The 57,420-nt window shown below is 40.6% G+C and overlaps 1 protein-coding gene, 2 long non-coding RNA genes and 1 pseudogene across 6 annotated transcripts; 2 read left to right on the top strand and 2 right to left on the bottom strand.

Annotated features, from left to right (window-relative positions):
* Positions 1 to 5,533: 5,533 nt before the first annotated feature.
* Positions 5,534 to 28,415, top strand: LOC147823635 (uncharacterized). Of its 4 annotated transcripts, none has more exons than XR_015443447.1 (4): positions 5,590 to 13,259; positions 13,415 to 13,458; positions 17,580 to 17,643; positions 24,079 to 28,415. It is a non-coding gene; the product is annotated as an uncharacterized LOC147823635 (long non-coding RNA). The 4 variants fall into 4 exon arrangements; XR_015443445.1 differs by adding an exon at positions 22,370 to 22,486 and having other exon boundaries at positions 5,590 to 13,458; XR_015443444.1 differs by having other exon boundaries at positions 5,590 to 13,458.
* LOC147823636 (adrenodoxin pseudogene) lies at positions 15,535 to 16,224 on the bottom strand (annotated as a pseudogene).
* A 15,973-nt stretch (positions 28,416 to 44,388) lies between the features above and the next one.
* Positions 44,389 to 50,193, top strand: LOC147823634 (uncharacterized). The gene is made up of 2 exons (XR_015443443.1): positions 44,389 to 45,716; positions 47,799 to 50,193. It is a non-coding gene; the product is annotated as an uncharacterized LOC147823634 (long non-coding RNA).
* LOC147823633 (protein FAM170A-like) lies at positions 48,969 to 57,059 on the bottom strand. The gene is made up of 4 exons (XM_087192398.1): positions 56,035 to 57,059; positions 53,457 to 53,588; positions 51,127 to 51,243; positions 48,969 to 49,649 (listed from the first exon to the last, which is right to left on the bottom strand). The coding sequence occupies exons 1-4, from the start codon at positions 56,111 to 56,113 to the stop codon at positions 48,982 to 48,984; spliced, it is 996 nt and encodes a 331-aa protein (XP_087048524.1). The 5' UTR covers positions 56,114 to 57,059; the 3' UTR covers positions 48,969 to 48,981.
* Positions 57,060 to 57,420: the final 361 nt, after the last annotated feature.

Here is a 57,420-nt window from a genome sequence, read left to right as displayed (position 1 = left end):
GGTTTGCAGTAACTGTTGCAGATCTGGCTGAGAAGTACAGCAGGAACCAGAACCTTTCCCGAAGCAGCCTTAGCACAGTTTCTTGGTGATATTATAGAATTCCTGCTTGCTTTTTCTTCCTATATCTTCAAAAGGAGCATCAGTCTCCTTGCCCCAACACACTCATATTGTTACAGTCTCTGGGGTCCTGAAATTCACCATGGGAACTGATGTTTGAGTCTCTGCAAAGGGCTCCCTCCTACATTGTGTGAGGAAATCTGTTTGTTTGCTGTGGCAGAAGTAATTTCATTCCTGTTGTGAAATGCCCCTCACGTGCAGTCCAATGTCTCCTGTTATTCATTTACTCCTTTCCTTTATTTTCTTTCCCAACCATCTAATAACTCATCCCTTGGTCTATTCTTCTGTAGCTCTGTCTCAGTCACTGAATGACTGCCTGGGAAGGACCTTTATAATTGAATTGTCTGGAGGAAGTAGGTTCAGGAAGAATGAGAGCTGATGTGTCAACAGATTCTCCGGGGATTTTCAGAGCATTATTTTCCTCTCTGATTTAGCTGAGAAGCCAAAGGGCAGGAAACTTGGCTTCCTTTGCCCTCTGTGACTTCTGGAAGTTATGGTTAGTGAGTTTAATTTATTCCATGGGCTGAGTTTTGTGACGATGTCATTACCAAGGCATAATTAAGGATAGGATCAAATAGAAGAGGAAATTTTTAAGAGTGACACTCTCCCTAGTTCATGCTCCTTTTCTACCTGTCAATGAAACCTTGTCTTGTCTTACTAATACCTCCCAATTTTATGAAATATGTGTGAGAGAGAGAGAGCATAAAGAATGCTTTTCTGCAATGCAAAACCCATCATAAAGTCAAAAGATAATCATAAAAATGGGAACTATTTGCAAGTCAGTGACTAGACAAGCGCTAGTTTTCTTTATTCGTGAAAAGCTTCTACAAATCAATAAGAAAAAGATCATAAGCCTAGTGAAAGATGTGGAAAAAATAAAATCCATAGAAAAGTGGATAAATGTTTCTTAGACATTGTATCAGTCAGTGCTTACTAGAGAAACAGATTTGATGCAAGACGTAGAAATATACAAGAATTTACAAGATTGGTTTACAATGGCTATCTGTGGTCAGGTGAGGAAGAGAGCAAAAGTCTGTCTGTGCGATGGGGATCTGAAAGATCCAGTCGAAGGGCTGGAGCTCATTGGAGTGTCCCATGCGAGCCCATATCAGGAAGCTGAAGGGTCTGTGCTGGAGGCTGAAGAGTCTGCTCTGGAAGCCAGGAGATGACGTCCAAGGTGAAGGCGAAGACTGGAGCTCTTCTAAAGAAACAGACGTGAGCCTTCCTTCCTTTCCCTTTTATTCCATTCAGGCACTGAGCCTATTGGTTGCTGTCACTCACACCCAGGGTGGGTCTTCTGTCCTCAGTAAATTCCTTCAGCCACATCCAGAACTATGCTGATCCAACTTAGTTGGGGGTTTCTTACTCGAGTTGACAAAAATCAGTTAACTATCACAGACATGTTAACAGAGAGCTAGCTTCATACTAAGGTAAATAGAAATTAAATTGAAAGAGCCATCCATTTTTCATGTATTAGATTGACAATGTTAAAAAATCAACAATCTCTTGGCAAAAGTTGAACAAAAGCTGGGTAAGTGGTGATACATGTGTGTAATCCCAATTGCTCAGGAGACTAAGGCAGGAGAATTGCAAGTTCAAGGCCAGCCTGCGCCATTTAGTGAGATATCTCAAAATAAAAAAATAAAAAGGGCTGGGAGTTTAGCACAGTGCTAGAGTTCTCCTGGGTTCAATCCCAATTCTGTAAAAACAAAACAAAACAAAATGAAACAAATTAACAAACAAAATGTGAAGAGAGAGGCATTTTCATACATTCCTAATGGGAAAATAAATTTGCACAACCTTATGAAGGATTACTTGGAAATATCCTTCAAATGTATGATTATCTTTATGCTTCAATTTATTAAACCAGCTCTAGGAATTTATTCTATAACTTATTCACATACAGAGAATAACATGTTGCAGCCTTGTTTGTAAAAGTAGAAGACTGGAAATCTAAATATTTATCAGTAAGGAGTTAGTGAAGTAAGGCATGGCATATCTATGTAATGGAGTAGCATACAAGCATAAAAAATGAGGCTACTATTTATGTATGTATGCTGAAAGATCCTCAAGATATTTTGTTGGTGAAAAAGCTAATGTACAGAAAATTCAGTAACAAAAGAAGAGAGAAAGAACACCAGTATGCATGTATTTGCTTCTATATGCATGAAATATGTCTAGGAGGATATTCAAGAAATTGATAATATTTAGCACTTTAGTGGAGAGGAATTGTGTCTGTGAGACATAGATCAGAAGAGAGAATTTTTTTCTTTCCTTTTATGGCCCTTTTGTTATTTGTTTAAGGGTCTGCTATCAATTAACACTAGAATATAAACTTTTTTTTTGAGACAAGGTCTTGGTCTGTGGTTCAGATTGGCCTTGAACTATGTAGCCCAGACTGGCTTGGAACTCATGGCAATCCTGCTTCAGCCCCCTGAGTGCTGGGATTATAGGCATGTACCACTCCAGCTGGCTTCTAGAATATGAACTTTTTAAGCAACAGAAAGGTTCTGAAATTATATCCAAAATGACCCAAAGTCATTTTACCTACACTACATCCTCAATTTTCCCCTTCAGCATGCCTTCTTTATGCTCTATGTATGCATGTTCCCTGTTTTCCTGGGGGCCCCTCATTTTCTCTCTGCTTTTGACCTCAGTTTGCCTCTGGATTTCTCTTGTAGTTGTCAAGTAGTAACCTGTCTGTAGGAACCAGCCTATGGGCTCAAACCTGACCAAGGGGTGACAAGAATGAAAAGTGAAGAGACACATAATCAGGTTAAAATGTGGAGGCCCAGGGGGCTCTTGTCTCCCTGTGACAGAAGAGCCCTGAGTAACTGGTGCACTGTGGCTTTATTCACTCAGACATGGGCACAAGCAATCAGAATTACAAAGGATTCATCTGTCTCCTACCCTTCATGGTACTTGTTTAGGTAAACAAGATCGAAGATGTTTTTACTTTTCCCTGCAGCATGTCAGCACGCTTGCATGCCGCCTTTCTTCTTAGTGCTCACCTAGGGGGCCAATTAGGCCTCAGTCTTCCTATCTGGTCTCCCACACCTGTCCAGCTGGATATGATTACACAGACCTCTGCTTCTGTGTGCCACGCCTGGGACACTCACCTCAATTCTTTTTGTTTTGTTTTATTTTGTTTTGTTTTTCTTTTTTTTATTAAATTCTTTTATTGGTACATTGTAGGTATACAACACAATTACATTTCTCATTGGGAATTGTACCTTTACATAATGCATCTTGGTTCTTATTTTTTCCCCATTCCTAGCCCTCCCTTCACACCCTCCACCCTTCCCTATTTACAAAGACGTTATTTCCATTTTTTCCATTTCTCATCATTTTTCCTTTCCCTTCTTTCCTTTCCCCTGCCCTTCCCACTACCCCTACCCCTTTGGACCTTTTCTTCCTATTTTGCATTATCGATTATTCATTCTAATCATTGGTACATTTTAGGTATACAATATAATGACATTCATCATTGGAAATTTGCACCTTTACATAGTCTCTCTTGGTTCTTATTTTTCACCCTTGCCCAGCCCTCCCTTCGACCCCTCCATTCCTCCCTATTTACAAAGATTTTGTTCCTATTTTTCCATTTTCTCATATTAATCCTATTCCCTTCTATCCTTTCCTCTAGCCCTCCCACTTCCTTCCCCTTTGCCCCTTTTCTTCCTATTTCACATTACCTATTATACATTTAGTCCTTATTTACACTTTCAGTTTCTCACACCAGAGGAACTATTCAGTATTTACACATGTGTGTCCTATTTATTGCACTTAAGAGTATCACCTCAATGTGCATTCACTTAGCTATAAATGTCTCTAATTTCTCATTTTTTATGGCTGAGTAGTACTCCATTTTATAAAAAACCCACATTTTCTTTATCCAGTCTCCAGTTGATGGGAATTTGGGCTGTTTCCAAGTTATAGCTATTACAAACTGTGCTGCTATGAACATGGGTGCACATATATCACTGTGGTATGATTCTTTTAATTCTTTGGGGAAGATCCCCAGCAGTGGAATAGCAGGGTCAAATGGGACTTCCAGTCCTAGTTCTTTGAGGTATCTCCATACTGATTTCCACAGTGGTTGCATCAGCCTACGCTCCCACCAGCAGTGGAGCAGTGTTCCTCTTTCCCCACAGCCCCACCAGCATTTGTTATTGGTTGATTTCATGATAGCAGCCATTCTTTCTGGAGTGAGGTGGAATCTCAGCATTGTTTTCATTTGCATCTCTCGAATGACCAGTGACATTGAACATTTTTTCATATATTTATTTGCTATTTCTACTTCTTTGTCTGAGAAATGTCTGTTCATTTCAGATGCCCATTTTTGGATTGGGTCTTTAAATTTGGGAGGTCTGATCTTTTTAAGTTCTTTATAGATTCGAGATAGTAGACCTTTGTCTGAGGAAGAGCAGGTGAAGATTTTTTCCCACATTGTGGGCTGTCTCTTCACACTGCTGGTGGTTTCTCTTGCTGTGCAGAAGCTTTTTAATAAGAAGAGATCCCATTTGTTGATTGTTTGTGCTAGTTCACGGGCAACTGAGGTTTTGTTCATAAAATCTTTTCCTACACTGATGTCTTCAAGGGTTCTACCTAACCTCTGTTCCAACTGGTTCAGAGTTTCTATTTTAATATTTAGATCTTTAATCCATTTTGATTTTAGTTTAGTGCATGGTGAGAGATATAGGTCTAGTTTTAATCTTTGGCAAGTTGAAACCCAATTTTTCCAGCACCATTTATTAAAGAGGCTATCTTTCCTCCAGTGAGGGTGTTTGGCTCCTTTATCGAAGATGAGGTGGCTGAGTGTGTCTGGCATTGTTTCTGCATCTTCTAATTGGTTCCACTCACCCTCAAATCTGTTTCTTTGCCAGTACCATGCTGTTTTTATCACAGTAGCTTTGTAGTAGAGTTGCAGGTTGGGGATTGTGATACCCCCTGCCATGTCTCTGTTACCTAGAATTGCTTTTGCTATTCTGGGTCTCTTCTAGTTCCAAATGAATTTTTGGATGTTTTCTCAAGGTCTATGAAGTATGCTGCTGGGATCTCAATTGGAATTGCATTGAATCTATATAGCAGTTTTGGAAGTATGGCCATTTTCACTATATTAATCCTTCCTACCCAGGAGCAGGGGATGTCTGTCCATGTTCTGATATCATCTTCAATCTCTGTTTTCAGAGTGCCATAGTTTTCAGAGAAGAGGTCTTTGATTTCTTTTGTTAGGATGATTCCTAGGTATTTTGGTTTTTTGGATGCTGTTGTGAAAGGAATTATTTGCCCTATTTCTCTCTCAGTGAGTCTGTCATTGGTGTAGAGGAAAGCTATTGATTTTTGTGTGTTAACCTTGTAACCAGCTACTTGACTGAATTTGGTTATTAAGTCTAGAAGACTTTTGGTGGAGTTCTTGGGGTCTTCTATATAGAGTATCATGTCATCTGCAAATAATGACAATTTGATTTCTTCATTACCTATCTTTATTCCTTTTATTTCTTTCTCTTGTCTAATTGCCGTGGCTAATGTTTCCAGAACTATATTGAACAAGAGTGGTGATAGTGGACATCCTTGTCTTGTTCCTGATTTTAGTGTGAAGGATTTCAGTTTTTGACCATTTAGTATGATATTGGCTGTTGGTTTTTCATAGATGGCTTCTATCAGTTTGAGGTAGAGACCATCTATTTCAATTTTTTGTAGGGTTTTTATCTAAATGCATGTTGGATTTTGTTAAATGCTTTTTCTGTCTCTATAATCATATGGTTTTTGTCCTTGGCTCTATTGATATAGTGTATTACACTGATTGATTTTCGTATATTGAACCATCCCTGCAACCCTGGCCTGAATCCCACTTGGTCAGGGTGTATGATCTTCTTGATGATCTTCTGCATTCTGTTTGCAAGTATCTTATTAAGGATTTTTGCATCTATGTTCATTAGTGAGATTGGCCTATAGTTCTCTTTTTCGGTTGGGTCTTTCTCTGCTTCGGGGATCAAGGTGATGCTTGCTTCCAGGAATGAATTTGGGAGTATTGCTTCCCTTTCCATTTCATTGAAGAGTTTAAACAGTAGTGGCAGCAGTTCCTCTCTAAATGTCTTGTAGAATTCAGCAGTGAAGCCATCAGGGCCCGGGATTTTCTTAGTTGATAAGTTTTTAATTACATTTTCAATTTCATTGGTTGATATTGGGTTGTTCAGAATTTTTAGGTCTTCTTTGTTCAACTTTGGTAATTCTTATGTATCTAGGAATCTGTCCATTTCTTCTGTGTTGTCCATCTTATTGGCGTATAGGTTCTGGAAGTAGGTATTGATGAGCCTCTGTATTTCTGCTGGGTCTGTTGTAATTTCACCCTTTTCATTCCTAATTGCATGGATTTGGGCCTTTTCTTTCCTTTTTCTGACAACTCACTTCAATTCTTGATCCAACACTTCTTCCCCTATGAGAGGAAGATAATTGTATGTCAGAGTTGGGAGTTTAGCAGGAAGCTAGTTATCTTGGCAGGGAACCAGGTAACTGCCAGAGCTGGGGTTAGCAACTGATGGCATTTATGTTGCTAGTGCTGGATGCGGTTATTTTAGGAGCTGGATTTGTGGGGAAGGATGACTGCATACATAGAGTAGCAAGAAGAGAACACCCTGTGGCGAGTGTGATGGTGAGAATTGGAGGTTTGGATTCTAATCTTTGCCATTTACTAGTTATGAGATTTTAGACAAGTTTCCTTAGGCTAATGTATCTCCTCAAGAAAATGGGATCTATAATGATTGGTGTGGCTATGACTGCTAGCAGTCTACCAAAATCTATTCTTGTTTTCTTTTGTGGTAATGGATATGTACCTGGGCATCTGGTTACTAACATTTCTAAGCCTCTCTTGCTGTTACCAGTAGATGTGGCCAAATGACCGATTTCTTGCTAGTGGAAGGTGAATAGTAGTTTTGTGTCACATTTGGCTGTGGGATATAAGACTGTTCCATACTCTTCTACAATGTAGGATCCAGAGCAACACAATCTTGACCACTGAGATGAAGGCAAGATCATAGGGGTGGCGGTGGAATGATTTGGGAGGAATGAACACAAGGTAAAGTGTGTCCACCTTGGACACCCACCTGGTGCTACAGGAGAGGGAAATGAACTCTGATCTTTAAAATACTGCATTACTGGGCTGGGGATTTAGCTCAGTGCTTTCAACACCTGCTGCGAAAGTGCGAGGACCCGAGTTCGATCCCCGGTACCAAAAACAAAACAAAACAAAACAAAATACTCCATTACTGTTGAGTATCCTTGTTATGATGGCCTTGCTTTATCATAACCAAGACAGTTAAGCCTCTTTATGTTGCAAGTTGTAGAATCCTGTGATTTAGATGTGGCTTGTTTCTGTGATGGAAGCTTTGCCCACATTGTGGAAATGAGGGAAGTGGTGGAACCCTGAGAGGTGGAGGCAAGTGGGAAATTGTTGGGTCACTGGAGAGTATACACTTAGATGGGATTAACATAGTTCTCATTGGACCCAGTGTCTCTCTGAATTTCTGTCCTAATGTGTGATCTCTCTCTCAGGCTCTTGCCATTGTGATGTCATCTACCATGAGGTCCTTGGCAGAGCTGAACTAATGATATCATCATTGCTTTGAGCCTCCAACACTATTATCTAAGTAAACCTTTGTTCCTTGTAAGTTACCCAGCCTTGTAAGTTACCTGTGATGTATTTCATCGCAGTAACACGAAGTGGACTTAATACAAATACCCACCTCAGACTAGTTAAATTAATAAATGGTATTATTTGGCTGTCATATAAGGGGAATTTTAAGGATTAGAGAAAACTAGGGTTGCCTAAGTCAGTATCTAATGACATCACCAAATAATTGATTTCTTCTTATCATTTTGCTCAGCTTTTTGTGAAGTCAGATGACCCTAAGGCTGTTTGCCCTAAAGGTGGCAAAGTGGTTATGGCAAATCCAGGGTCACCTTCCAGGACACCTTCCAGGGCAGAGACAGGAAGAGAGAAGGAGGGAGAGGAAGGAGAGATTGCACAAATATGCTTCTTTCCAACACCCCCAGAAAACTTCTTGTTTGTCCAATCTTGGTTACATCCTTTCCCTGAACTGTGACCCAAAAATAGACTTATGCTAGTCACTTTATACCCAAGCCACTTGTCCTATTCCTAGCACAAGTACAGGTCAGTTCTATACAACATAAGAGTTGGAATCGATGTTAGAGGAGTACGCCAAGTGGTTGGCTTAAGGATTGAATGGAGTGAGATAACATATATACAGGGGCTAGCACAATGCTGACCCACAGTAGGCGGTCAATAATTATTAATCTTCTCTCCCTCCCTAGATCTAGCTAGCTGTGCTGTAAAGTGGCATGGGATTGGAGATGCTTTCTCCTTTTGGTGTTTTAAGACTCTATCTGCAGGACCAGAAGGACAGGATTGTGATGTCATCTCTCAGTTTCAAGACTTCTGTCACCCATAGCAATTATGGATGGGAGTGGCCCATGGAGGGCACCGCCTCACACATGGTTCCTCATACTTAGTTCCCAGGAGAATGAATAAAGAGGGTCGGTACCACCCTTTCAAAGACTTGCTTCCTCAATCACAGGTGTTCGCTGGTCTCTGCATTTTTTTTTTTTATTGTAGGTATCGGGGATCAAACTCAGGACCTTTTGCTTGTGAGACGTGTGGCGGCACCTCTGAGCTAAATCCCTGGCCCATAGTCTCTGCATTTTTTAAGGAGCCAGGTTTGAGAGCTCAGAAGGGGCTGCTGCTCAGTTATCTTATATTACCCTGCTGCTTCCAACAGGATGGAGGTTGGGAGATGTGTTTGGGTCAGGTTCTTGGCTTTCCTGCCTCTATTCCCTTGCCCAACAATCTATAACACAAGACAAAGATTCTAGGATGAAGCCTAAGACCTCACTTTGTCCTTCACTAAATGTGATCTTGTGTAATTTCTTTTTGCTTCAGTTTCCTCATCCATACAATAGGGCCTTGACTCTGATTCTACCAATGTTTACAGCTGTTGTGAGTCTCAAAGAAGTGATGTATTTGAAAGCACTTTGAAAGTAAAAGATAAATTTTCACTAAAAGGGGTTAGTTGACATAAGAGTGGAAATACTTTGCTGGTGCACATGTTTCTCCCTGCTAAAGTCACCCTTCCCGGGACTTGTGAAATGAGACTGACTGAGAAAGAACAGACCAAGTGAGATGTTTTCTGTTTATCGTTACAGGATCACACTAGGTTTAATGAACAATTGCATATTGATTATCTAGGTGTGTTTATTACTGTTATTTTATGTTAGCTTTTAATAACACTATTAAATATTATTATGCTAGTTTTACAGATGAGGAAAGTGAGCCTGAGAGTGGATGAGTGACTGGACCAATGTCACATTTAGAAAGTGGCAGGCCAGGATTGGAAGGTCAGGTCTGTTTACCCACCAAGGAAGGTAAGGCCATCAGGTGATTCAGGCAGAAAAGAAGTGGCCACTCATGATGCTGTAGCAGGTAGACGACCTCATAGGACAAGGAGACACTCTTCCAGGGGCTTATAAGAATTCTTTCATTTGTCTATTCATCCATCTAATCCGCACACATTTACTGAGCACCTCTCATGTAACAGAAACTGTGCTAGATTTGGAAGAAAACCATAACTAAAATAAAGTCCCCGGAGGGTTCAGGAAATATCAGTGTGGCAGAGTAGCTTGTCAGACAGCTCTTTTATTTTCAGTTCAATCCTGGTAGGAAAATTGCTCCTATTGCTTGGCTACTATTAAGGTTTTAAACATTATTGTTCCTTGGAAATGATCTGCTTACACTGCTTCTTGCCAGAGAATGGCTTATGTCCATAATAACTGAAGATTATATACCCAATGATCTCATTTCATATGCAGCTGCAGAGTGGTTTCGAAATGGTAATAATTGCCTATTGCTCTCGGGATTATCTTATCGTCTGGCAATGGTTATAAAGACAGTAGGGTTTTAAGAGGCCAATTAGTAAGACTGACACAAAGAACTAATTTTTATTTTTCTCTAAATGACTCTCAAAGTGAGCATCTAATTCAGACCTCAGAAAGATCTGAAAGAACTTCTGTGGAACTGAGTTATAGAACAATACAGAAAGCTAAAGGTGAGGATCCCCATGAAAATGGAGTGTTGTGCACTTTCAGGAGATGGGTTGGGTGAGACTAATCATTAAAATGGCCACTGAAATGTTGTTTCGCATCTTACTTTAAAGGTGCTACATCTCTTTTCTTTGCTAAGTATTGTGCAAACAAGGGTCCCAGTCTGCAAAAATTCTACAGTTTTATTTACCCACACCAATGCCATTTGATGAAAATTTCTCTTGAGAGGGAAATCACATTGTCTTAAGCACCAATTGTGGACCAGATGCATTGAGTATTTCATCCATTTAACACTCACTGTAACCTTCTGAGGTGTGTTTTCACCATTTTACAAAGCTCTTTCTCTTACTCAGATGCATTGATTCATTCAACACATTTTTTTTAAAGATCCCACTCTGTGCTAGGTGCTGGGTTATAACAGTGAACAAACCTACAAACATCCTTGCCCCATAGAGCTTTTGTTTTTGTGGGTAGAGAGAGAACTAACCAAACATAGTAGATGAGGCTTTGGAAATTAGTGCTATAGAAAAGATAACTGGGGTAAGAGAACTAGAAGTGGTAGACTGGCAGAGCTAGAGAAATTTTGTGAATTTACACAGAACAATCAATGCATGAGCTATTGATTGCTGAATAACACAAATTACTCCAAAACTTAATGGGTTAAAAACAACAGACTTTTAATTATCTCACAGTTTCTATGGGTCAGGAATCTGGGTATGATTAACTCACGTCTCTGCTTCAGGTCTCTCAAGAAGTTGGATTCAGTGTGGAATAGTTGGCAAGCTCAAGTTAAGGGCAGGCTCCTGGACCAAGAGAACTCAGTTCTTTGATGGCTGGAGGCTAGGCACCCTCCTCAGTCCCTTAGCTCATGAACCTCTCCATGTGGCCACTCATAATATGGCAGTTGGTATCCCTCAGAGTGAGCAAGCAAGTAGAAGAAGGAGTATGCTGAAGATGGAAGCCACAGACTTTTTGTAATCTGATCTCCAAAAGGACAGTTCATTGTGGCTGACTGGTTTTATTTGCTAGAATTGAGTCATTAAATCTCATACTCTAGAGTTGGAGATTATACAAAGGTGTGGGTCCCAGGAGGCAGAGGTTATTGGATGTTGTACTACCAGAGTCAGTAAGCCTGTTTAGAGATGACACCTGAACAGAAACCTAAAGGGAGAGAGGGAGAAGAGCACTTTAGGTGGAGGAAATAGCTAGTGCAAAAGGTGAGAAGAGTCTAATCCAAGATGAGGTCAGAGAGGTAGCCCTGGGTTAAATAAAACAGAGTTTTATGTGGGCTGTGGTAAGGAATTTGGATTTTAATTTCAGTAAGATGGGAAGGCTCTTGGGCAGAAGGGTATCATGACTTATGTTTTAAGAAAATTACTCTGATTGTGCTGTGGAGAATAGGTTGGGAAAGTGAATATTAACAGGAACAATGGAACAGAAAGAAGTTAGAATGCTATTGCACTAATCCAGCTGAGTGATGATCATGGCTTAGACTATGGTGATAGAAGTGGAAATGGGGAGGAGAAATGGAATTTTGGAATTATTGCCTAGTAAAACTGACAGGATTTGCTGATTTTTTTTGAGAGAGAGAAAGGGTCTCACTGTGTAATTCAGGCTGGCCTTGAGCAGGGCTGTGTGGCCCAGGTTGGCCTTGAATTCTCAGTGATCTTCATACCTTAGCCTCCCGAGTGCTGAGACTACTGGTGCTCGCCACCACACCTGGCTTCTGTTGATGGTTCAGATGTAGATTGTAAAGAAAGTAAGGAGTCAGTAATGACAAGTGGCTTTTTGGATTTAGCAACTGGAAAAATAGTTACCCATTATTAATCTGGGAAATACTGATACATGAGCACGTTTTGAAGGGGGGGGAGTAGAAACCAGGGGATTTGTACATATTAATGTACACCTAGTAGACTTCAAACTGGAGATGTTTAATTGTCAATAGGGTGTATTAGTCTGGAGCTCTGGAATGTAGGATGGACCATAAATACAAATTTATAAATTTCTAGAGTTAATAGGAATTTAAAACCAATGGAATGTATGGCAAAACTGAAGAAGTGAGACTAGATTGAGAAGAGGAAAGATTCAAGGATTGAAACCCAGGGCACTGCAAGATTTAGAAATCAGGCAAATCAGACCAGGAAGGGAGACTGAGAAGAAACCAGAAAGGGAGAAGGATAACCAAGAGATTATTGCCCTGCAAGCCGGTTGTGTTTCAAGGAGGAGTGAGTGGTCAACTGTGTCAAATACTGACAACTGGTTAAGCAAGACCTATGAGGATTGAAAATTGGTCATGGATCTGAGAACAAGGAGGCCACTGGTGGCCTTGATGAATGGAAGCTGTTTCAGTGGAGTTGGAGAATGACAAAAAGCAATTGGGGAAGGTGAGAACTGAGGCTCTTGGGAGTCAGAGTTATCTTCTAACAATTGGTTGCCTGAACTACCTATGATGAGCTCACCTGTGGTTCTCATTAGAAATGTCATTTGGAGAGCTCCACTCTAGAATTTCTGTGGATGGTACCTTGTTACCTTTATTCTTCACGAGTCCAACGAATGATTTCAGACACATTAAAATGTGAGAACCAATATCCTGCCCCATGCATGTTATCCTACATCCATTAAAGACCTCCCATGCATGTGTGTCTTATGGTTTAGATCTGAAATGTGCAATGTCCCCCAAAAGCTTGCGTCTTGAAGACTTGGTCCCCAGTGGAGCAGTGTCCAGAGGTGGAGTTTTGGAAGGTGATTCTATCATGAGGGATTAATCCACTGATGAATTTGTAGCCTAATGGGATTTTGGGGAGATAGTGGAAACTTTAGGAAGTAGGCCTACCTGGAGGAAGTTAACTGGTGGCATGCTCTTGAAGGGTAATTTTGTATGCAGCCCCTTCTCTTCTCTCTCTGTTTCCTGACTACCATGAGGTGAGGAGCCCTGCTCTACCACACACCCCTGCCATGAGTGTGCTGCCTCACCACAGCCCCAGAGGGGACAGGCCAGCTGACCATGGTCTAAAACTGCGGAAACTGTGAGTCAAGATAAATCTTTCCTCCTTCAAGTTGGTTTTCTCAGATTTTGTTTATAGTAATGGAGAGCTAACTAATGGAGGGTTAATTATGTAACCCAAGTGTCCTGAAGTCATTCTTTTATTTTCATTTTGTCTCATTTCCTCAAATTTGAAAGAAAATCTGGACAAACAAATTCTACAGCTCAAGAAACCACAGTAGGTAAGCAAATCTCCTTTCTCCAAGGGCTTCTAGGAACCTCAGAAAATTTGAAATTCTCAGAATCAGCATGTTTGCTTCCTGAGGATGCTGGAAACGGAGACACAAAGGCATCCCAAACTTGTTTGGCTGCTAAAGTGCTTAATTAACTGCGCCTGTTCACCTGGAACGATGGAGGTGCTGCTCTAGTCGTCTCTTTGGTGGGGGAGGCAGTGGCACCGGAGCAAAGCTGCTCCTTTTCAGCACCATCTGCAGATTGTTCCTTTCTGGTCTGAGACTTAGGCATAAGAACTGATACATTTCCAAAAGAACAATACAGTGTAGGGGGAATAGAGGTGGTAGAAATTTAAAGTCACATTTTCCCCTGATGGTATTTAGCAAGGTGTTCCTTCTCTCCTCAGTCTCATTTTACTATAGCACCATTCCAAGGTCTATAAATAATGCCTATGTCTTCTTGTGTTGGATTTTCTATGCTTTCTCACAAGATGCATTTTAACCCCCTGGTTATTTATTGTGTCTTACAAACTCCAGGACCTTGAAGGCAATTTTGGTCCCAGAAGGGAGGAGGAGCAGGAGGTGTGCTGTAATAATTTTGTTCTTTTTAAGTTTAAAAGGTTTTATTTAAGTAATACAATGTCTTTAATTTGAGATTTAAAAAATCTGAAATCTGAGATAATTTACATTCTAAAGTTTAGCAGGTTTTGGCTCTAAATTTTAGAGAGTTTTTATCAAAGTACTGTAGCTCTAGAAAGGAGTTTAAGTGATCTGTATAAGAAAACAATATTGGAGCTCATTAAGAAAATGAATTGTTATAAAGTACTTAAAAAGTATGTAACACACTATATGAAAAGCGTTCAATAGCTATTAAGTATTAAATGAACATAAGGCACCTCAAGTTCTGCCTAGTCACTTTTTACATACTGATTAGCTTAAATTCTTATTTGGCAAATTGGTTGGTTTGGTTTAAGCAAATTATGTGTGCATACCAGTATATATGTTTTCCCATGAGTCTCTGAGGACATTTCTTGTCTTGTTCATCTTTGTACCTCTAATGGGCTTAACACAATGTTGTATGTCAAGTATTATAATTGACCAATATTTATATAAATGATCAAACTGCAATAAAGTACTTGAAGCTAACCCAACTGTCTTATAATTATGCTTTTTCTAATTTTCTCTCCCTCACAATTCATCCAGGTTAGTTGGTATGCTCCAAAGAGCACACTATATATTCTATTGTTTTACAAATTTATTTTCAACAAAGACAAGGATACAAATGTCTTCCATACATAACTAATACTCTGTGATGCTAAACCCACTCTCTCATGTTGGGATTCTGACACACTGCTATGCAGGCTGCACACACTTCATGAGAAAGAACAGTACTCCCTGGGCTATATGACGAAACACCTAGTTCATGTCCTCTGGCTCAAGATACAGGGACCTAATTCTTAAGATTTCTATTCTATTACAAGGCAGCAATTTGTAAATCAACATTATTTCAAAAGATTACAAAGAGAGACTATTTTGCTGAGAATAGAAAAAAAACAAGATATTTAAGTTTAGTTTATTCCTCTAGCTTAGTCAGAAAAGACGTCAAACTTCTTTATAATGCCTATGTTCAGACTTACACTTCTCACTAAATCAAAAACTTAAGAAAATTTGTTTATAAGTTTAATATTGTCTGAAATTAAGGAACTAATATTCAATTAAGTGATTTTTCAATACACATTTACATAAATTAAGATACTCTTAATTTTTCTGACTTCAGTCTAAACAGAAAATTTACAGTAACAAGATGTAAGTTCTAGTACAGATTTTCTGGTTATATGGCCTTAGGCAAGCCTCTTTAGATCTCTGCCACAAATCAAACAGGGGTAATATTACCTTTTTTTAACCTACTTTCTAAATAGGCAGACATAAGATTATGTGGTAATATTTTTCTAAAGCTGCTAAATACACATAAGATAAAATACATGAGGATTTATTATCATATCAACTATTTTCTAATATTTGACATATTTTTATAATTTAACCAAAAGATCATACACATTCATACTACAAAATTGTTACATAAGCTGAATTAAAATAGCAAAGCTCGTCATAATAATAAATGCATTCACCCATGTGCTCATTACATTAAAAGATAATTATAAAAAATAACTAAATTTTTGTTAACATTTAATATTTGAACGTATTTCTTTTTATTGTAACTTAGGAACTCTTGCCCATGTCAACAGATTGTCTAGCATTAGCCACTGCCTCAGGTACTCGAACAGTCATATTGTCCATCGATTTGGTCAAATAGATTTGGCAGCCCAAGCGTGACCTGTCTGTTAGTCCGTAAGCCAGATCAAGCATATCATTCTCCTCATCAGTGATCGGATCTAACTTCTCATATATGTGATCTTCAAAGATGAGGTGGCAAGTAGGGCAAGCCAAGGTTCCCTCACAGGCAGCAAAACCATCAATATCTAGATTATTTTCAACCACAACATCTAGCAGAGAGTCACCAATTTTTCCTTTGGTTGTTAATTTTTCACCATCTCGGTTTATAAAGTGGATTGTTATCTTATCTTCTGAGCTGTTCCCAGCCGACAAGCTCAGAGGCAGGCTGGGGGCCGCATCGACGCCTAGGCCCCGCGCCCTGCTGCCCGGTAGGCCGCCGGCTCCCATACCGGGTCCGGCCAGGAGCAGCCACCGGCGGCCTGGGAAGCTGAAAGCCGAGGAGGAGGCGAGCAGGAGCCGGGAGCCCCCCGCGGCGGCCATGCTGCGGTCATGGAACTGCCGCGTGCGACCCAAGGCACAGTCAAGAGGCTGAGCGAGGGCCCGGTCCACGGGGTCTCCACGAAGCCCGGCTCCCAGCGGCGCACCTGTAATAATTTTTTTGCAGTACTGGAATTTGAACTCAGGACCTTGCACTTGCAAGGTAGGCACTGTGCCACTGAGCTAAATCCCCGGCCCCTGTAATATTTTTAATGAAATCTCCAATTCTAATCTTCCCATAGTGAGACCTGCTACTGGTTTTCTCCCTAATTTATTTAAATAGCAAGAGACCATTGACAATGCTTCCTCTGTAGACCAACAAAGGTGTTAGCCAAAGATAGCTACCAAAGGTATGTTGAAGTTATATTCTAGTTACTTCTATGTGTATATATCTTATCAGTGGTGGCCAACGGACTTTAAAATATAGAAGACACTAAAGAAAAATGGTGCTTATGAAAATGGTGCTTGTATCTGGGCATGGTGGCCTGTAACCCAGCACTCTGGCAGGCTGAGGCAGGAAGATTTCAAGTTCAAGCCCAGCGTGGCTAACTTAGTAACTAACTCACTGTCTCAAAATAAAGACTAAAAAGAGCTGGGATGTAACTCGATGTGAAGGTCCTGGATTCAATTCTCAGTACTGCAAAAAGAAAAGAAAAGAAAGGAAAGAGAGAAAGAAAGAAAGGAAGTGGTGTTTGTGAATCTACTTGTGGTTGTGTGTTTAAGTTCCCTAAAATACACATATGATACAAAATTGGTAAATCTTGGCAAAACCTGCAAACTCAGCAGCTCCTGGACTAACATTAATAGTTGCCCACCAACTTAAAATTGTATCTGTGAAAAAAGGAGGAAAATAAAGGTTGGAAAGTTTACGTTCAATGTAGACAAATGTACAAGTGCCATCAAAATTTGAAAACTAGAAGATATGAGAACATAGAAAAAAAAAAACAACCCTGGTCTTTCCCAAGGATATTCCATGAGAACAGAAAGTAGCCAGTTGAACAGGTCCCTTACATTTATCACTGTCAGTATGAGACCTGGCGGCCCTAGCACGCAGTCAATGAAAGTAACATCTGGAGGGGGAGTCACATGTGGTCATGTGTGTCATGCAGTAGAGGAAGTACATATTTCAACTGGAATGTAGTACTGTCTGTAAATTGCCTTAACTTTCTGTCCTAAGTTTCAAGGCAATTCTTTTTCCTATAACACTTGTGGTTCTCTCTTTGGGAAAGTCTCTAGAAGACTTATGATGTCTGAGACTGATCTTTTTAGCATATCATGTCACAGCCGATGGTGTTAGTGGATAGTTCACAGTAGTAACTACATTTTTTCCTTCACATGTTTGCTGTGGTTCGCCAAAGGCCTGTGTGTTAGGAGTTCAGTCCCCAGCTGGGTGCTTCTGGGAGATGACAGGAACTATAAAAGGTGAGTGATCTTCAGCTCATTGAGGATGTGTCTTTGAAGGGGTTGTGGGACCTTGTTCCCCTCCCCTTCTCTTCTGTTTCCTGTTGATGAGGTGAGCAGTTTTGCTCTGCCATGTGCTCCTGTTATGTGGTGCTGTCTTGCCACAGTGTTATAAGCAATAGGGCAAATTGATCACAAACTAGAACTCAAAACTATGAGCCAAAATGAATCTTTTGTGTTTATAAGTTGATTGTCTCATATATTTGTTATAGCAATGGAGAGGTGATGAGCACAATATTTGAACCCAGTGCCTCTTTAACTCAAAATGCAAATCTAAGCAAAGTAGTGTGCCGGTTAACATTACTTGGGTGCTTGAAAATAGCAAACAGGACCAGAATGCTGGCTCTATCTAGCCAGTGGAAAAGCTTTGGAGTCTGGAATGATTTCTTTACCTAATAATCATTCAGTCTTTGTATAAAATGGGGTTAACTTAGTTTCTTTGAATAATATATATGGCTTAAAAACACACAAAATTCTAAGTTTTCTTTCTTTAAGTGAGCTTTGTCAAATATTTCCCAAATGTACTTCTTTCTTTTAAAAGATGCAACAGGGACACCAAATTGTCAGGGATGGGTGCACCATTAACGTGTAGCAGGTGGGGCAGCAACCTCATTTGGGAATCCCTGCTCCTTAGTTTTTGGCTGCCTGCCCTATCATACTCCCACTACCTCTCCCATCGCCTTCCCTGACCCTTGTGAATAGCACAGTGGACACAATTTAATTTGCCTTTGAGGGAAGCTCTTAAATTTGTTGCAAAGGCAAAAGACAGGCCCTCTCAGCAGCTAAATATATATCTGTGGATATGTGAAAACACACACATTTGTTTTCCTCAAGTCTCATTCTCACAGATCTTTATTACCTCTTTAGCTCAATACACCTTTCCTCATAGTCCTCACCCTCATCTAACAGCTGCTTGTTAATTTTAGTCAATATTTTGCTAGTCTTTTAGCAAGTGAAGACAACCTTCTCCAGGGATATAAAAGACTTTTCGTTTTTTTCTTCTCTGATCATTTTACTACCACTAATCACATGTCTACCATATGCTTTCCAAGATACTGGTTTCTGTCCTTTTGTTAACTTCTCTTGTATATCAACCAAGCTCCAGTTTCCTTTGTTTGGTGCCGCGGGTCAGGGATGGGGTGATAGGGAATGAATATCTGAAAGCAACACTTCCTGCTTCCTGGAAAGTGTCCCTTACTCATGCACACTGATGCTGATGGCGGAGCAAGGTTCTGCCAGCATGCCAGCAGCTCTCCTGCTCTGCTCCAGTGTGGCACGATTGCCTTTCTCACTAAGTTCTGCCTCTGTTCCAAGGCCTTCTTGGGGCTGTCTTGATTTTACTTCTTCTTAAGTATTTTTCTATCTCATACCAACATCTTTTTTATTTTAAGTTAAAAATAAAAGATCTGGTTTTCCTCTGACTGCAACTAGCTAAAAAGCCTCGGGCAACATACGTACTAACTCTCAATTTTCTCATTTGTTAGAAAAGAGAATTTGATTAAATAAATTCAAATGTTCCTTTTAGCACTCATATCCTCTGAATCAAGTGGTAAAATGGCTCAGGAGAAAGAGCTGAATGGCCTCATAGATGGTCTTTGCTCAGTAGTACAATAAAAGGAATGCCTACGCAAAATGGCTGCTACTTACTGAGCACCTACTAGATGTTGGACACTCTACCAGTTACACATAGTATTTCATTGAGTTCCCATAGCAAGCCTAGGAGTTAGACCTTATTAATAGTAGTAGTTCTAAACTTGTTTTACGGGTGAAAGCTAAGACTTAGAAAAGTTAAGTAGCTCTCTCAAGATTATAGGGTAGCTGTTGTATCTGGACTTTGGCCACCAATCACAGTTCTTAACCATTATGCTACCCTGGTTGTCAGTTCACTTGCTGTTTGACACTGCCTGCCAACCTCCAAAGGCCACTTCGTAGCTGCCATCTTGGAATCAGAAAGTCTGGTATCTAGTCTTGGTTTGTGGTTAACTGAGTCTTTAGCCAAATTATGTGTAATCTCAGCTTTCTCATCTGTTAAAAAAAAGAGAACACCTATGTGTTATAGGCTGAATGTTTATATTCCTCCCAAATTCATGTGTTGAAATCCTTACACTCAACATGATGGTATTAAGGGGTGGGGGCCTCAGCCCTCATGAATGGGATTTACACCATTATAGAGGAGGCCTGCAAGAGACTCCCTCATCCTTCCACCATGCAAGGCTAGATTAAACAGACAGCTGCCTTTGAGGTCCTGGGTCCTCACCAGACACAGCATCTACCTGTGCCTTGATCTTGGACTTGCCAGCCTAAAAAACTGTGCAAAACAAATTTCTGTTGTTTAGAAGTCATCCCCTCCATGTATGTTGTTATAGCAGCCTAAACAGTCTAAGGCACGGCTTCATAGTGGTGCAGTAAAAGAAAGAAGTTAGATGTATGCTGCCTGGTTGCCTACCCTGGTTCTCTCTGTGCGGCCATCATTTAACCACTGCTTGCAGGTTCAGCTCCAGCTGGGCTCCATGACTAAGTCTCCTCTGTGGGAAGCGCTTTATAGACCCACCCTGCAGTTCAATGCTGAAGGGGATTCAACATCAACCATGGTTCCTGCTGATCCTGATCACTCAGTTGCAGAAAGTGGGCTGCTCCCCTAAGGGTAGCATGGTAAAGTTGTTAAGACAGACCCTGGGACCATGAGGCCTGGGATTTACTCTTAGCTTTGTCCTTACTAGTGACTTGGACAAGTTATTTGCCTTTCTGTGACTCAGTTTCCGCATCTGTAAGAGAATAAGAATAGCTATTTCTGAGGGTTGGCCTATAGGTACAATAAATTAAAAATATAAAGTACAGAGTAACAGTGCCTGACCAGTAGTATCTGTTATTTTTATTGTAGAACTTACCTGAGTTGTATGCTGTATTATCATTTCTAAGTGACATATATTTGTGATTAACACTAATTAGGTCCCTGTGTGGTTGCCTCAGGTCCTTTTTAGAGGGTTGGTTGCTCAGTTTCTCTGAGGCTGCAGCCTTCATTGCAATCGTGCACTTGACATGAACCCTGCCATTGAAACTCTTCCCCGAAGTGGGGCCTTGCAGTCTGCTAAGGGCCTGCTTGATGTTGGCCCCTTCCCACAACTCTGAATGCTGCTTGCTCCACTACTGCCCAAGATGGTGCTCTGCCAGTGGTGTGGGTGCTCTGTGCCACCTTGGCCAGCTGTCACATGGCTTCATGTTCCATGAAGCCCGTATCTGCCCTCTTCTGCGCCTTTTCCATTGGTCATGGACTGGCCTTGTTTACTGGGTTCTGAGTTGGCACAATGTATGTTTTAGTAGTTACCACCTTGCTATAACCTCATAAAGTAACTTTATAAAGCATTAGATATGTAGAGTGAATGTGAATGTCAGTACACCTCGGGTGGGCAAGAGATGCGTTTCTTTATATCTTTTAGCTTTATTGTGATGTAATTCACATGTCATACAATCCACCTACGTGAAGTGTAAAATTCAATATTTTTTGTATGTTTAGGAGAGTTGTGAGCCACCAAGGCTAACTCTAGGACATTTTTATACTCTGCCTCCAAACCTCTACTCTTTAGCAGTTGCTCCTTATTTCCCCTATCCCTATGCACCCACTAATCTATTTTCTATCTGTAGATTTTCTTATCCCAGAATATTTCCTATAAATGGAATCATGCATTATATAAACGTTTGTAACTGATTTCCTGCATTTGGTATAGTGATTTTAAGGTTCATCCATGTTGTAGCATGTATCAGTATGTATTCATTCCTTTTCAATGCCAAATAATATTCTCTCTCTCTCTCTCCTCCCTTCTCTCTGTACTGGAGACTGAGGAGCACTTAGACTTTGACTCCTCCATCAAACTGGAGAAAATTTTATTTTAGCCAAGGAACATTTCTCCCCCAGATTTAACTGGATCCTTTTTAGTGCCCTCAGGTTTTTAAAAACAAAAATCAAGAATTCTAACCTCAAACTTTCCCTGAGGCAAAGGGCACAGATTTCAAGGGGGAAAACAGAGGGAAGTATGAAGTTAAGTTTTTAAAATGATCTTGTGTTAGAGTTCACTTCACTTCTCATTGCTCAGAGTGCTGCACCAGCATAGGTGCACAATGTACAGCACTTGAGCGTTTTCTCCCCACTGGACCTTTTCTTATCCCAGGGACTGTGGCACCCGCCTCTGTCCCTTGACAGAAACTTGGTAACTCCTGAAAGTCGTTGTGGTGACATGCTAGTCAGCAACTGGACTCTCCTGACTGAGTTTTCTTTAACTGCATAAAGAAATTATATTTTGTGGTAGAATGAAAATTATCTATGTTATTAGAAATGTAGGTTTATACTTTCAGTATGTACTTCTATTATACATTTTTTTCTATTCCTATTGTACATTTCCATTATGTACCAGGTTTTGATTTTAGGATCCCTTATACTTTCAAAAAATATTAAGAACCTCAAAAATCTTTTATTTGGATTGTATCTATGGATATTAGTCACATTAGAATCATTTAAAAATAATTACCAATTCATTTGAAAAAATAAACCCATTATATATATTTTTATTCAAATATATTTATTTTTCAAAACAAAAAAATTAGAGATTACCTTGTTTTTTTCAAATCTTATTAATGTCTGATTTAATAGAAGATAGCTGGAGTTTTATATCAGCTTCTGTTTTCAATCTAGTGTGATATGTTGTTTTCGTCAAAGTATACGAAGAAAATCTGGTGTCACAAGGATTTGTGTTTGGAAACACATTTTAATGGCTTTTCTGGATAGTTGTAGCTACTACCCAAATCTCAGGTAGGAGTAATTTCTTAATGGCTATTGAGCAACAAATATTGTTACATGTTTTCTTTGAAGTGCCAGGCTCACATTGATCCTTTTCAAGAAAATTTGTCTGCTAAATCCGAATCAGTTGTTCTTTCATGTAAAAATGACCTTGCATGAAAAAAGTAGCTAGTTCAGCTTGCAACTCACACAGTAACACAAATATTTTTTTTCTAGAGACAACTGTGTTACTTTGACATGAAGGAAAAGTGCTTTATGTGGACTTCCTAGTCACACGAAATGTTACAGTGCTGTGATTTAATGAAACTTATGATTTTTAATGCTTCATTAAGGACATTCTTAAGTAAAGCCAACTTTCTTTTTCTTTCCTTCCTTCCTCCCTCACTGCCTCCCTTCCATCTTTCCCTTCCCTCTTTTCTTTCTTTTGAATGTTAGTGCAGCAGTAAAGAAGATGGTGATGACTAGGTGTAGTTTGGTGCCACTGCTTTGAGTTGTATTAAAGGGTTGACAGTTTGACCCAGTATTATTTTGTACTATCAGTACTATCAGTAGTGAAAAAGACAAATTATGTTTTTAGTATTATTATGAAAGTAATTTTGCTCTTGCAGGTCCCCTGAAAGGGTACCCAGGACATTGCAGGCCACCTTTGAGAAGGTGAAGCCAGGGGAAGTGGAAGGCTCTAGGGCAGAGAGATTTCCTCACTTCTGAACATGTTGTTGCCTAGGATCTCGTGTCCTGCATGTGCCCTGACCTATCCTGGCGCCTGCCAGCTCCCCCCTCTCCTGCCCCAGGCTGTCCATGATGCAACACAACAGAGTCTTTGGGAGCCCTGAGCACTGAGCTGTTTGACTTGCTCTGCTACTAGCCTCTCTAGCAGTGCTAGGAAAGGCGGATGGTGTTATGTTTCCTTTTCTTGTGGCTGAGAATTTAGTCATGAAAATACTGATTTAACTCTATAAAATCTTAAAATTGCCGAATAAACCCTCGAGAAATAGAACTGACCAGAAGTACATACCCTTTTCCTTGTGGTTTGAAAGCATATTTCCCCGAAAGCAGCTGTATTTATTACCTTGAAAAATTTTCCTACACAGTTTATTTTCCCTGGATTGTAACTGAAGAATCTGGGGAAAGTTCCTGGCTTTCTAGCTTGGCTATAAGAACAGCCTTCAGAGAGTCTTTCCTTAGCACCAGTATGGTATGTAAAGGGATCTGAAGGCTTTTAACTGTGAATCTATTGGGCTCCCTTCCAAATTCCTGAGGGCTTGTTTTCTATAAAAACATGCCACTTGGCAGCCTGTATTAAGGGTCTAATCCCTTATTATGTTACTCTGTGTTAAGGAGTATATGTGGTAAGGAAAGATACTTACCTGTGATAGGGGATAATTAATAGGATTAAGCATGCTCAGTGAGTTCTGAGTTAAATATGGTAGAATAAACTTTTATTTAAATCAGAAATCTTGTTTTGCCCATACAGATATTAGACAAAAAATTATATATTTCAGAACCATAAAGTTTGGCAGGCTTCTAAGAATCCAAGACTATATGTTGGTTTTTTTCTTCAAAAATTCATCTGTTTGTTAAAAATAATATTTATATTTTTCTAGATCTGGGGATGGAGCAGTGAGTAAAATCAACACAGTCTCTGCACTCAGGAAGCTTATCATCTACAGAGGGAAGAAAGAAAACCTAAAAAACTAAATATCCCAAGCAAACAAGAAAATAAACAATATCATTTTGGATAGATTAGCATGTGAAAGAATAACACAGTGTGTGAGATAATGAATCACAGGTGGGTTGAGGTGTCCGAAAAGGCCTCTTTGACATTGGAGCTGGTATCTGAATGATGAGAAAGAACCAAAATAAGAAGAACCGGGTGGAGGAGTGTTTGAAATGGAGAGAACAGCACATGCTCTCTTCTCCTTGGCCATCCTTCCCACATCGCTCATTCTCTTCGTGTGATAGGAGTGCTGCAGCTCTAGGCAGAGTCTGCCTTCAAGATAGAAGAGAAAGCTGGAAGGAAGTAGGGGTAATGTCTATGTAGGGAAAGCAAAACCTTCTTCAGGAATTCCCATCAGACCCCCACTTTTATCTTGTCGACCAAAATTATATCATGGTCCCAGTTAAAGCTACAAGGGAGCATAAGCTTTTTAAGTGGGCACAGTGGCTCTCTGAAAAAAAAACTGGGGCATTTTTTATAAGGGTTGGGGGATGAATGGACATCATGGAGGCAAGCAACTGGCCGTGTCACCAGGGACACGTTAAATTCAGTGGTGAATATTCAGATGGAAAAGTCGAGTACGGCTGGAAAACCAGCCTCAGGTTCAGAGGGAGAGCAGAGCTGATAACAACAGTTTGCAGATGGGAACATAAGATCAATTAGGGAGAGAGTACAGTTGGAAATTTGTCGATTTTGTGTTTATTACTGAGACTTGCCTTAATTAATTTCCTCAACTCAATGACACTTTAATGCCTACTTTCCATGTGTCAGAAACTGTTTCGGATGCTCAGGACACAAAAATAATGTATCTCTTTCTTTCAAGAAGTTTAGAGATAGAACAGAAAGAACACAAATTAGTTTTTAAATGATTTAGTACAGCATGTATTAAAAATTAATTCATTCAAATAGGTTTGTTGCAGTACATCTGAGTTATGGCAGTGGTTCCACTGCAGACTCACTTTCTAAATGGCAGCTTAAGTAATTCACTGTGAGTAATGTGAGGCTCACTTGTCTACATATGTATATTTGCATATTTTAATTTGGCAATACTTTTTTAAAGTCCAAATTAAAAAAAATTGATATCCTTATTATTAGTAAATTTGCTGTTAACACAATGCACTATGGAATCTTAAGTTTGAGATTTTGAGTAGGAAGAGCTAGGAATTACTTGTCAGATGACTCTGGTTTAGATTAGGGCCAAATAATGATTGATGAACTCCATGGCTGCCTGTAATTTCACTCGGAAGTCTCAAGGATGCCTCAAACTCATTATATTCCAAACCAAGTGCTTTATTTTGCCCACTCCTAATCCTTTCCCTTGCTTCATGCTTCTCTCCTACTTGTCTTTTGATTTATTTAAAAACTCAAAGTATCACCCTAGTGTCTTCTGTCTCCTTCACTCCACTCTTGCTGGGAAAATTTAGACATTTTTTACCTCCTGAGCATTTCTTGATCTTTTCTACCTCCTCTGTCCTGGATCATCACCATTTCATTCCTCCTTGCTAGGCAAGCCCCTTAAACAAATTCACCTCTGTAGCTACAGCAAGTAACTTTACTAAGGTAAACTGCAATATTGTGATAAAAACCTGACCAAATTTCTCTGCAAAAATGGTGTCCTCCAGTCTAGTCTGTTTCAATAATCTTAGGCTAAACTGAGATTTTTAAAAAGTCTCTTTCTTGTGGTACTGGGGATTAAGCCCCGACCTTCATACTGAGCTACATGCCCAGTCCTTTTTAAAGTTTTTATTTTGAGACAGGGTCTTGCTAAATTGCTAATGTGCCCAGGTTGGGCTCTAACTTGCCTGCCTCACCCTCCCAGAGTCTGGGATTACAGGTGTGCACCACCACGCCCAGTGAAACAGTTCCCTTTATGTAAGACTCTAGAGCCTTCAATATGTGAATGTGTGCATTGTGAGCCACTGAGGAGTGAAATTTAGGATAGTTCTAAACATAAGTCACAGTGAAGTTATTATTTTGAGGAATACTAAAGAACATCTCATGAATACCTCTTATAAACACTAGTTTTTTTTATATAAACCTGGCTTATGAAATTTCATCTACAGAAAGAAACTCAGTCACTTCAGTGTGACCTAAAACATCTCCCATGACCTCATCTTCACCTTCCTCATAAGCCTCCTCTTAGACCTCTCCCCATCGTGTCTTATCATTAGCAAACCACAACATGCACCCCCTGGTGGTTTCATGCAACCACTTTTCTCTGGAGCACTATCTTCCTCTGGCTACCTGGACTCAGTTTTCAAATCTTGCCTCAAGTTCCTTCCTGAATTCCTTGAGCTAAATACTCTCTTCTGTGCTCCACTTACCACAGCACCGAAATATGAACAATCTGTGTATCTGTGTCTTTTCATCTTAGTTTCCCTGGGGAAAAAGATTGAGAGACCATGTTACGGTGGTGACGTTGATGGTGATGATGGTGGTGGTTGTGGTGAGGGTGGCGGTGGTGGCGATGACTAAGTTTATTGCAGATGAAGGAGGCAGGGCTGAGAGAGGCTGAGGCACCTGCCTGGGATGGTATGGCTACTGAGTGAGGGTTTAGGGTGTGAATTCAGATGGAGGCTGCAGCCACACTTCTACCATCAACATGGTACGGGTAATGGAACTCAATAAATGCTTAATGTGTGTGTGTCTCCCGTACATCCAAGAACTACCAGAACTCAGGAAGCTAAACATGAGCTGGCAAAGAGAAGCATTCGTAGTTAAATCTCGTGTCTGGTGAAACTGGTAGTGGCAAGGGAGGCACTGAAAAGGCAATTGGCCTGTGTACCAAATCACTGTCAGTGCCTTATTGTCTTAGACATATGTTCCAGGAGTGGACAACCTCTGTTTTACATCTGTGTTAGTCTTTGCAGAGTAAAAAACAAATTAGTGTTTAATGGGGACTATTAGTCTTGTCACCTAATTGAGAAGCATCTAATAAATCATTTCGTTCAAAACCCAGTGGGAATTTCTAGTTGAAAATGAGTGTGAGGAATATTCTACTTCTTTTTTTTTGGTACCAGGAATATTCCATTTCAAAAATATTTTCATATGTGAAGAATATACATGACTTTGTGAGCAATGTTAAGAGTGTAGTGAAATCTAGCATGTTGACTGCTTGTACTGGGCCTAGAACTGAGACTTGCTTTTGAGAATTATAGAATAAGCTTATGATGGTTTCTGCCTTTCAGGATTTTAAATTTTTTTTATTGGTGCATTTTAGATATACATAATGATAAATTCATCATAGGGAATTTGTACCTGTACATGATATGTCTTGCTTCTTTTTTCCCCCATTCCCCTCCCCTCCCTTCAACCCCTCTTCCCCTCCTTATTGATAAAAACTTTGTTTCCATTTTTTTGCACGTCAGGATTTTGCTAGGTGGCTTGGGAGCATCTGAATTATCTTCTAGTATGTTTCTAAATTGGTATTTTAATTTTACTTTTTATATTTTGAGGTGCTTAGGATTGAACCCAGGGCCCTGCACATGCTAAGCAAGTGCTCTACCACTGAGCTACATTCCCAGATGTAAACTGGCATTTTTTTAAAATAAAAAATTTAAATATTTTAGTTTGTTACATTCCATGCAGATCAAAAGTCATCATGACATGATTATTATTTGAAACATGAATAAGACATATTCAAGGTCGTGATCTCTGTAAACCTAGTATTTGCTTCTTAATTAAAATTTTCAGATGATAGGAAACATTGAAAACAGAGCATTAACTTATAAATGATAAAAATGGTTGGTAACTCCCATAATATATGTTTTATGGTTTTCATTTAAAAAGAATGTTTTGTATTAGATTAAGTTAGCCACTGTTTAGAATAAAACCTGCATTACTTTCTCTTCTAAATTAAACTCCGTAAATGAGAATGCTTGCAGTTGCCTTGGTGCTTTTTTCCTGTTTAATATGAGTTACATTGCTTTGAGTTAATTATCTAATTTACTTATGTCAGAGTTCTTTCATTTTAAAGGAAAAAATTTCTATTCTTCACTTATTTTATTTCCTTATATTCCTTATAAGTTGTAGCCTGGGATGTCTAGGGTTCTTCCTCTGGTCACATTCTTTCTTCACGTTTGACCCTGTGTTTTCATGAACATGTGTCAGTATACCTGGGAAACAGATGTGGACACTCCGGAGTCAGTAAGTCCAGTTGTCACTTCAGCCCTTGTAGGGCAATATGCTAATGCTAATGTTTGAATAAAGTATTTATAAAAATTCCTGCTGCAGCGTGACTTCTTTATTCTTGTGTGAGATGTGAGCCAGTAGACTGGGGAGCTCCCTGCTTACCAGGAGGGAAAAAAAAAGAAGTTTTGCTTTTTCTTTAGCCTAGTACTAGATAACTTTAAATCTTAAATTTGAATGTCCATTGCAGATGGGTTACACCAAATCCATCAACTCACAATGTTTTTCCTGTTGCCATTCACTAGTAAACAACAGAAGCCAAAAAGAGGGAATGTTCTCTAAAAATTATATATAAAATTGGGGTTAGGGATACAAGTTACTGCTTCCTTTTTGCTTACCCAAGATTATTTTTAGGCCCTGGGGGGTCTGAATCCGAGGTCATTTGCAGGGCAATTTAAATATTTTCTCAGAAGTCAGGGGCCTTCTTTCTTCTGTGTCCTCCCTATCTTGTTGGCAAATGTCTGTGTGGTAAGCCAATCCTGCTTCCTGTTTAAACTGTGTGAATGAGTCAGTCAATCCAATGTCTACCTCTTGATCCTATTTGCAAATAGAGAGTTGTAAATAATTCCATTTGTTAGCTGACACTTTTCACCTTCTAACCATATCTGGGTCATTTTATTGTGAACTTTGGCTGAAGGAAAGAGGCAGCTCTTTGAAGCTCCTCTTTTTTGGTACCCGGGATTGAACTCCGGACCTTGTGCTTTCGAGGCAGGTGGCAGAACCACTGAGCTAAATCCCCAGCCTTGAAGCTCCTCTTACTTGTGATCATATGGGTCTGATGTGGAGCCTTAGTAGGGCAGAAGCGGGCCTTGACTGAACCAATGTCCCCTTCTGCCTCTCTCCATCCTTGCCAACCTCTACAATGGAGAAGAAGGAAGCTAAGTATTCATTTCTGTAGCCTCCCCTGAAGCAAATGATGGCTTCTGGCAGAGCTGTGGCCAATAGGCTTAAGCTGAATTCTGCTGAGGAGGGCCTGGGATGTGTTTTTAAATTCCTGATCAAAGGGACCAGAAGCTGCTGGCACTATTCCTTTTGGTCCTTCTGGTCTTGAGCATGATTACAATGTCTGGATCTACAGCAATCATCTTGCAGCTTTGAGACAAGTAACCATTTACAAATGATAGAACAGAATTATAGAAGAAGGCTTGGTTTATATTGTATCACGAGTCCCCACATTGTATAAGACTCTTTCCCCCTACATGTTATATATGAAAAACAAATCCTTACAGGGTTCTTTAATTCATGGCTACAAATTCTTTGACATTCCTCCCATCAAAGAATGTAGTCCAATTCACCTCCCTTTGATCGTAGCCCAGCATTAGTGACTTGATTCAACAAATAGAATTCAGTAGAAGTGGTAGGGCCTGACACCCCACCCAGGACAAAAGGTGATATTGTTTCTGCCTTGTTCTTTTCTCTGACATATGCCGTGGGAGCCTTGAGCCAATATTCTAAAAGTTACATGGAAGTTGCCAAGCTGGAGGAAACCAGTAGGAGACCACACACAGGTGGAGATGGCTGAGGAGCCCTAGCTGTACCAGCCTGTAGCTCTGTGCACCTTCCCAGCCAGACTGCCAAGCATGTGAGTGAGCCAGTCTTCGGATGACTCCAGCCCTCAGCCTTCAAATTGCCCTTGCTGATGCCAAGTGCACCCAATAAGCTGCCCCAACCAAGCTATTACAAAATTGTAGGTTCATGAGAAAAATAAACTATTTCAAGCTGCTAAGTTTTGGCGTGGTTTGTTATATGACAATAGAAAACCTGAACACTATAATTTGCCACTGTTAATTGGATGCTTTGTTACTTGCAGCCAAAAGCATCCAGATCCGGAACACTTAGCAGAGAAGATAAAAAGGTATTGCTAAAATAGCCCATATGAAATGTATGTGCAGAGTATACTCCTAGCCTGGTTGTGCTAATAAAATTCACCATAGTACTGACATCACAATTTCCTGCTGAAGTTGATTTCTATTTAGTCATATAAAGGTTTTATTTATAATACAACCCAGCTAATAGAAATGTAGAAAATGAGGAATGGAAATTCAGGTCACCATATTTTTCTGCTCATTTGTTATTTTGCTAACCGCAAGGATACTATTGGTAGCTATCACCAGTAGGTAAAATTTGTGACACCCCAACTTCATCAAACTCTCTTCAGTGTTTGAGGCTGTTTATTTAATGAAATGCTCCTAGCATTTGGCAGCTTTGTTCTTTCACTGACATTTGCAGCTTTTAAAATAGATGAATATTTAATGATATGTTTTATAGGCCAGATTCTTTGAAGCAAAATACCATTAGTTAGTTCCTATTTTGTAGAAGAGTTGATGGTCACTCATTATTGCTGGAATTTATTTAAAGGTTTTAATATAAGGTTTCAGTCATAAATTTATTTATAAATCTAGCATTTAGAATCCCAGCAAGGTTGTTCTAGATTAATATTGATATTCTTACATGAAAACTATAATATAAATTAGGCATCTTTTATTCCAAAGTAACATAATACTCTTTCTAGTGATGGAAATTCCTAAGCAGCTTTGCAATACAGTTTCTTCTCCCATTGCAGTGAAATTTTAAACCTGAAAGAACAGAATTGCAACTCCTGAACCCTGGTTCCACAAAAGCAAATTGCATTTTTGAGTGCTTATTTACTCAGTGTCCACATCCTTAAAGAGTTGGCAAGTTTACAGTGGGTGGAGCAGCGCGAGTGCTGGTGAGACGGGGAGGGATGAATGTGGAGGCTGGGTTAGGGCACAAAAGGTCCTTGTGCGGAGAAGTCACATGAGTGATATTATATGCCGAAGCAGCCTCTGGGGTTTGAAAATAACTGGGCAGGGAGTGTCACCCTTCCTTGGATCTGCCTCCCTGATTTACTAACCTTAAGGGTCAGGCCTGTATTTCTGGGCGGGCTGGGAATCTATTTAAGTGTACTAATTTCTAATAGCAACTTTGCATAATAGCTTACAGAGCCTGGGAAGTTTTGTTTTTTGTTTTTTTTTTTGTCTCAATGCAGTAAGGTGCTGCATGCAAAAGCAGAATCAACCTCTCATTGAGAAGCCAAAGCAGGGCAGATGTCACTTGCTGAGGTTCAAATGAGGTTGCCTCCAGCATGATTTCCTTAAATGAATAGGAAATACAGCAAAACAACTGGTTTTTCATAGCAGCTCTAAAGCAGATTAAAACAAGCACTACTGTCCTATCCTGTCCTTCTATCTAACCATTTTTAAGGAAACTGAATTATTGATGCATGAGACAATGCCTTGTATTCATGCTTCTTGATACTTTTACTGTGGGTTGGTGGGAGTGGGATAAAATTTAACAAGGTTCTGAAAGCAGCAAATACATATGAGCTCTGTCTATATTGACCCTGAGTCTTGAGGACCCTAATGTATCAAGTGTCACTCGAGATCCTCACATCATTAGGGAGAAGAAGGTATTTTTCTTCTTTGGCTGTCATATGCTCCAGAGGGATATCCTTTGAGTTCAGACCCTTAGCTTCAGTCCCAGGCTCTTCACTAATGCCTTTCTGCTTCTGCATTTCTGTACCTCCTCCTCCCTTGGTATTAGCAGATAGAGGCCATCAACTCTTCTCTAATGCTGGTACCTCTTCCTGAAATCCTGCACACCACCAGAAACCAGAAACCCTCCACCTGGATACATGAGTACTTGGAAGCCTGACCTACTCAAGCTGTGCTAGCTCCTGGCAGAAGCCTGAATTCTTACATTCAAGGGGGCAGTGTTTCACAAAGCAGGGGAATCACCTGGGATACTTGTTAAAACACAGATCCCCAGGGAATCAGACTGTCAGGGTGGGGCTGGGCGACTGCCTGTGGAACAAGTTCAGCCCAGGCAGCTACTGCTTCCTTCTCAAGGTCACGGGGTAGAAAGCTGATTAACTTCATCCCTCCGCACATCAAGGTTAGGATTTCGTCTTTGGGACTGGAACACCTTTCTACCTTCACTGTGTGGAAACCTTTGAGAAGGTCTGCCAATCCAACTACAGGAACACTACTTGACCCTTCAACTTGTAGTAGTCTTAAAACAAATCCAGCGGTGCTCCAGGTGAGAAGAACCCTGGGCCACTTGGCCTGGGCAGCCTTCCGCACTCACCTGCTGCATGCTCAAGCGGTATGTGCGTGTTTTCTCTGGATGGTGCTTTCTCTTCTACCCCTTGCTGCACCACCTACTCGCCCACATTCCCCCTGCCATTTGGACTTCTGCTCGATGGATCCCCTATGGCTGTGTGCAGGGTCTCCTGGGGTTGCTCTTCTCCCTCAGTTCCTCCCAATGCTGTTGCTTCTTTCCACAATTCCATTATTTTTTTAATACTTTCTTTTTTTTCATTAAGTTTATTGGTACACTTTAGGTATACAATACAGTTACATTCATCATTGGGATCTTGTACCTTTACATGATGCATCTTGATTCTTATTTTTCCCCATTCCCCTGCCCTCCCTTCACCCCCTCCACCCTTCCCTATTTACAAAGACTTTGTTTCCATTTTTTTCCTTTTCTCATATTTTTTCTATTCCCTTCTTTCCTTTCCCCTACCTCTCCCACTTCCCCTACTTCCTTAGACCTTTTCTTCCTATTACACAATATCAATTATACATTTTTAAAAATTACAGTATCAAGATTTAGAGGACATTAGCACAGATTTTGCAGAATTTAAAAGGATATAGAAAGCATATTACAAAAATCCATTTTGAAATAAATTTGACAACTTCTATGAATTACCTTTGAAGACAATGAAACTGACTCTAGAAGAAATATAAAATTTGAATAGCACCTATTAAAGAAAGTATATTCCTAGCTTGAAAACCTACCTATATGACAACAACAGGCTCATATATATTTTAACTGATAAATTATATCAAAAATTTAAAGCAGAAAAAAGAAGGGACACTTCTTCCCTCATTTTAGGAAATCAACATTGTGCTAATAATAAAACCGGATAAAGATAATAGAAAAGTATGAACATAGATAAAAATTTGTTTAACAAAACAAACTATTAGAAATCAGATCTGGCAGTGTGTAGAAAGTGGTTTTATTAAAGGGATGGCAGTGTTGGTTCAGTATTGGAAGGTCCACCTCTGTAAGTCATCATTTTAACAAATGAAAGGAAAAAGTCATATGATCCTGAGAGTAGTTGCAGGAAAAGTATTGGACTAAATTCTACAACTGCTCGTGGTAAAAGCTATCAGGAGACAAGAAGTAGAACAGAACCTTCTCAACAGACAAAAGACATGTACTCCATTCTTCCAACAAAAACACTTTATATGAATGGAAAACATACAATGCTTTCTCCCTAAGGTGGGGAACAGGGGCGATATGCTTACTCTTCATCTGTGCATTAAACTTTGAAATATAGGCCCAAACCAAAATAGTCTGGCAATAAAAATAAATGAATAGGGGCTGGGGATTTAGCTCAGTGCTTCCAGTGCCTGCCTTGCAAGCGCAAGGTCCTGAGTTTGATCCCCAGTACCAAATAAATAAATAAACAAATAGCATAGGATTGGCAAGGTAGAAGTAGAATCTTTAAATGTAGATGAAATGATCAACTACAGAGAAAATACTAAGAAATCTCTGGGAGCCCCTAGAACTTGTACTTGAATTTAGCAGGATTAGAAAACAAAAGGTATATATAAAACTTCAGGTCTATGTGTACTTGCTATAAATGAAAAATTGGATATTGAAATTTAAAAGTTATGTAGGAATACAAAGGACCTAGAAAAGTAAAAAGAAAAAAAATAACAGTGTTGGAAGACATTTAGTATCTAATTTTAAGACTTCTAAAGCTTCAGTAGTCAAGGCAATGTTGGAATAAGGAAAGACATATAGATCAATGGAATAAAACAGAGAATCTAGAAATAGAACCACACATATATGGTCCACTGATTTTTTGGGGGGGTTAAATTCTTTTATCGGTACATTTTAGGTATACAATATGTTTACATTTATCATTGGGTGCTTGTACCTGTGGTCCACTGATTTTTGAAAGATTATTTAACATTAACATTTTATAGAACATAAACTCAACTCAAGAGCAGAGGAAAAGATAATGTTTTCAACAAATGGTACTCAAACACTTGGTATCTGTATATAAAAAATTAACCTCAATTCTTTATTTCCATATGTAAAAATAACTTGAAAGGATCTATGAAACTAAATATGAAAGACTAAAACTATAAAACTTTAAGAAGAAATTATAAGGGAAAATGTTCATGAATTTAGGGTAGGCAAGAATTTTCTAGGATACAAAAAACATGATGCACAAAAGAAAAAAATTGATAAATGAGATTCCATCAAAATTTAGAACTTTAAAAGACATTGTCAAGAAAATGAAAAGTAGTCCTTAAGCAGAACATATTTAAAATACATATAACAGGGCCAGGGATTTAGATCAGTGTTTCTGCCCCCTGCCTTGCAAGTGCAAGGACCTGAGTTCGATCCCCGGTACCAAAAATAAAATAAAATACATGTAACCTATGATCAGAATATATAAAGCACTCTTACAGCTCATTAATAGACAACTCAATTAAAAAGCAGACACAAGAAGACGATAAATAGCCAGTACAGCACAAGGAAAGGTGTGCAACACTAGAATCAGAAAAATACTGATCAGTACAATAGCAAATTGTATTATATATTCATTAGGGAGATTAAGTTAAAAGTTTTAAAAGAACAAATGTCAGCTTAGGTGTGAACCAGTTAAAACTTTCTAATATTGCTAATGTGAATGTAAAATGATAAATCCATTTTGGAAAACAATATAGAAATTTCTTGTGTTACTGTTAAGAACCAACAGTTCCGTTCTTAAGTCTTTACTTAAGAGAAATGAAAACATGTTCACAATAGATTTGTACATACAAGTTGACTATCCCTTATCTGAAATTCTTGGGACCAGAAGTGCTTCAGATTTTTGTTTGAAATCCACTTGATCTGCAAAGAGGCTAGCTACTCCTGCTTTTTTTGGGGTTCCTGACCCATGGAGCATTGTTTTCCACCCTTAACTTTCAGTCTATGAGTTTCTTTTTAAATGAAGTGTGTTTCTTGTATGCAACATATTGTTGGATCTTGTTTCTCAACCCATTCTCCCAGTCTATTTCTTTTGATTGGTGAATTGAGACCATTAACCTTGATGGTTATAACTGATGCATATTGACTTATCATTGTCATGACTTTTCCTTTTTGTTGGATTCTCTCCCTTTGCATTAAAATTTCTTGTTGTGCCCAATGGATTCATTCTGCTGGGCTTCCTGGGGTTGTGATCTGCATTGTCTTTTCCTAGGATATTGTCTAAAACTTTTTGGAGTGCTGCTTTGGTATTCATGAAGTTCCTAAGGTGCTCTTTGTCATGAAAGTATCTTATTTCTCCATCAATTTTGAAAGATAGTTTTGCAGGATACATCAATCTGGGTTGGAGGCTGTTTTCCTTTAGGGCTTGAAATACAGCACTCCAAGCTCTTCTTGCCTTGAGGGTTTGTGTTGAGAAGTCTGCTGTGATTCTGATGGGCTTTCCTTTGTATGTGGTTTGTTTCTTTTCTCTAACTGCTTGTAGAATTTTGTTCTTCTGATGAGTTTCTGGAATCTTAACTATTATATGTCTATGTGTAGATTTTTTTGATCAAGGCTAGTTGGAGTCCTATGTGCCTCACTTATCTGTATGTCAAGTTCTTTTCCCCTGCTTGGTCAACTTTTCTGCCATCACTTCTGTGAACAGTTCTTTTATGTCCTCTGCACTCTCTACTGTTACTTCATTGACTCTGATAAGTCTTATGTTATTCTTCTTTGCATCATCTAGTAGCTGCTGGATTGATTTTTCATGGTCCCTTACAATTTTAAAGAAATTTTTCTTTTCCTGGTCACTAATTGCAATGTTATCATCTATATCTGAGATTCTCTCCTCACATTGGCTCATTCTGCTGCATAAACTTTCAATGGAGTTTTTAATCTCCTAGAAATCTGTTTGCATCTGTTTTATGGATTCACTTTGTTTCATATGTTGGGATTCCATCATGTTCCTCAGCTCCTCTATTTTTTTAAATCTGTGTCTGGTCTAGATTTATTAATCATGCCTTGCATTATGGGCACAATCTCTGCTGTTATCTGGGAAATTATTTCTGATTGCATTTTTTCCAGATCCTCTTTTGTTGCTAGTTCAGGGAGTCCAGATGGTTGAATATCAGATTGTTTCATCTCATTTCCCTTTGGGGTTGCCTTAGGTGATCTGGAAGTCAGTTTTGAGACTTGTTCACCTTCTCATTTCAACAGATGCAGCCTGCTGTGCCTTTGTTGAGGCAACTTTTTGCTCACTGAGTGGTCTTCAATTCTCAGCAAGTCACAGAGCTGCCTTTTCTCTGCTACTCACCAGTACACTAATTCCTGGGTTCAGAAAGGTGGTTCTGGATCCCTGAGCTGACCTGTTGTCTGCATGGGCTTCTGGCTGTGGTCTGTGCACACTTGGGATGATATCTATGTGTGCCACTGGCTGGGGCACCTATGTAGCTTTTGTCTGGGAGGGCCTTTGGCTGGGAGTCGTGCACCCTACTTCCTGTTGTGTGAGCAAGTTCCTGGCTAAGGTCTCATGCACTAACTGATGGTATTGGGGCGAACCTCTGGCTATTGCTTGTGTGCCTGTGCAGCTCTTTTCCAGGCAGGCCCTTGGCTTGGGCTGGTGTGCCCCAGCCTCTGGGGTCAGGGTGAAACCCTGGCTGGGATCTGCTTGCAGCCGTACTGCTCTGGTCCACACCGCTGCTCCCCCAACTAAGGTGGTCTGGTGTGCCTTTATTGCAGAGATTTTTTTCACTTTTCTGGTAGGCTTTAATTTTCATCAAGGGGCCTCAGAGAGGCCCTCTTTCTGTGGTTTACTTCTACTCTATCTTCTCAAGCTCAGAACAATGTCTTTTATGACCCCTGCAACTCTGCAGTGTGGATCCAGGTAATGGCTCGGAACAGCTGGGGGTGGTGGTGCTGGTGCCTATGCAGCTCATCTCCACAGTGCTCTTGGGTGGTGGTACTGCGGCTGGAGAGGCTCATCTCCTTGGCCTTCTGGGCCGCGATTCCATTATTACCACAGACAGAGTTAGGAAGGCGATGGCAACATTTTTGTATAGAGGAGCAGATAGTAAATATTTCTGTGGGCCATACAATCTATCATAACTACTCAAGTCTACCATCACAGATAGTATATAAACAAATGAACACGTTTCAATAAAACTTTATTTATGGACAAAAATGTGAATTTCATATGTCACCAAATAGTATTCTCTTTTTAAAAAAAAATTATAACAGCTTAAAAATATAAAAACCATTCTTAGCTTTTGATCCATAAAAAGATGTAGTGGCCTGGGTTTAGCTTGTGAGCTATGGTTCGTGAGTCCTAGTCTAACTCAGTGCTTCTTAAACCTTGAGGAACACACTCCACTAAAGGTCTTGTTGAGAGGTAGAGTCTGGTTCACGGCATTTGGGGAGGAGTCAGGGATTTTGAACATATTCCCAGCAATGTGAGTGTGCCTGTCTGTGCATCTACAAAATAACAGTTCCTATATCATGTGTAGAAGGTTCTCCCTTATGCAAGAAAATCATTAAAAACAGGTTAATAATATAGCAAACTGCTGAGACTATACTTCACATATGGAAACTGAGGTAGTGGAGAGAGCAGATTTTCAAACCAAACAGACTCCTACTTACCACATACGTGAATCTGGGCACATTTCTTAACCTTTCTCAGTTTCTGTTTATTCAACTGTAAAACAAGGTAGTAATCTCTTCCTCAGATGGAGGTTTTGGATTTTAGCACAATAATGCATGTAAAACACTCAGCATCCCAGCAAGTGCTCAATTTTAGCCCTTTTTATTTTTAAATTAAAAAGCAAGACATGAACCTGTGTATAACAAAGTAATAAAAACTTTAATTTCTAGCGCCTCAGGGGATTTCCTTCCTTTTCTTAGATCCCATTTGCAAGGGTGGTGCCTGTTCATTCATTCAAGAAATATTTGCTGAGCTCCTGCTTCTGCCAGGCAATGTGCTTTGCCAGATCTGCCAAGATGAGTGAAATGTAAGCTTGCATAGGTTGGGGGGATGGAAACAAAAACCAATTTCAGCATAGAGTCGAGTCAGTGCAGTGTGAGAGAACATGCAGAGTGCTGGGGGGTTTGTTCTGCTGTGAGGAGGGGCCAGAGGGATGCCACACAGGAGGTGACTAATCTGGCCTTCAAAGGCAGACTCTGGATCTGCCTGATGGAGGAAAGGGAGCAGGATTTTCAAAGGCAGTTGAGAATGTAAGGGGAGGCCAGAGAATCTGGATCTTCAGAATATGTGGTTGTGACCTTTATGTGAGAAATTTGCACTGGCTAGGTATCAACCCTGAGTGCCATTACCCTTTTTTGGGAAACATCCTGACAATGACCATGTTTCATGCCAGCAGCCACTCTGAGAAAAGATAGAACCAGAAAATCCTCAACCATTTTTGCTGTGTTTACCTTTATAAGGGGTTTCCTGAGAAATTACTCAGTTTAGCAATTGCCTGCTAAGAGCAGCTCCTGAGATGAAGTCTGGCACCTGTCATCAGAGAGTTTAGCCTCTGGCACAGGACACTGGTACACAAATCACCACACCACAGGGTAAAGAAGGGTGGCAAAAATTGAGTCTTGTAGACTCTAGGAAGGAGAAAAAGATGATAAGGAGTTTGGATTTGGGGATAGGTGCTCTGGAAGGGCTTCATGGAGGAAGCAAAATCTGAGTTGGCCTTGGAGATGAATGTTCTGTCTCGGAGTGGTAGCTTCAGGGGAGATTTTGGGGGTAGGGATAATTTGGGTGTATTTGTGCAAATAACTAACTTCAATCATAGGCATGGAAGCTGCCAGTAGGTTGCTGAACTGTCCTGGAACTGAGCAGGTGCTGTCTGAAAGTATCTGGGCAATCTCTCTTCTGCCTCTCCTTCTCAATTTTCTGAGGCCTGTCCTCCATAGCAGGGATTCTAGAATAAAGGGCATGCAAGAGAGGTAGTAGGCTCTGAAGCAAGGGGGTGGGAATGAAGGGATGTACCTCCTGGTCATGCATCCTGACTCATGGTGTTCTGCGGAGCATGCTACTATGTCTGGCCTGCTATCTTTTCTGTTAATTCCTTCTTACCTAAAGATGTGGAGTGGGCTTTGCCATCTTAATACTCTTCTAATCCACCTTTTTGAAGTCCTTTTCCTCCACCCGACCTGCCCCAAGTTGAAATAAGGTGTGTCTGGGCCACTGGTGATCTCAAAGGGCCATGGTGGAGTTGCTTAGCCCCAGGGAAGATTTGTAGTAGGGCCCTGGAGCTAATAGAAAGATGTGGAGGAGGTGTCAAGAGGCTGTGGAATCTTTCTAGGCTCAGTGAGAACACTGTCCAGACCAAAGCCCAAGGGTCTGTTTTTGTTTTCACAAGGAACTCTCTAAGACAAAGACCCACAACCAATGCTGCTTCAGGGCTCAGGTGAAGAAATGCTACTTGGCATGAACCCTGACAATGTCAATCACTTCTACAGCAGTGCTTCTAGAATCCTGACTACTTTATCTGAATTGGCTCTATTTTCCCCATGGAAGAGTTTGCTACCTCAATTCCCGCAGTTCTGGGATCTCTATAAACTGCTCCCCAGGCAGGGAAGTGGAATTCTCATGGAACAGTTACGTAGTGTGGCAACATCCCTGATGAGGCTGGGAGGCAAGAACATAAGAAATCTGTTGTGAATGCATGCGATGCACCTGGATGTGCGGACGGGCGGGGAAAAAACATTTCTGAGGTCCCTCCTTATCTGGTTGGGAGAACACATTAATAAAATAGGAATTTTAGGAAGCTTGAGTTACATTTGTAAACAAGCACACATGCATACATATGAAATGGATATTGATGGCCCTGTTATAGGAAACAGTGCCACCCAGCCCAGACTCAAGCACTGTGGCATCCCCAGGTCTCTGTGAACGGGTGCCATAGTTAACATGGATGTTAGTCAGCAAATAGTTTCCCAGTTACTCTCTTCAGTAAACAGCAGTGTGGCATGCGGCTCCTCCACATTGAATGGGGAACGCACCTGGATTATTATTTGCAGATGACCTGTGTTGTGCTCCAAAATGTGTACTGGGGCTTTGTCATTTTGGCTACTTCTGTATCCTAAGTGACTAGGACAGTGCTCAGCCCATAGCAGGTATTTGATATTGATGAATGAATGTAGGAGACATCAACCATCTCTCTCCCTTCCCCATCACTGTTACTTCTGCCAAGTCTGCCTTAAGTTCCTGGCCCATGGGAAATGCATCTTCTTGGTTCGGGGCCTGTGGGTGGCTCTCTGGCACTGTAGGTCAGCGTGTGGGTGTGTATTTTTGCACAGACACAGAGGGCCTGGCTTAGCACTTAGTCCCAGAGGCTCAGAGGGACTCTCAGGCAGAACTCTACGAAGCTCATCTTCCATAAAGTAGGTTATTTTTTCTGATTATGAAAATAACAGATGCTTGTTACATAAAGATTGCAAACACTGGAGACATATGAAGACAGGAAAATTACCCAAAATCTCTTTCCCCAGAAACAAATCCATCCTTCTCTTTCCCCCGAATTATCAAACAGCTTGTAAACCTGCCCCCATGCTGCTGCTAACGTGGTCACAGGGCTGGAGAGATAGTTCTGGAAGGCAGATCTTAAACCTCTTTCAAGGCTTCCTGTTGCCATCACTGCCCACTCTGCTGTACTTGCCAGGGTTGGCCGTGCTGTCTCTTCAGCTTCCTCTCCTTCTGAGCCCTTGTCCCAGTGAAGGTGCCAAATGGAATTTCCTTCACTTCTTCACCCAAGCAGCACCTTCTCAAGTTCACCCACTTGGAACTCTCTCCACCTTTCTTGGTTTAGTCTTTCTCTGTTTTTAACTCTGTTTCCTGGTCTGTGTTATCTATTTTTCCATTTTCTTCCTCTCTGCTTCAGCAGTTAGATACTACTTCCACTCTAAAGCCTTCTCTGCCTGTCCCTTTCTCCACCAAATCTGAGTTTGGCTGTCCTCCCGTGCACTTGGAAAACCCGTGGATTTCTCACATCCTATGACTCATCATACAGCATGTCAGTGATTCTCTGACAGTGCATCTCTGTCCTGAGTCCTCAGCCAAGTCTGGTTCATGTCTTGCAGCTCAATAGATATTTGACAAAGTCAATTAGATTGAATCATTATTTACATTTTACATTTCCTCTTAAACTTTGCTTTAATCATACTATTTTCCATTTTATGTAGATATAATTAATCTTGTATAGCTCATATGTCATAGATCATAGATAAAAATTTAATCTTACTTAAGCTTTTATTTAACATTATATGAAGCATTTGCCACTTTACCTCATCTTTATAGACTTTATTTGTAATGACTGCATACTATTCCACCAACTGGATGCACTCTAGTTTACTTAGCTTTCCTTTTTTGGAGATTTGGAGGTTCTTGATGGTTTTGTTTCTTCCAATTTATTTTCTGATTAATGTCTCCAGGTGTCTATCTCCTTAAAATATTCAAAATAAAATTTCAAGACATTTCATGATCCATGGTGCCTAATTGCCTTCCTAAAGTGTTATTTATCTATTGCCACCAGCAATACATGTGAGCTTTCATTTCACTCCCCCTCATCAAGGACACTTTTGTCTCGGTTGCTAAAACCCTGCAAAGAACAGGGACCTCCCAGAGGTGGCAGCACCACGCACCCAAGGCCAGCACTTGTCCCTGTCCACACTCCCTTCCAAGGCCAAGAGCAAATTTCCCCAGTTCTCACCCCAGAAGACTGTTCAACCTTGCACAGGGTGTTTAATCACTCTGAGCATCTGTTTCCTCCTCATAGGGGAGAGACATCATGCTACAGTTGTTGTGTTGATTCTATCTCAGATCCTTTAAGTGGAGCAGGACAAGCCGCTCTCCCTTTTCCTGCAGCTGGACTGACCAGGTAGGCACGCCTGTGTGTACGTGCTCAGCCACACCCTGTGAGGGCACTGTCCACCCAAGACTGTCTTCTCGCTCACCTGCTCTTTTGCCTGGCTCTTTGGTGCCTTTGCTTTTCCTTATACTTCACAGTTTTCCTTTCTTCCCCTCCCTCCTTCGCTCCTTCCCTTATTTCCTTCCATTTCTCTTATACTTCATTTTCTTCCTTTGTCCTTTCTATCCTTCCTCCATTCATCCATTTATTCAATGGTGTTAGACAGCACCTAATAGCTAATAAGCATGGTTAATAAGGCAGTTCTTGGGCCGGGGATTTAGCTCAGTGGTTCCACTGCCTGCCTCGAAAGCGCAAGCTCCCAAGCTCAATCCCTGGAACAACAACAAAAAAGGTCAGTTCTTGCCTCCATGAACCTTACATCTCGGTGGGGGATACAGATGGAAACCAATAAGCACACCCATAAGTTAAAACATCAAGCATTATGGAAGAAGTAGATGCAGGCAGAGAGAGAAACACTGGGAAAGATCTCACCCCCTCTTACCCTCTCTTACTCCCTTTACCGCTCACTGTGCTTTTCCCTCCACAGTTCTTAGCAGTGTTTGACAGAGCATGTGTACTGTTTCCTGGTCTCTTTGCTCACTGTCAGTCTCCCCCAACTCAAAAGAAGCTCCGCAGTGCAGGGCTGGGGTGTTCACAGCTGTGCTGGGCTCTCTGCAGCTTCCATAGCAGCATCTCTCCAGAGGCACTTGCTGGCTGACTGTGAAATGCAAAGCCTTGGGAGGTGTATGAAACTTGCTGGGGAGGAGAAGGAGCCTGTCCAGACAAGAGGCTGCTCCAAGGTCCAGTGAGAGGAAACAGACTTCCAGAGGTGCAGAGGCAGAAAAGTGAGCAGAATGCAGCTCAGAGTGGTGGGGTCCAGGTCGAGCAAGGAGTAGCAGGACAAAATGAGGGTTTCTTGTCCTTGTAGGCCATGGAAAGGGTTTGGATTTTGCCAAAGGGCAATAGGAAACTGCTGACACTGTGCTTTGACAGAACACAGGGGTGCACTGCATCCCTGCAGTGGCAGGGCATATTAGTGTGTGGGGAAGTGGGGTGGAGTAGGGAATCGATGAGGTGAGCTCTCACGCTAGCTTTGTCTTTACCCTGCGACCTCTATTCTCCTGTTGGATATGGGGGACCATATTTCTCCTAAGCCTATTGTTCTAGAGCCCTAAAATTGATAGCCAGCAAGCATGTAATTACACTCCCCTCAAGACACTGCCTCAGGTCTTCGTATCCAGCCTCTCTGATCAACCCACACGTCTAACACTGACATTGTTAGGACCATAATGGATTTGACTCAGACTTGGTAATTTGGGAGATATCTTGTATAATTTGTGATTTTGACTTCAAAAGTACAGTCATGGCTTCTCCTTGAACTTTGCCCTTGGGCCTGGCAGAGAGTTCCATCCAACCTGGTTTCCTTTTCTCAGCTCTAAGGGTCCCAAGGAGACTCTTGCTATAAAGATTCAGCCTGTAAGAGTGGTGGGAGCTCTCTGAAGGGCAATCTCCAGAGACCCGGGTTGATGGAAATGCCCGCTAAGCCAGCCGTTTCTTTGTGGCTTTTTTGGAGGATCCCTTTTTCATGGCCTCTGACCTTTGGAGTTTTGGTGCCCCTTCATCAGCAACCCCACAGCTTCCTCTCATTCCACAAGTGCCTCTTCCTGTCGCTGATCATTTTGGGTGCACGATCTCCCTTCTTGCTCATCTCCTTGCCCATCCCCCAATTGGCTGTGCACGCCTCTCCCCCATGAGTGAATGACTACCTGCCAATCGGAGGTGGTATCTGTCAGCTCCCCTCCAGTTCAGTCAGATCACTCTCCATCTCAGACAGGCCCATCTTCCCTTCACCCAGGCCTGGTCCCCAAGCAATCAGGTAAAATTCATGAATCTATAGAGCTGGAAGGTGTGTGAGTAGCTCAGAGTAAAACAGAAAGTCCAAATGGGAAGATGGCCAACTCAGGAGACTCTAACATGAAGTATAGTAGAAATACTATTTCCCCTCTTCCTGGGGAGAAGGGTACTGGGGTATATTTTTTTGTTTTATTTTGATTGTGAATAAATGGCCCTGTATAGATCCAACGTTTTAATTGTGTTAAAGTAACAACAGACTTAACCTAGCACATATTTAATACAATACTCAATTGTTACAAGGTTCACAATTAGGTGTACCCTGCAAGCAATTTTCTGATGTATTATTTCTTTTATTCAGCCAACCACACTTCATTTTTCTCATCTCATTTGATTTCTACAGCATCTATAATTGGCATCGATGGTATTCCCTGACAGTGCTATGTTAATAACATGTGTGTACATAGCACTCTGTAGCAATTGTTATCCTGAAGAGGAAAATATTCAGAGACTGTACACATAATTAACAACTAGAAGGGTCAGTACTGTGTTCCGATCCTGGTGTTCTGATTTGAGCACATTATTCTTGTAGCAATAACATATGGTATTGCATAATCATTCCCACTCAACACACGGAACGTCTTAGGATCTCATTTGGCAACAGCAGGGGAGACTGACTATGGGAAAGGTAAGGACATTCTTGTAGAAAAGTGAAGCAGAGCTCTAAAGCCTGGAGGTCTTAAGGTCTTAGTAGATTAGTTTAAAACAGGCAGGGCTGACAGCACAATCCAGGCGCTCTATACATCCCTTACCTCCACTTCACTCCTGGACCTAAAATGTGGAGAACAAGTCTGAATTGAAGTCAATCTTATTGTAAAATCAGAAGAAATCCCCTGGTCAAAGTATGGTCCCTCTCACTTGCATATTGCTCAAGGAGGCACAGCATTTTCTCCAAAAATTGGAGTGAAAAGGCATAACGGTGGAAACAGAATATAAAGGCTTAACCCTTGGGTGTGCAGTGGAGAGGTGAGGAATGCCTTTGGAGAATGGGAAACAGACCTATTAATCCGGGCGAAGGAGAAGGGAGAGGAAGAGGAGACTGAAGAGAAGACGAGCTTCTCTGCTGAGGCCGCCCTGTGGTCCATTATGTTACAAAGAGTAATTTTCTTTTGAGTCTTCTAGTTTAGAGTGCCACACCTATTCCTTGGGGAATACAGATTTTCTTCACTTATTTCCTGCCATAAAACTTCCAGGCATTGGTTTTCCAGGGACAGGGGTCACGATGGACAGCGGGAGGGAGCTCCCCCTCCGTCAGTCAGTCAGCGACAGACGCTGACGCCCCTGCTCTGGTCAGAGGCGCGGCTGCGGCGCCGCCTGGAGTTGCAGTCCCGCGTGGCTGAGGGGCCGGGCCGCGGGGCCGCCGGGGAGTTACACCAGTGCGTGGCTGAGGCACGGAAGACAGAGATGATTCCGGGGTGGCTCCTTTGAACCGCTGCCTACTGGGCTTCAGCAGAGAGAAGTAAGTAGTACAGTTCTTTTCCCCTTCCTAGCAGCCAGAGCTTGAGGCGTGGGGTACAAAGTCACTGCTCAGCTGAGCGGTTGGGCGCAGGGGTTTTCTTCTCCCAGCTCGGTGACCTTGTGGTACTGGTTTGGTGGCGCCTCAGCTAGGGTGGTGCAGGGCACAGCACGGGTTCACCTGAGCTACCAGGCTGGGAGGAGGCGGAGCTCTGGGACGATCAGGTCTGTTTCTTTCACATCTTTGAACTAGTATTGTGTGACTCCTGACGCATGTTTGTTATTCTTTTTACTGTAGAGTAATACCTCGGTTCAGGACCGCTTTTGTTTGCACACAGTTCGGTTGGCAAACAAAAGCGTTGGGCACAATTTTGCTTCCCTAAGCAAACTGCACATCACGTGGCAAACAATACCAAAGCCGTCTTCTCCACATGAACACAAACACAGCCATATTCCCCGGAATTATAAAACAAAGTTCGTAAACCCTATATTCAATATTCTTTTCAGTAATTTTAGGATTCCCTAGTATATAAGGTGTGCAAATATTTAACTTCACTAAATAATGCCACTTTTTCTTTCAAATTTATTGCATTATACTTTATCACCAGTCGTGAAATTTTTCTTGTATGCTTCTTTTTCAGTAGATTCCAGTTTGGGCTTCAGTTTTACTTCTTTCCAACCACCAGTCCACATTCCCAGTAGAAAATATAACTCTTCATCCATTTTTTTTGTTTTGTTTTTGCGATGCTGGGGATAGGACCCAGCCCTCACACACACTGGGCAAGCGCCCGACTGCTGAGGTACACTCCCATGACTTATCACTGTATTTTTTAAAGATAAAAGAATTTCATGATGATAAAAATCATCATTTTTTTTTACTACTCTAATATTGAACCACACAACTTTGGTTATAACGAATGAAAATTACTTGAATGGCCAACAATAGAAACAAGCAAATTATGATAGAATACTATTTTACCCCAAAATTCAAGTTATTTAAACATTTTTACTTAAAATGTTTGGCTCTGGGGATGTAGCTCAGTGGTGGAGCACTTGCCTAGTGTGTGGGAGGCTTGGGTTTGATTCTCAGCACTTCAAAAACAAAACAACGAAAAAGTTCATGTGCAAGGGGTGACTGAAAATACAGTGAATGTTTAAATTTTAAAAATTTATTGCACTAAAAGACACATTACCATTATTCGCCCTCAAAATATTTTCACTTTGAACACACTTATCCCATCATTCGTGTCACTTTCTGAAGGAGTTCTGTAACTCCTCTCTCAAGACTGTCTTTACGAGGTGTGATCAAAATTCCTGGGAATGCTGCTGCCACGAGCCAGAAGCAGGGCTGTAAAAACATGAAGATACAGGCCTTGAACATGTTGGACCAACATGTTGAGCTTGTTGGTCCTTGGACATGTTGAGCTTGAAGTGCTTGCAATGTGCAGGTGAACACTCACAGTGTAGTAGGAAGAAGGTCTGTTCCTGTGGAAAGAATATCATGGCTGGACTTAGGAGTTGAGGGATTCTCATACATGGTAGATGAGCTACCTGGGTGGACAAGGTCAGAGTATACAGGCTGAAAGAAATGAGATGTGAAATTCAGAGCACAGAATACTAAGTAGGACTGGAAGGAAAGGGTGGGGGGTTAAAGCAAGGACACTGAAAAGGGCATGTGGTATGAGACAAGGAAGCAATCAGATTTTATGATATAAGGAATTCGTGGGAGGTTAGGAAGCTGAGACAGTGAGAAAAAAACTCTTTCCAGGGATAAGAGAAGTGATATTTTGATTCCTGTTTGCATGTGCACACAAAGGAGCATAGGCACTTCTCACACAAATACATCTATGGAGAAGGACAGACTAATAACTGAGTGTTTTGTAAGATAACTAAATGTGGATATAAAGAGGAATCCCAAATACCTTCTGGAGTTTCAACCATTAATAATGGTAAAATGTTAGAAGATGCAATTTATGGTGAACGTCACTTGTCATTTGCAAATTTAACTGTCTTAATACCCTTTCCCCTATATATGGTGTGATCAAAAAACAATGTGAATTTTAAATTTAAAATATTTACTATGTAGCAGACCCACCCTAGAGGAGCAGCACTCACCTTTAGGTGAGCAAGGAGACATGTGCCAGAAGAGCACCATCCCTGCCTCACCTGAGAGCAGACCTGTGCCAGAGGAGCAGTGTCTGACCCTACATGAGCAAGCACACCTGCTCCAGAGGAGTGGCTCTCACCAGCAGGGGAGCAAGAAGTCCTGTATTGGTCAAGCAGCACCCCTCCCTGGGGGAGCATGTCACAAGGAATCAGGAGGCAAGGAACAACCAACCAACCTGATCCTGGACAGCACAATACCAGAGAGAGAAGGGAACCACCAGATTCTCTGACAAAGGACATTAAATCTAACAGCCCACATGAACCCCTGGCCTGTGGCCTATACCTGGCAGAGACAAGTGGGCTGAAAACTAGTATGGAGATTCCTCACAAAACTGAAACTAGAAATTCTACTTGATCCAGCTATTCCCCTTCCAAATATCTTCACAAAAGAGTTAAAGACATTACAGTGATCCATGCAGACCCATGTATATAGCAACACAATTCATAATAGCTAAACATTGGAAGCAGCCCATATGTCCATCAACAGAAGAATAGATAAATTAAGTGTGGTTTTTAAACACAATTGAGTACTACTCTACCATAAGGAATGATAAACTTGAGTCATTTGTAAAAAGAAATTAAAGCATCTTGAGACCATAATGTTCAGTGAAATAAATCAGACACATAAGCTTAAATATCACATGGAGGTTTTTTTTGTATGAGAAACCCAAAGTATAGATAAAGAGCAAAATAAAGATAGATGATAGGAAGAAGAGGGATAAATCTTTCTAAACAGGGAAAAGATCAAAAGGTGGAGAGGGTGGGGGTGGGAGGAGAGGGAAAGGGGATGATACAAAGGAAGTGTAAGATGTGTTATGTACCCGTACCAATTGCTCCCCAGGTCTGTAAACTTTATGTATTACCAACATGTACTAATGAAAATAAATAATAAACCAAAGGTAAATACAAACCTTGAGACCCATTCTGGAAAGAGCAGGCTGATGTGGGTGAGAGAACAGAGATGGAAAGAAAAAAAACTAACCAAAGGCTTAGATTGTGAAGATGCTTATTTTTTCTGCTATTTTGTGGATGGAAAAGTTTTCTGGTGCCCTCTTGAGTTATTGTCTCTAATTGATTACTTCCAGAAACATATGATTTAATTTTTATTTATTATAATAGTAAAACATAAAGCCACAAAAAGCCAAAAGTAACAAGAATGTCAAAAGTGTCTCCATATCACCTCCAGGTGTTGTCATATTCCCATCCTCCCCCTCTGTGATTCTCTTGCTTTGCTTTGTTTTGTTGCTTAGTTTGGCAAATGCAAGACTAAGGCATGAAGCACCACCCTCAACTCCATCCTCCAGGTGTTTCTTAAGCATCCGCATATTGGGGAAGACCTGGTCGCAGCCCATGCACCTAAAGCCACTGTACAGGTCCTCCAGCCCTGAATCCCAGGCCAGATTCTCAGCCTCTTCCCTTTCCTCTTGGCCTTCCCCGTGCAGGCCATTTTCACTGTCAGTTAGGACGTCTCTTAGGCACACAGAAGAGAGGCTGGCTTTTGAAGGGATCTTCTCAGGAAAGGTCATTCTTGCTATTCTTGTCATCTTTGCGGGGGGCTCCAAATCATCTTCTGTATCCCCCAAGGAAGCCGTACCCCTTTTCATTGGGACAGGCTTATAGTAGACATTCAGGACTCTTTTCTTTTCAGTAGATGTTGCAGACTCTAAGGGGTTATTGGCCAAGGAGGAAGGTAAATGAGAATGTGCCATGGAGGAGAAAGTCTCCTTCTCCATCAAATCTTGATTTAAAAGCCTCTTGCAGGATTCAGGACCTGGAACATATTGAGGTAGTATGTTGGTATTTGGAAAAGAAAGCTTATCAAAAATAATGAGATAAGATGGCCATGAAAATGTCCTGGGGTGGGGTCATATTTTGTGTGTGGTTTGTGTCATGTAATGTACATACTTTGTAATCCTATGTGAAAAATGAGTTGTGTAAGGCAACTACTATAAATTATATATGTACATACACACCCGTATATAGACATGTATGTGTATGTGTGTATACATATACAGAGTCTGCCAAAAAATGTATACACACTTCAGGAAAAGAAAAATAGTATGTTTTTCAAGTACCCAAATATGGGGCACCATTGAGGATGCTGTAGATTTCAGGAAATCCACTACATTGTCAGCTCTTAGGGAAGAAATTGAAAACAAGTATGTAGCAATCTCAATGACCAAGGTCACCCAAGCAGCAGTTCACTGCTAATGGGCTCAACTTTGAGCACCTCTTGTAATTGTAGTGCCCAAAGATAACTTGCATTAATCTCATTATATCTCAATAAATGCAGTATTAAAATATTTATACAAGTTTTTCTTTTCCTGAAGTGTGTATACATTTTTGGGGCGGAATCTGTGCATGTATGTATACGTACATATATTCTGGTATACCTTTGGTGACTGTCTGGTACTGGCAAAAGCAGATAGTGATGTGTCTGTGTGTGTGTGTGTGTGTGTGTGTGTGTGTGTCTGATACTGTGTGAGATAGCACATGTGATTTCACTGTGAATATTGGTAGATGGTGTGACAATAGCCTTACATGTTGGAGGAAGTGTTTATGACCTCAGCACATGCAGCTCTGTGAAGGGCTGAAGGCGAGGTGAAGAAGTGACTTTTGTGTGAGAACATATACATATTAGAAGGGCACAAGAGTTTTCTAGTATTTTGTCTACTAGTAGCATTATGAAATTAAAACAGGTTATCCATGTGAGGTAATAGTTTATCTGTGTGAGGTGATATGAAGTTATTTACAGGATTAAGGTGTAAAATGGTGGGTGAGTCTGAGAATGACTTCTGGAATGTGAGCATAAGGCTGTACCTATGTAACACTGATACTGGGAAAATAGGGAGAGAGGAGATATTTATGAGAAAGATAAAAAGGAGGAGAAATGGTCTGTATTTAGTACAAAGGAGTGTGACATGTGAGTGTGAGGTGAGTTTATACAGTGATCTGAGGGGGAAGACTCTGCTTCCACCTCCTGCACATCACATAGGCCACTGCCTCACCCACAGTGGCCGCAGTGTTCACATGAAAATGTGTGCTGAGGAACTCTGTCCTCCTCTAGAAGGCAGATTTCCTATCTGCCCCTCCTCAGAGGAGTCAGTGTTCATCCCTCTTCCCTGAAGACCTTTCGTGTATGTAAAGGAAATGAATGGGGTTGGGAGGCTGCTCAGCTGCACCTCTTGTCCAAGCTCAGGTCACCTTTGCATCTGCCTTACCATCCTTGTCCATAGGAATGCACTCACTTGAAGAAGAGACGCACGACAAATGTTCTGAGACTGAGAAATTCTCTCCTGCATCCAGATTTGAACTTGGGACCATCTCATGTGTCTCAGTGGTATCCTCTGGAGAGTTGTGCAGTTCTGAAGTGGAAGAAAACAGCAGCAACAAAATTATTGATACATAGCATAGTCTGGGTCTGTGTCATTTTAAAACATATATGGAGTAGATATTTTGTTTCTGCCATTGTTACCACCCATGGTAATTCCTCACACAAAATTAAAGAGAACTTATTAAAATTATGTATGTGGTGGGTATCACTGGGATTGGGTATCTTCTATATATTTTTAGAGATGTATACAGAATATTGGGAACTCAAATATGTTTAAAATATGATATACATTCACTAGTGGTTAGATATTATTACTATTGCTATTTTTATTGGCTCAATTTCCTGGTAATAAATTGTGCCAGTGAAAGCTGTGGAGTATAAGTTTCATGAGGAATTGTGAATGTTGACTCATTTATTTTGGTGAATGTAGAGTCATATACATGGAAGGGTTGATGTGAATATGAATAAAAGATGGACCTGCATGCAAAGATACAAACTGTTAGATGGTTCTCTAGGAACTGGGCATGGCACAGCTAAGCATTCAAATGAAGACTTTACAGACTTGATCCCAATTCGTCTTTCAGAAATGTGCTTCCACATTTCTATTGGATCTTTAACCTTCTGATATAGGAGGTAGAATGTGGCAAACTGACTAGAGAAGTGGGAGGGACCTGTAAATCACAAGACTCCAGGGCAGTGCCAGATGATTCCTGGACCCCATATGTAGAACTTCCTATGAGCTCCACAAGATATGGACATCATGAGGGAAGACCAGAAACCGGGAGGAGCTCGCTATCTTTACTCTTCACAGTAGCCCACCCTGGGTTTCCCAAACCCAGGGTGTATTTTTAATTTTTGCTCTTTTTACCTTTTCTTTTTTTGGCTCAAGTTTGCTCTACAGAGCTAGTTTTTCCCTTACCCCTTCACCCTTCATTTTTCAAATAAATTTTTGGGAGATAGAAAAATGAACATGGTGAGTTTTGGAAACAGAACCTGGGCAGTTTTGGAGAAAAGGGGTCATTTATTCAGTTGTTGAACAAACAGGGTCTGCTCCACCTCTGTTCCACCTCAGACCTTTGAGAATGAACTTGTCTGTAAAATGGGAGCAGGGTAATCAAGAGATTATACCTGAAATAGCTGATTCCATTCTGCTTACCCTCTGCTATTCTCCAAAGCCATCTTGTCCAGCATCCTCTCCCAGGAATACTTACTGCGTCTTGAACAGTGATGTCTTACTTGGGCAGGAACTGCTGCACTTCAGTCCTCTGTGTTTCTACAGGGATCCTGCCCTCAAGGTGCCTGATGCCCCTCGAACTTGGTACTGTTTCATATTGCTTGCCACCTTCTACATATTTCATACTTTGTCTACATCTTACTTCCTAGAGATTCTTAATCTCAAACAAATGATTTGGTAAATTTTTGTGTTTGAAGAAATTAAATATTCATGATCTTCTTATGTTCCTGTTCCTGTTCATAAGGCCCAACAAAGTATAATCAATGAATAAATTTTTTCTCCATGTAATGGAATATAGGGAGTAATGACAATATACACTGTAATCATATGCCACATGGATAACATTCATAAATATAAGGATGAGCAAAAATGATCCAGACAAAACGTATATATTTTGCATTTCTATTTACACAAATTTATCTCCTGACTGGCTCCTGGCTTCTAAGGTCATCTAGAAATCAGAGTAATTATTACTATTTGCATGGTAGGGTCAAAAAGTGAAAGTCTTGAATTCATGTGCATGTGAAAGATTATAAGAAAATGAGAAAAATAAGAAGCAATGCAGATGGGTTTGTGTAGGAACACATGTGTGAATACTGGCTAGGACAATAAGTGGATGTGCTGTGTTCTTGGACTGGCTATCTTTTTAATGTGTTTTAAGTAAGATCTTTTGAGGATCCTATTATTCTGGGCTTCTTCTTTCCTGACAGTCTACCGTGCTTTTCCCTAGTTCCTACTGACATACTGTTCCTATGTGACTCTGATCATGGTCTTATCCTCCCGGGCACTCTCCTACTATTTCCTGAGCAGAGCCCAGTTCTCCAATGATCCTGGCCTTCCTGAAGTCCTCTCATGTGTTTTCCCTTTGACATTTATTGCTGCCACTGCTGATTATTTTCAGTTTCTTTCTGGCTGAGAACCCTTGAATCAACTGATGTTCAGAACTATTCAACTCAATTCTGAGATATTCCTAGACCCTAGCTCCCCTTCTGTACTCCCCGCTTCCATACCTGCATCCAAGAATTTGTCTTCATAGGAGAAGTCCCCTGAGGTTGAGGAAGAACTATCCACCACTTTGTGGCCTTGAGTATGGGCCAGTACCTTGGCTCTAACCTGCAGAACATCTTGTGAATCCAACTTTCCTGAGAAATGAAATAAAAACGATACAGTTCTAGTTTGGTGTTTATGTGTATCTATTGTAAAACATATAATGAGTCTACTATTTACATGTTCACTGAATACACTTTACCTCCATCCTCAAGGGTAAACAATACGGCTCCTATTGGTAAAATTTTAAATGTAGAGCAGTATTTATTTTGTCAGTACTTGTTACAGATCATTACATTTGCACAAAGTTTCATTGGTGCAGAAACTGCTTGCTTCAACCTTTCAAGTTGGACAGACCACTGTATTCTAGTTATTGAGCTACCTTGTAGTTAGCTTTGATCTTGTGATTGTATTTCCTACCAAAGAAAATGAAAAGTGACAAATCCTATTTCTGTGGCCATAGAAGCCTCTGTCTCTCTCCATGTACTCTGCTTTTCCAGTCGACTAGGATGTTGATAGCCCTGGGTCTCTGTGAAAGATGTGTTAATGATGACGGTATTTTTCTCAGCCTATGAATTAGTCAATTGAGGGCAATTGTCCTGTTGACTTGCTCATCAACATGCTAGCAGTTGATTCTATGTGTAGTAGTTATTAGAGCTTGGAATCTTCTAGTGAAGTCAGGTTGTAAGGTGTTTTTGAGAGGCAAATAATCAGACTTGGTATACAGTAAGTGGACAATTATGTTAGATGATAGTATTTATCATGCTTTGGTTTATTTTTGTATTTTGTGTGTGTATGAGTAAGTATGGGTATGTGCTTTGCATATTTCATGGCTTACACTTGACATGTTTGAATATATACTCATGTAACTGAAAGTGAAATAAAGACAAGAACACTCTTCAGGCCCCTCTGTACAAAGGACCAACAGAAAATAAAGAAATCTGAAAATCTATTGAAGTATCAGACTGTTCTCAAAAATGTGAGCCACTCTTTGGAATGTTAGGTGTGGCTCCAATCTGTCCCCTCCCACCACTGAATGAGGGTCCTCCCTCATAATAGGTATTTGTTTACTGTTAATCTCCAAGGTAACACAACTGTTAGTTTCTAATTTTTCCATAAATAGCCAAATATTATCTCGTATTTCATAATTCATGGTTAAACGGTACATGCATGTTTATGTGTGTGCATGTGTATTTCTTACATTTCACAAAGAAGTCCTGGAAGAATGGCTATTATTAAGGAATGAACCAACAACAAATGTTGGTAGGGCTGTGGGGAAAAAGGAACCCTTTTCCTCTGTTAGTGGGCATGTAGACTGGCAACCACTGTGGAAATCGGTGTGGAGATTCCTCAAACAACTAGGATTAGAAAAATAAAACAAAACTAGGATTAGAGGTCTCATTTGACCCAGCTATTCCCTTTCTGGGTATCTTTGCAAAAGAACTAAAAGTATCATACCACAGCCATATATATGTGCACCTATGTTTGTGGCGCTATAGTTTGTAATACCTAAATTTTGGAAACAACCAAAATGCCCATCAACTGATGAATGAATAAAAAAGATGGGGATTTTTATATAATGGGATACTACTCAGCCATAAAGCAGGTTAAACTCAAAACATTTCTAGGTAAATGGATGCACCTTGAGAGCATACTCTTAAGTGAAATGGACACAAAGGTATAAATATCACATTGTCTCTCTAGTGTGAGAAACTGAAAGTGTAAATAAGGACCAAAATGTATTATAAATATTGTGAAATAGGAAGAAATTGCACAAAAGAGAAACTAGTGAGGTGGAAGGAGGAAAGGAAGAAAGGGAAAAAAAAAAATACGAGAAAAGAAAGATAAAATGGTAATAAAGCTTTGTAAGTAAGGAGGGGAAGAAGGGTTGAAGGCAGGGGAGGGGAATGGGGAAAAAAATCAAGATATATTATGTACAGGTACAAATGTCCTATGATGAATATGATCATTATGTATACCTACACTATACCAGTAAAATTAATTTTAAAGTTCTGGAGACATATCTTCATAGTCTGAAACAAAACTAGCTTTTTACTCCTGAGTAAATAATTATTTGTGACTTTATAGTCATTTTTGCACACCATTTCAACTTATTTTAAAAACTGTTTTCTTCAGTTCTATGAACCAGTTTCTTCATCAAAAGGGAAAAAGTACTACGAAAACTTAAATTTCGTTTACTCTCCCAGTGCCCTTAGGAAGAAGTCAAATGGCAGAAAACGCATTTTTTAAAGAAAAAAAATAGTCTGGATGAAGGATGAGAGTGACCCAGAGTGATTGAATCGGCAGCCCCAAGCCTAAGGCACAGTGACAAGACCTGGATCATCTAACCTTCTCTTTACTCTCAGACTACATGAGCCTTTGTGAAGGCATACATATCTCCCTCCTTCCCTGTTTTGGTCACTTCTTTTCTTCATCTTTCTCTCCTCTGCTCCTCCACCACAAATTAGAAGTCCACTCTTTTCCCTGTTTTTAGAAGGCAATTCCTGGTTCCCTATTCCTCGAGAATATGCTAATACATACCTCTTGTAATCCTTGACGTTTTCACAGGTCGTTTTAAGGGTTTCTTCTTCTGGTGTTTTTTCTTCTCTTTAAGTTTCATGGTTCAACTCTTTGCAGAATTGCTGATATCAGGTAAGAGTCTGAGACTGTTCTCAGAGAATTATTAGTAAAGATAAGAAATTAAATGTATACACCCCTAAAAAAGCAAATAAGACACTATCTGTTCACCAGATCACTGTCCTTCGTAACACTCAGTGTGATACCCTGGTTGGTATCATACCAGTTATCACTCCGCAGGGTTCTACGACCTATTGATGACATCCATGGTGTTCCAGGACCCCACCAGTATTCACAGCACTGCAGGATTGCTTAATCTATTGCCTTCATTCATCTGTCACTGACTTGAACTTTCATACCCAAAGTGTAAGAGATGATATTGATTCAACAAAGGAAATCCTTTGATGTGTCTAGGGATACTGTCCTTCTGAATCTTCCCAACCCCAAGGATATGGCAGGACCAGAGAGGATTAGGCTTAGAACCATGCTTCTATTGTGGAAATTAGTAAATACTACATCATAGTATTACTATTGAAGTTATTTGGAAATACATGTCAGATACATATTATAATAGAGGTGCATATTTGAGAGCACCTCATAAATCCAAACAGTTCCAGCACTTATTAAATTTCTGCTGCTGCTGTGTACATTCTCATGTGTCTTCCCAATCCAACCTGTCTCCTTTGCCGCTCTTCTTCTTCACTTCCCTGATAGCTGGGAGAGACTCAGTTTTGACTACACCAAACCTGGTCTTCATCAGGAATTCTGTTCTTGTGGCTGACTGTCTCATTCTCCATGATTCTGTGCCAGCCCCCAGTCTGTCTTTTGGAACATCTGTGTCCTGTAGAGTTTGAACTCTGAGACAGCATTATTTTACCTTCCATTGTGTGTAGAACATACGGCATCTTTTAAGGTCAAACTGTTTTCTCTCTAGTAATTACCATGAGTCCCAGGCAGTGGCTTATCCTCCTGCAGCCTCCTTTACTCTATCAGTTCTCTCTGTGGTTATCATTTTCAGGGGCAGAGGTTTCTAGGTTTCAGCAGCTGCATGCAGTCCTCATGTATTCTTCCCTTTCTTCAAGGAGCATCACTCTAACCTCTGCTTATACTGTCACATCTCCAGTCTGTCACCCAGAGAGCCCAGGATAATCTTTCGCTTTCACACCTTCTTTGGTTAATATACAAAGTAGCATATCCATGTTTCTGCAAGTAGGAGATTGACATTTTGTGGAGTGATGGAAAGAAAGGGTGCATTTCTGGCCTAGCCTACCCAGATAAAGTCAGAGAGAATCACAGATTCTATAGTAAAATTTACAGTAGTATAGAATAGAAAGCAAAAGGTGAATAAAA

Source organism: Heterocephalus glaber, unplaced genomic scaffold (assembly GCF_053883595.1).
Source record: "Heterocephalus glaber isolate CG9 unplaced genomic scaffold, H.glaber_assembly_v1.0 deba00001571, whole genome shotgun sequence".
Classification (NCBI taxonomy): domain Eukaryota; kingdom Metazoa; phylum Chordata; class Mammalia; order Rodentia; family Bathyergidae; genus Heterocephalus; species Heterocephalus glaber.
This window is presented reverse-complemented; position numbering and strand designations above follow the sequence as displayed.

Excerpts from the sequence above, each read along its gene's own strand:
- LOC147823633 (XM_087192398.1), bottom strand. The coding sequence starts at position 56,113 with ATGAAACTTAAAGAGAAGAAAAAACACCAGAAGAAGAAACCCTTAAAA. Across the intron at positions 53,589-56,034 it reads AACGTCAAGGATTACAAGAG|GAAAGTTGGATTCACAAGAT; the intron begins GTATGTATTAGC and ends TTCATTTCTCAG. Across the intron at positions 49,650-51,126 it reads GTCGTGCGTCTCTTCTTCAA|GTCCTGAATCCTGCAAGAGG; the intron begins GTGAGTGCATTC and ends AATATGTTCCAG.